General features: G+C 38.5%; 4 protein-coding genes and 1 non-coding gene across 7 annotated transcripts in view; 3 read left to right on the top strand and 2 right to left on the bottom strand.

Moving 5' to 3' along the window:
- LOC145770562 (uncharacterized) overlaps positions 1-7,937 on the top strand; it is an 11,299-nt gene extending 3,362 nt beyond the window's left edge. The window contains exons 6-11 of one of the 2 annotated variants that reach the window (XM_082582246.1): positions 154-266; positions 616-717; positions 1,220-1,408; positions 2,057-2,194; positions 3,039-3,217; positions 7,595-7,937. In XM_082582246.1, the coding sequence (XP_082438372.1) occupies positions 154-266; positions 616-717; positions 1,220-1,408; positions 2,057-2,194; positions 3,039-3,217; positions 7,595-7,637 (764 nt within the window). In that variant the 3' untranslated portion in view covers positions 7,638-7,937. The remainder of the gene's footprint in view (positions 1-153; positions 267-615; positions 718-1,219; positions 1,409-2,056; positions 2,195-3,038; positions 3,218-7,594) is intronic. The other variant, XM_082582247.1, reaches the window with a different exon arrangement.
- Positions 7,938-19,566: 11,629 nt separating this feature from the next.
- Positions 19,567-24,315, top strand: LOC145770021 (trimeric intracellular cation channel type B-like). Of its 2 annotated transcripts, none has more exons than XM_082581602.1 (6): positions 19,567-20,611; positions 21,301-21,428; positions 22,324-22,465; positions 22,577-22,733; positions 22,895-23,012; positions 23,333-24,315. In XM_082581602.1, the coding sequence occupies exons 2-6, from the start codon at positions 21,348-21,350 to the stop codon at positions 23,492-23,494; spliced, it is 660 nt and encodes a 219-aa protein (XP_082437728.1). In that variant the 5' UTR covers positions 19,567-20,611; positions 21,301-21,347; the 3' UTR covers positions 23,495-24,315. The 2 variants fall into 2 exon arrangements, with proteins under 2 accessions (XP_082437728.1, XP_082437727.1); XM_082581601.1 differs by lacking the exon at positions 19,567-20,611 and adding an exon at positions 20,735-21,089.
- A 125-nt stretch (positions 24,316-24,440) lies between these two features.
- Positions 24,441-39,963, bottom strand: LOC145770020 (uncharacterized). The gene is made up of 11 exons (XM_082581600.1): positions 39,859-39,963; positions 33,080-33,216; positions 28,805-28,920; positions 28,534-28,622; positions 28,327-28,460; positions 27,932-27,961; positions 27,503-27,677; positions 26,796-27,178; positions 26,225-26,358; positions 25,442-25,693; positions 24,441-24,758 (listed from the first exon to the last, which is right to left on the bottom strand). The coding sequence occupies exons 2-11, from the start codon at positions 33,135-33,137 to the stop codon at positions 24,579-24,581; spliced, it is 1,551 nt and encodes a 516-aa protein (XP_082437726.1). The 5' UTR covers positions 33,138-33,216; positions 39,859-39,963; the 3' UTR covers positions 24,441-24,578.
- Positions 39,964-42,964: 3,001 nt separating this feature from the next.
- On the bottom strand, positions 42,965-51,112 carry LOC145769878 (uncharacterized). Its single transcript, XM_082581419.1, has 4 exons — positions 50,688-51,112; positions 43,879-44,141; positions 43,517-43,699; positions 42,965-43,202 (listed from the first exon to the last, which is right to left on the bottom strand). Exons 1-4 carry the CDS (start codon positions 51,100-51,102, stop codon positions 43,143-43,145), a joined length of 921 nt encoding a protein of 306 aa, XP_082437545.1. The 5' UTR covers positions 51,103-51,112; the 3' UTR covers positions 42,965-43,142.
- On the top strand, positions 45,420-45,526 carry LOC145771433 (U6 spliceosomal RNA). The gene has a single exon (XR_014289223.1). It is a non-coding gene; the product is annotated as a U6 spliceosomal RNA (small nuclear RNA).
- Positions 51,113-71,668: the final 20,556 nt, after the last annotated feature.

Here is a 71,668-nt window from a genome sequence, read left to right as displayed (position 1 = left end):
CAGTGTAGCTTCTATATCAATAAAAGTAAATTGTTGCATTTTCTGCTGTTGCACTGTACATTGAAATAAACGTAAAGCTACGTCAAAATAAACTTGCTTGATTTGTCATAATCTAACCATTATTCATCATTTTTATTGTTCTTCATTTTGCAGTTATGACATCTCTGGAGTCTTTGAACTGCAACTCTTCCTACCTCAAGCTGAAGTGGAACGCAAGCTTTAATTTTCACGCAATCACGAGCAGCGTTCCTAAACTTTTTGTTACAGTTAGTTGGAAAACTTTTAACTTTACTCTCGCCACGAACGTGCCGCCATTTTCAATACTAAACTTACGACAAAAACTACATTTAAAAATGGTAATAGCAGACCATCAGCGCTTCCATATTAACAAGAAAGTAAATTTCAAACTCTAACAAAGTTATCATTGAAATCATCTCACTCTAAATAAATTCAGACAAACCCAAGAAAATTACCTGAAATATTTGATACAATAATATTATAATATATAAATAAATTTATTTATTGTTCAAGCGCGCGTTGTGTTGAATAGCTACTGCGTGCAGATTCTCATTTATTTCATAATCCTCTCAGTCGAAACAATTTTGTAAATTCAAGGTCAAAGTTGTGAACACAAATTTCCGTCTTGAAGATATTCCCTTCAACCAATCAGAAATATTGATACCTAACTTGCAGCAGAGGACCTGGTACACAGTGAAGGTAGGCCACGGCAGGCTACTTAGCCAAATCTTGATGTATTCCCAACCGCTGATCTGCAGTCACAATATTTAAAGAACAATTTTACTCAGTTTCTATGACATCGATTGATCAATATTAAAATTTGTAACTTGATTTCTGATAAAAATTGAAGATTTGCCAAAAGTGATGATGGTGAAATATATTTGTGTCCGATTCGATTTCCGCTTCTTGAAGTAACGATCAAAAACACATCTCTCAATGACGAGACAATAAATCATAATGCACGAGTCGAGGCACTGGCGCTGTGATTGTGATGACTGGCCGTCGCTATGACGTTCACCGCGACGAGGGTCTACGATGCAACTATCAATCGAGAAGTGATCATCTTGGGAATGATGCGGAAAATATCAATTTCTAAAATCGTGGGAGATGTTGTTTCTACGTTGTCCAACTAACTCAGCAACTGTTGTCGGTACTTGCATTCGCTCATGGCTCCTTTGTGATTTTATTTGTTCGCTCACAGATTCGAGTCAAGGAGAGCGATTGCATCGCTTCTAATAGGTTTGTGACTTCGAAAGCCTCCTTCACGACAAGCTATGGAATCCCTGACGTGATAGCTTCTGCGCAAGTCGGTAACTTGACGTCAGAGAGCGCTTATTGTGTCATAGTATGGAACCACAACACATCAGATGACGATCTACTCTCATACAAGGTAGAAGCATTGCGCGGTGATTTATTGTGACCTCATCAATCATGTCCCTACCACGCAACTCCCAAACACTATTATCGCAATCGGAAAGTTGCTTGATTATAAAAGACCCGCACAATTAAAACCACCCCAATAAACTTCCATGAATGCTTCTGATGAATGCGCGCCTCGCAGCCTCGTTACCGCTGGCGCTCGAGAAGCACGCACCAGCTAAGTGGCCGAGTGGTTTCGCCTTCGGCTCTGGCGCTGGTAGATCTGAGATCGATTCCAGGTCGGGTCAAACCGAAGACTTTAAAAACGGTACCGATTGTGTTCTATCCTGCAAATCGCAATGAGAATGAGTCAGGTAATAATGTGATAACATCGTAAACCTGATACAAATTAAAAATGAGCCCTGTCGCTAAAAGACCTTAGCTGTTGTAGAGCGACAATAAATAAACCATAACATTATTATTCGAGAAGCACGTTTGTTCACAGACAAGGGGTTGCATAAAATGTAGGTTAGAAATAACAATGAAGATTTGTTGTAAAATATGTGATATGGATCATAGGCAGACCAAATGTTGTTGCAGTTGCTTGGATTTGCAGGCTAGTCCTTCAAATAAATCGAGTTCAGGATAATTAATATTTACCAACTTCGCCTTCAATTAGATCACGGCAACCAGCAATCAGAACGTCACAATAACAAAAATCGATTGCCCAACCACCAACGACTCCAATCACGGAGAGCAACTCCGTCAAGTTCTTGACTTGTCCGGTCATGGGGAGCGCAACCTAGTCCGTTTCCAGGTGAGATTAAAGTCATCAACAGCCGCTTCCGCGCCTTGTTGAAAGAAAGACAGTAGGAAAGTTTGCATCAACATTTTCACTTTCCGAGCTACATTTTCTGATTGTTTGCTGCTTTACTCATATATTATGTCACGTGATCTGTTTCTTTAAGTTTATAGGACGTCATGTGACTTGTCAGTTGCCAAGTTTTGCTCATGTCTGTTGTCTGCTATGTCTAGAAAGCTGCAATGCCAAAATCTACAGACGTTTAATTGCAATGTGTGATTGCTGCAAATCCATCATTCCCCATCTGAGGATGTTACAGAAACCAAAACGCTCCATTTATTCTCCAATGTGGTTGACTGGTTGTGCTACAAGTTTCTTCACTTAAAGATTTAATTTTGCTTTTGATCATTTAAACAATATTGTTACGCATCAAATGACGTCATGCCTTTGCAATGTAAGAGAGCCATTAAAGCTACAATTTTGGAAATACATTTCCGTGAGAGCCATAGATTATACTGCAATGCCTTAACACTTAATACAATTAACACGTGGGGGCACTGATGAAATTTTGAAAGTGGGAACACGTCTTCACAAGAGGTGAAACACAGCGGGAGGGTTTTGGGGGTCTCCCCCACCAAAAAAAATGAAAAATTACAATTAATTTGGTGCATTCTGAGCGCATTTTCAGCTCTAAATTGTAATGAAAAGTTAGGATAAAACTTTCGCGCTTTGCAGTTTAGAAGATCGGATTTTTTGGCGAACCAGATTCCGTCTTCAAAAGAGCCATATATGGCTCGCGAGCCATAGGTTCCCGACCTCTGCGCTAGAGCGACGTAGGAATGAGATTTAAATATTTTAGATTCAAGTTCTATCCTGCGAAGGAGAGAGCGAGCCTAAGATAGTGACGGGACAATGCATGTCGTCCGGAAACCCGAACTACTTGATCCAAGAATCCGAACGGAATGCCTGGATTTGGATCGGGATTTCAAGCATTGGACTCTTGTTGGTTGTTATGGGATGGAATATTGTCAGCAAAAGGTAGTGACAGTCTTACAGGGGTGATTGTGGCCACCAGGCTCAACTTACCAGCTACAACGCGACTATGCTATTCTACAATGTAGCTACTAATATCGTCATCGGCTCCAGCTCGTGTCCGAGCACTGATTCTGTGTTCAAGTAGGATGTGGCTTTGGAGGCCCAGTCCAATATAGATCTTAAGCATTGTTATTTGCAGAGGTGGGCACCCGCTACTTTTAAAGTAGTGCGCTACCCACTACCGCTACTTGGACCATAATAGCGCGCGCTACCGCTACCAATTTACAAAAGTAGCGCGCGCTACCGCTACTTCTTCCGCTACTTTTGTCTAAAATGACACTAGGAAACACTCTTCAAGTCCCTAGTGACGCAAAAATGACCTTGAAAACGAATGTTATCATTTGTTTACGCTGTCATTTTAACGTCGTTATAGAAAACACATTCTAAGGGAAATTTATTGTTACGCATCTTTCAAAAACACGAGCAATTCAAAATGAGAGTCACTAAGTCCTACCCGAACTTTCGCTTAAGCACATCTTTTCCAACAGAGAAAAGTCTTTTCACCGCAGCACTGGAAGGAATGGAGGTGTTGCATTTAATGAACAGATGCTTTAACTCGGTATTCGAAAAGCTCAATGACTTGCTCCTGTCCGAAAAAAAGGCGTCCACAAGTGCTGTTTCCTTCTGCACCGACGTTTCACGGCATGGCGCCAACACACCAAAAAATTCATCCTCGGAGTTGTGACTGGTGTTGGACTGTTGGTGTCACTCTTCTCAGTATCAACCTGGCTTGATGTCTCCGCAACAGTACAATTACGTCTGTCTTGACTTTTTCTCGCAGTGCGTCAGCATCATCCGTGGAAACGTAGTGCAGAAATTGTAGCCACGACGTCTTGATGGAGGGATGAAGACATGATGCCATAACGCATTTCATGTCGTTGAAGCACTTGTTGAATCGTTTCTTCACCCCTTCAAGGGCTTTCACTCTCAACTCTTCACAGCTCTCAAGATCACTGATCTCGGTCAACTTCTTCGCCCAAATTGTAATGGTTGGAAGCAAGACTCCGTAATACGCCTTGGACTCGCCCTGGAGAATGTCTAAAGCCTGGCAGATAGGCTTCATCACACGGAGATATTCGCCGAAGAAGTTGACGTCAGCTAGAAATAAATGAGCTGTTTAGAAATAAGACAAACTATGTTGTAACTTCAAAGTTGTAAGCAAAACAAATCACACAAAATTGCCCTGTAATGATTTCTTTTTACAAAAACCATCGTGTAAGAAAATCTTATCAGCAACAAATATCTTAGCTAACCATTTGTCAACAGTTTTACTTTAACCTGTTAAGTGCGTATAACGACAATTGTCGTCCGAGACAGTCGCTCTTGCTGTGCGTAAGACGACAATTGTCGTTTTCGTGATCGCAGCTATTCATGGCACTTTTAATTTCGCTTTCCTCTATTCGCTTTGTCTGGAAGGCACAATCATGACGTGTGAAGAAACAAAGATGCATTGTTTACACTACAATAACGATTGCAGCCTGACGGAAATCATTAATCCCTAAATCACTCTATTACAATATTAGGTAGCTTACGCACTCACCTACAATGTAACCACAATTGCAAGAATAAAAAGATTTCATCCTAAATGTTTTTTCTTCTGAAATCGCTTCCTTCCGGTGTATAAAATTCGAACCACATCATGCGCGTTCAATCAGTGTGAAGTCATTTTGATGTAATGTTGCAAGCAGTTTCAGAAATATTTTGTTGTGTTCGAAAACATATTTTGTAACATATAGTCAACAAAACAATAGGGTTTTGTGTTGCTGCTAATGTTAAAACAAGCGTCAGAAAATGATACAGTTTGAATATTTCCAAACTAAACTGACGTGTACTTTGTTTAGTGTCCTATAAATGCTTAGAAATTATTCTGTTCTGTAAACTGATGTATTTTTTTTCTTCATAATGAACAACTAGTTGAATAATTTCACAATGTGAAAGGTATAATCACTTGAGAGTAATGCGATTACACCAGAAAACAATAGTCGAGCCAGAGACTTCTCCGCAATAGTCGATGAAAAGTTAAAGCAATAGACACAAAAGAAAATTGAACAAAAGCGTATTGTGCTGCGTCATGGGGGTTCCCCAATATCTTAGTAAGGAATAATGCGACGAAAAATACTGCGAGTGATCAAATTAAATACGCACAGTAAGGAGAGTTTCGAAAAATTAATTACGCACTTAACGGGTTAACCAATACGATCGTCGTCGTCGTCGTTCGTATGAAGCAGAAAGTTTGTGGTCAGCCGAATGGAAGGACTTGGAGCCAACTTTTCGTCAGATCGTCAAGTGTGCGGAGGCCTGTTATTCCATTGGGAGGGGAATAGACGGGACACCCAATGACCAATACAATAAAACCTTATTTTTGGACATCTTAACATAGGTGATGACTGATGAGGCAATGCCCACTGCATGTAGTCTATATTCTATAAACCACATACAACTTTACTTCGGCTATTATCAAAACTAAAATGAACATTATCGATTTCATACCTTGAGCGCAGCATCGCAGCTCCACACCAGAAAACGAGATTCCCAAAAGGCCGAAACTTTGCAACCAAACCGATCATATAGGATTATAGGCTATATAATATAACTGCTTGACCACGCCAGTGTTGCGAAAAAAACGAGTATTTTTTTTACTTTAAATTAAAAAGTAGCGGGTAGCGGGAGTGCGACTGAAAAAAAGTAGCGCCTCTCCCGCTACCGCTACTTTGGAAAAAAAATAGCGCCGCTAGTAGCGGCGCTACAAAAGTAGTGCGCTTCTGCCCACCTCTGGTTATTTGTTAGTTAACTTTTCTCCCACAAAGCTGCGGCGTCACGCAACAAGCAAACAAAGCCAAAACTATGTAGACTGCCCTTGTAGGCTAGGTGTAAGCTTCCCGAAACTAATTTGTCAGCAGAAGTGGATGTGAATGGAATCAGTTAGAAAACCACCGGGCCATGAGACCTATGTAATGTATTTGCTAAACTATGCAGTTTGTTGCAGAAGCCAACACTTTTATTAGCCTACTGGTTTCACAAATGCCGGTCGAATAGCTTACTCCAATTTCCAATTATTAAGCAAGTAAGAAGCAGATAAAAGATACATGATGATGATGTCACAATCAAGTTACTATGTTGACTGATTTGTAGGCCTAAACCAGGGATGTCCAACCTGCGGCCCGCGGGCCACAGTGCGGCCCGCCTAAGATTTCTGTGCGGCCCGCTAGTCATTTTTACTCCACGTAGTATTTTTAACTTTGAATCTTAGCCTAATTAAAATGTACCAGTCAGCTTTTAGGGGCGCAGTAATAGTATAGTATGGGAGCAACAGGATTATATATAACTATAAGACTCGAAGAATTAAAGCCCACGTTTAATCCTTGGGTAGCCTATAGTGTTATTTGCTCCTATTTTCAAAGATGAGCTTAATGGTTTTTAATTGTGTCTTTATGCACCCATTTTTCTTGAAATTTAATAGATTCTGCAATGCGGCCCACTATAATAAAAGGTTGAACATCCCTGGCCTAAACCTTTTATTGTATTTGTTGCACTCTGATCTTCTGCTCGCGTGTTGTCGCTATATATCAGGAAACCCATTGGTTAGCTACTACCTGACCATCGTCAATGGGACCTTCCATACCATGAGGTGCTCTGTACAGCGGGCAATCCTTTATTATGTGGCCTGCCGTCTGTATTTCACCACACTCTCATGTAGCACTCTCTGCCAAGCCCCAGCGCACCAGGTTTGTACCATAACGTCCAACACCAGTGAGCAGATAACGTCTTGATGAGGCAAGTCTAGAGAGACCATGACCCAACTGGTTTTCTGGCGGACATCGGAATAGTCTACTTGACGAAGTGGAGATGTGATGCTTGACTATTGTTCACACCACGCTTCATGCCCCATTGTTCACTAGGGTGACCACCAGAGACTGCAAGCAGGTTGTGTGCAGCGCGTACAAATGGCTTTCTTGATTTCAACCGCTCCTTTGGGGTTTTCCCCAGTGTGGTTGCATATGTAGCAGATGGCCGAGGTTTAGGGCTTTACGGCTTAGGGGAGATGCAGCAGTGTAGCTGGCTTAATTTCTGCAAAGACAAGCAAACAGTCAGTTGGAGTTGATAGTGACAGTTCGCAGGCACATAAGCACCTTCTGATGATCCCCCTTTTAAGGTGAAACAGGGTGTCAAGGGTTTATAGAGTCATCACTGTATTTGATTTAAATATGTTGAACATATTTTTATAGGCTAAGTCTTAACTCTGTTGTGTTGTTGTGCCAGGCCTGTCTGTGGTAGACTACAAAAAGGAAACTAAGTTCCGAAATTATATTTTATATTTAGGTATAATCTCAGCATTTCGAAATGTATGGGCCGCAGAAGATGAAACTCCAGAAATTTAAAGTGAGCAACTGGACAGAAATCCATTGAAATGGCGGATTGCAAGATGCCGTTTTGCCTTTATAAACTGATGTTGCTTTTAAAAGTTGCTCAACGCTCAATGCGGACTTTGAAGTTTAAGAAAGACAATTTTTTTTCAGTTTTTCTTGCAGACCTTGCAGTGTTAAAGTGCAACTGCACGGTGACTTTTACCGCACTTTATCTGAAAAAGCATGTTTCAATCTATAATGCCAACCTCGCCCTTACTTTTTAAGGTTATATTTATCTCAATAAAAATTATCAAAACAATGGTTTTCCTCGCGCTTGTATTTTTGGCCACGTTGCTGCAATGGCTGATTGTATTGCACAACACACCGGATTGTGAGGTCAGTTCGAGACAAACCTAGAAGCAACAATCGTTTTTACAAATTCTTTCGTTATTTTTTCGTTCATTGGTGCTGAGCCTATCTCGGCTAGTTTGGTCACTGCTCAGTTCGCCTTGAACTGACGTTATATCACTAGATGGCGTTGACGAGTTTACCACTTCCAGGTAGTGTGAGAAAAGCGCTAGAGAGCGAGGGAAAAGGTCGGTTTCTTGGCTGTGGGCCTCAATTGTAGGTAGCCACTTTAACAAGTCGAAATTCTGCCACTGAAAATGACTAGAATGAAACTGCCAACCAATCATAAGCTACGGTTTAAGTGGCGTAACAAATGGCGAAAAGAAAATGTTAGAAAGCAAATTAAGTGATGGATTTTTTGTCAGCTGGTTGGCTTAGGGCAGTGCTTCTCAACCCCTGGGTCGCGACCCAAAACTGGGTCGCCGTTTCATTTGGCTGGGTCGTTGTACAATGTGGTGATAAAAGATAATGTCCTTGAGCAAACTTAAAACTGCCTACCACTACTGTAGTTTTCGTAATTTCAACTACCGTATTCAAATTACGCCGCAGGTTTCACCCGACGATTTTGCCACACGCATTTTGCGGTGAAGTGTACTCAACAGTGCACACTAGACTAATTTGGAAGAAGAATTTTTAACTACAAAGCTTTGGAAACAATAACACGAGGCGAAGATATCTTTGCTTTGGTCGCCTCATTTATAAATGAAGAGGGATAAGAGTGGACAAAATGCTTCAGTATTTGCAGTGATAGAGCTCCAGCTATGCTTGGATCCTGCAAAGGTTTTACTTACTGCTCATGTGAAAGAAATGAATCATAATGTAGCCTACACGTCAGTCACTGTTTCGTCCATCGAGAAAATTTAGCATCTTGCTGGCTTTCCACCGAATTGGGAACTGCCATGCAAGATGTAGCCTAATTCACATCGTCAACTTCATAAAGGCCAAATCACTGAACTCACGACTGTTTGAAAAATTATGCGAAGATTTTAATGCAGAATACAGACATCTGTTGAACTTTTCTGATCTGAGATGATTATCTTGTGGCAAAGTACTGGAGAGATTTGTAACTCTGCGCAAGGAGGTGAAGGAATTTTTGATAAACAAAAAGAATAACATGGCAGAAAAATTTGCTGATCAAAAGTGGCTTTTGTTTGTGGCGTATCTTTCTGATATATTTTCGCAGCTGAAAATCTTGAATAAATCTTTGTAAGGACCAAACATAATGTTGGTCGATGTATCTGAAAAACTGATTGCTTTTACAGAAAAGCTGAAGTTGCGGAAGAGGAAGATCGCGTCCCAGAAAACAGCAACATTTACTGTTTTGCTACAGTTACTGGAAGTGGAAGGGTTAGGCTTTGACGATGTCCAGCTTGTCATAGAAAGGCATTTGGGTTTATTGATACGAGAATTTGATTTGATTATCCCTAAAATTGCAAAGGATTTGGAATGGGCGCGCAATCCATTGGCTATTGGTGTTGATACCCTGCCTGAAAACTACAAAAGCATTTTTGGGTTTCAAGAGGAGTTTATTGACATACAGTGCAACAGTGTATTGATGAACTGTTTTAAGAAAGAAACTCTTGTTTAATTTTGGACAAAAGTCATGAATGAAAAGACTGTTGTTGGCACGCACGCAGTAGAAGCTCTCCTGCCATATTTTACTACCTGCCTGTGTGAGAGCGGGTTTTCTGAGCTCACATCAAAACAAAGGAGAAAAATTATCTTCAACCTGAAGATGACATGAGATTGGCACTGAGCAAGATAGCTCCAAATTTTGACAAGGCTCACATTAATTAAATTCGACATTTTGTTGTTATGTTTAATCGTGTTATGTATGAGTGTGGTTCGTATTTTCATGCTTACAAACGTTGTGCGAAACGTAGTTTTGGAAATAGGGTCGCCAAATCTTCGTTATTAATTTAACCTTAATTTTGGGTCGCCACAAATAAAGGTTGAGAAGCACTGGCTTAGAGGTTAGGGCTAGAAAGTAGTCATTTCATTGACGCGGGTTCGATTCCCACCACTGCTATTGCTCTTTTTCTTCTGTAATTACCAAATAAAGTTCAAAACAAGCATTAACTCTCTGGCTGAGTGCTAGAAGGGTCACAATTGGACGGTAGCCTCTTATAACATGTTCTGATTGGTTGGCGGTTTCATTCTAATCATTTTCAGTGGCAGAATTTCGACTTGACCCTTCTAATGTTGAAGTAGGGACGGTACATTACGGGACGCGCAACTCCGTTGTTCCTTCAACATTAGAAGGGTCAATTGCCAATCTGACATTTTTTTGCGCTTTACTGCAGGCTTGTTTTCTACTAAAAACCTTAAATTACTTTAAAACCAACTTAACTCTTCTTATATAACCCATAAAAAGTAAAATATTTTGTAAATTAGAAAAAAACGTAACCCTTCTAGTGTTGCGGATAAGCCAAAAGCGGATAAAGTTTCGCATCCCTATGATCTACAATCCCTATGTTGAAGGAACAACGGAGTTGCGCGTCCCGTAATGTACCGTCCCTACCTTGTGCGCATTATTGCTTATTTTTATATTAAGTTTTCGCTTAGTGGTTGTTAAATGTTAAGATGTGCAACAAATACTCCTTGGTGGGAAACACAGGTTGTTCGCATCCGCTGCGGCTATTGGTCGGCTGTGTGCGCGTGTTCCGGACAATCTCTGTACAAATCAAACGTCACATAAAACCGTTCAGGTCTACTGAATCTTGGCGTCTGACGTAATGGACTATTGCTAGAAATAAGCAAAGATTGCATCACCTTTGTCACACTTGTTGAAACATTACATCATCGTTAAATTTTGAATTACGAGATATGGTGTAAGCCAAATCTAACATGTGCTTGAATAGTTTCATAATGCTTATCATTATTACGTCACAGAAGCTGCTTACGTGCGTTTGAAATATTGCAATCTATTCTCGTCATTTTAATATTGTTGCTTGAAAAGTTAGTCGTATATTTAACAGTTTTGCTTAGTGCTTGCCAGCTGGACGAAATTTCCGTCTTTATCTCAGTAATTTGTATTGTAGTGACAAGTTTTAGTGGGTACGGTGTTGCGTCCCATTCTTCGACAGCCTTCAGGCTAATTTTACAGAAATACAACTCTTGAATAGACGTTTTCAGAAGAGTGTTTCTTTCGGTCATTACATACAGACGAACGGATCCGGGGACTTTAGGCTATGTTACAATTTTCCCACGAAGAGATTATGGTTTACCGCTGTGACCAAGGCGAATGGTAAGAACGTATTCGCGACGTTCGGAAAGACGTGGGTTCGACACCGCTCCAGAGCACACAGCTGTGTTCCGGCAAAGCTTGCTGAAATAAGAAGAGCAGCTGACTCGAAAATTAATGTAACTTTGCTGCTTTCTGTTGCGTTGCATCTGTGATATCGCAGTGTAGTCTACTTCCGTACCTAGTACCTACATGTTGCCGCAATGGGCGCAAAATAAAACATGATTATATATTGCATGATAGAGCTAGAGCCTATTGTAGACGTTTCTCTTCAACAATGGCTGAACTTTCTGTGTATTAGTTAGGTTGGAAGCAAATTTAGTGTTTTATAAAATCCCAAACAATCTGTTTCACCCTTTCGTGAAAGGGTTAACATTAGAATGTATTGAATTAACAAAGAAGAAAAAGAAACATGCTGTAACCTATGCTGTTAGGAAAACAAGTGTGGTCTTATCCTTGCTGCTTCTTCTTCTCTTTCTAAAATGTTAGTCTCTCATTTGATTTTCTAAATTCTAAAACCAAATTCAAGAAAATATAACAGAAAAAGTACAATTTCGTCTTTAAAAATTTGTAAAAGAATCACTAATTGGAATTTCGGAAAAAATGTGGAAAAGACAAGAAGTAGGCTACCGTAGGCTTTCAGTTCAGTTCAGTTGTTTTTTATTTCTGACCATCATATCAAAAACAATAGGCTACACGTCAACATAGCAAAGGTAGAAGCGACAAAACGCGAACTTTAAAACGTGCTTGTGACCGAAGTAAGTTATTGAGTTGAGAAATTTGGCACGGTCGCAACACCTTCAGAAAAATTTAAGATATAAAGGGAAAATAAAAAAAAGAAACTGTTACAAAAAAATAAAAAAACAACATATATTTAGGCTATAGTTTTATTAGCCCACATAGCTTTAGCTGATATATTTAAAATTTGTATGGACAGTTGCTATGAAGATCGGCCATGGTGCGTTATCAAGAGTGCTGATGGTCGTGAGGGGAACACGTCTTGATGCGTTTAGCTCATAGTAAAGAAGAACAAGGCAGGCAAAGAAAACCCCACAAAGAAATCCTACCACGGGCAAAGCCATTTCAAGCGCAACGCACCAGGCCTTGCACGACTCACAAAATAGATACAACTTGGCGATACGAATCAATGACGAAAACAAATAAAACAAACTAGCAAAAACAACATCATCATCTTGCGGAAATTCAATTATACCCAGGGAAGTTATGTCTTGAAGATATCAAGCGTGCTTTGATATAAATTTGCGTTGATAAAGCGATAATTTTATACCCCACTCAGCTAAACTCGTCACCTCCACACCGATCCAACGTTGGCAAACGTTGAATTAATGCAAAAATGACAGGCATCGCTAGCTGGGATGTAGTAGTGGCATGTCACAGTAATATGAGAAATTTGGGTTACCATATGTTTTACACGTTAAACTATAATAGAAATGAAAAAAAAAAAATTCGACATATTACGTTAGAAAAAATAGATAAACAAACAGACAATAGCATGACGATCCAGTCCAAATAGATTTCAAATAGAAATTCTGTCATATAAAAAAGTTGTCTGCTCTGGACTGAAATGTAATTAATTATCATTAAAATACAGTGTTGTACGTTGACGCTGAGGCTAGCGCCGTCAGTTTATTTTTTAGTTGACGGAAGTGATAGCGCCGTCAACTATTTCGCCGATTTTAAGCGTCAAGCGCTATGCGTCATTTTTCGTTTTTATGGAAAATCTCGTTTCACAATGAGAGTTAAATTTTGTTTGACGTTTTGACTTTCAGACTTGTTTCAAGTTTGTTTATCGTATCCTGGGTTAATCGGAGTTAAGAAAAGACGAAATCGTCTTTCGCAGCTCGAAACAGTCTCAAAAACCAAACTCGTCAGAAGTCGAATACTTTCGTTTTGTGAGACCTTGGTTAAAATAGCGCTAGAAATTAGCGCTGACGCCGTCAATTTCTTTAAGTCTTAAGAGCTTACGCAGTTACTTTACGCCGTAAAGTTTTTAGGCAATTCGCGCTGACGCCGTCAATTTATTTCATTGACGCGTACAACACTGTTAAAATACAACTTTGAATTGTGCAAATTAGTTATTTTTGTCATCAAATTGTTCATAAAGTTATGTTTTCTGGTAGCCTAACTGTATTTTTAAAAGCAGTGCTGCCAGACCTTTTTTACATTACTTGTACTAAAATTAGTAGGTAGCTTTAATTTTTGGTACAAATTGTTGCAGTGATAATCTTTCTCCATAAATTTCTTTTACATACGAATGTTTTTTATTTTTCTCACTTTGGGAACCATTTTGGTGAAATAATAATTGCATTTAAATCGCCAAAGATTTATTTCAATTGCAACTTTTGTGAAACCTTTAGAAATTAAAACCGTTCAGTTGCTGTTTTATTTTTGACCATCACAACAAAAAATAAGCAACATATGCCAAACATAGCAGAGGTTTAGAAAAAGGTAGAAGTGACAAAACAAAACGTGAAAAAAATCTGAAATCCTATCACTTGTTGAATGTTTTTGCGTGTTTGTAATAATTTAAATCGTTCTTGTTGTACTTGCAGCTTGCAAGTGTTAATTGTAGGCCTATTTTTATAACCGACGAAATAAGAGTTTTCTTTTTTTTTTCTTGTACCGACTACAGCTTTGCATTTGTACACTTTCATGTTGTGGTGTAGCGCGTGTCGTCACGCACCACACCTCTCTTGCCGACAGCGCAGTGTGGGTTTGCCGATTGCCTGGCTTGGCTTCTCTTGGTTTCTTTCGTGTTGGTTCATTCTCTAGTTTTCAGTTAACAGTGTAGCAGTGCAATCAGCAGTTTAAGTAGAGTCTTGTTTTAGTTTGTCATTTAATACTTTCTGTTAACATTCCTTAAAGCTAGTTTTCAATTGCAGGATATTCACGTTTTAAGTTTATTAAAGCCTACTTTACTGAAATGAGTTTGTTGGTTTCAATGTAGGTCATGTCACATGTTATTATTCAATGCAATCCAGTATCCTCACATTCAACTTGTAACCTTCATTGTGTCTGGCAGCACTGACGCAATCATAGACCTTCTGACGTCACATTGCATATAAATTGATTCGCTTGTGCTGAATCGTTCTTTTTAGCAGCGCTTCCACTTTGGTGGTAATTACCATAATTGTGGAATTTTCATCATGCTTGTGGTAAAAATGTGTTAGGGAACGTTCAAATATTACGTAACGCCTTCGAGGGGGAGGGTGGGGTTTATGCAAAGCGTTACGTTAGCGTCACATCGGGGGGGAGGGGGTTCAAGCAAAACGTTACGTAACGCTTTCGAGTAGGCTACGGAATGGTAGTTTTTTGTGCTGAATTCGTAGTGAAAAAGCGTTACATGGGGGAGGGGGGGACTGAAAAAAGCGTTACGTTGGCGTTACATGGGGGAGGGGGGGGGGTCAAAAATTCGGAAAAAAAGCGTTACGTAATATTTGAACGTTCCCTTAATGAAAAATTTGTGGTAATTTAGTGGTAATATAGAAATTTTGTGTGGATAGGTTGCCAAAATGTGGAAATTATAAATTTTGAAAGTTTGACATAAAATACTATAAATAAATAAGAGCATTTAAACTGCTGTCTTCCGTATTCGAACAGATATGTAAAAAAAAAGTAGTTATAATACCATGCCACTAGCATGTTCCGCTGTTTTCGGTTTGATTGTGGAATGCATCCTGACTTTTGACTTTGAACGTAGGGCAGGCCCGTAGTTATACATTTTAGCTTGGTGGGGGCTCAAAAGCTGTTGCAAAGTAAAAGGCTATGCACCAGTGGCGGCTCGTGACTTTTGGCCATGGGGGTGCTGTAAATGGTGATGTTACATATGACGTCATAAAGTGACAGGAACGAACAAGCGCCGAATGCGTGAGCCTTCTAGGGTGGTCTGGGGGCATGCCCCCCCAGAACATTTTGCACTTTTATATGCTCTAAAATGCCATTCCTGGTGTTTTCAGGACAAAAAAATGAAAACTTTAAGCAGTTGAAAATGTGGATTTTTAGAACTTTGAAACAAAGAGCACGAGGGATCAGTATCGAGCACGAGGGATCAGAGAGAGAAAGCAAAAAATTAATGAATGTCATCACGGAGGTTGAAGATACTTTATTTCAAGAGCTCTGTGCCTCTGAAAAGAGCAATGTTGGTGCAGTGGACCTCACTAAAAGATTTAGGCTATATATGCTAAACCATCACAGCACGCTTAGAATAGTGATACCTTTCAGAGTAAACGTTTTCAAGGCATGTTTTTGAAATACAACACACCAATACCATCCAGCGCGGCTGTGGAACGCATGTTTTCGTTTGGAAAGGACATTATGCGTCCCAAACGCAGCAGATTGTCAGACAAACGTTTTAAAATGCTTATGTTTCTACAGAGAAATAACTAAAAGCTTTGAGCTTGGAGGGGGGCATTGCCCCCCAAGCCCCCCCCCCCCAGCAACTACGGGCCTGACGTAGGGTGAACATGTGATCATATTCATAGTCAAGATGTCTTTCAGATTCTAGCTGCGGTGTCAAGTACAGTACTTTGCTTACTTATTTCAGACGATTTAATAACTGTTAATGGTACAGTTAATAAACTGAGTAGTTGTTTTAGACCAGTGTTTCCCAAAAATTTTTTTAATAGCGCCCACCTAAGACAACAAACAGAGCATCAAACGCTCCCTTCGGCAAAAAAGTAAAACCAAAGTTTTTTTTCTATTCATCACAACTTAAAGTCCAATTCTAGTGAGACGGATGAGGTTGGTGCAATGTCTCCGTCCCCGTCTAACCATGTCAAGACGGTTTCTTTTGTTATCCAGAAGTATTGTCACGGCACTGAAAGCACGCTGCACCAAGTATGAGATGGGAAAGGCAATGATAAAAAACTTTGACCCGATTCCACACGTGAGGGTATTTCTCTTTGATTTGGTTCTGCAGCCAGCCATTGTCCGCCCCGATAGCTCAATTGGTTAGCGCGTCACTTCTGGAACGAAGAAGCTTCAAGATCAAGCGGCGCTGGTTCGACTCTCGGGGTGTGCGCTTGAGCAACGCACGTTAAGGACTGCTCTCCATTCAGCGGCATCTAATGAATGGAATAGTTCCCCGGCAACAAGACTTCAACAATCGGAAACTTCACTCTGTCAATCTCGGTGACCGGGCCTGCGTCAGTGATTCAAAGCCTCTACAAGTATGCGAAACTGCCAGGATTAAGCTCTGCAAGAAGCTTTCCCAGTCCGAGGATAAAGATTCAGTCAATCAATCAATCAATCAATACAAGATGTTGAACTTCGGTTTGTTTAAGTGCGAAATCGCTTTGCAATGTTATCAGTTTCTCCTCAAGAATTCCATGTTCGGAAATATCACAGAATGGGTCGATTATACACTATCCAGTCATGCATTTCTAACGGGAATACATCCTGAAATTGCACTCCCGTGTCTTTGTGTGCTGTACTTCTTCAAGATGATTGCTGTACGTCTCTACATCAACATCAGATATGCCTTTGTCACTGGTATCAAGTTGATGCAAGCTTGAAAATTGGAAAAATTCTCGTCTAGCTAAATTTTGCTGATACAACACGAGCTTACTTCGTACCCTGAAGGGATAATTTTAATTCATTAAATTTGGAAAATGTGTCTGACAAGTAGACGATATCATTTCTCACAACCAGGACGTCATTCGCAAGGCCAGGGTCACAACTATTCAGAAATTTTACGATAGTTTCAAACAGCGAATAAAATCGTGCAGGGCAATTTCTCTTGGAAAGCCATCGTATTTCGGTGTGGGGCATTAAACGCTCAAAAGTTTCATCATTCTCATTGCACAATCGTTTGAATAAGCGTGTATTCAGAGCGTGCGCTTTAATTTTATTCACTGCTTTTTTGACATTCTTCAAAAATAGATTAATACGAATGCTCGATCAAAATACTCTCGGATTGTAAAATCGGATTTGCGTAACCGCAGTGCTTCAAAGTAAGTCATGCGTTACGACCTCAACAAACTTGTAAGGCACTGCGAAGCGACGTTGCCAACATAATTGCCACAATATCTGCCACAGAGCTCTTATAGTCACTGTCTTTTGTATTTCTTTGAAGTGAAACATGACAAAAAAATGCTTTGCAGTCATCTTCTTGTAACTGCCCCGATTTAATCTCAGCGCCCCCCAATCGCCCACTTTGTAGCCAGCGCCCCCTTGATGGTCGTAAACGTCCCCAGGGGGGGGCGCTGGCGCCCACTTTGGGAACCACTGTTTTAGACCTTATTTTACACTACATAGTGTAAATATAGTCAAATAATAGCGTTGCCTGATAAAGAATTCTGTCTTAATTTGAGAAAAGTTTAAAGCTGTTGAAAACAAAAACTTAATTGCATTTTGGAAGCTTTTTTAGTTCTAGGTAAAGATCGAAACCCTAACCTTATTCCCAAGTCTAACCCTTACCTTAACCCTTTTTAACTTTAATCCTAACTCTGGCAACACCTGATTGTAACCACGGCAAAAAGTGGATAAAAATAGCCACTTTGTTTATGCAAAAGTAAGTCCAAATACGGTTAAAATTACGGTAAAAATGTGGTAATCGGAAGACAAATGTGGTGATACAAGTGTTACGGACAATATCTGTACAAATCAAACGTCACATAAAACCGTTGTCTACTGAACCTGACGTCTTCCGTCATATGGACTATTGCTAGAAATAAGCAAAGATTGCATCACCTTTGTCACACCTGTGAAGCATTACATCATCGTTAAATCTTGAGTTACGAGATATGGTGTAAGCCAAATCTAACATGTGCTTGAATAGTTTCATAATGCTTATCATTATTACGTCACAGAAGCTGCTTACGTGCGTTTGAAATATTGCAATCTATTCTCGTCATTCTTAAAATTGTTGCTTGAAAGGTTGGTCGCATATTTAACTGTTTTGCTTAGTGCTTGCCAGCTGGACGAAATTTCCGTCTTTATCTCAGTAATTTGTATTGTAGTGACAAGTTTTAGTGGGTACGGTGTTGCGTCCTATTCTTCGACAGCCTTGGGGCTATTTTTACAGAAATACAATTCTTGAATAGACGTTTTCAGAAGAGTGTTTCTTTCGGTCACTGCATACAGACGAACGGATCCGGGGACTTTAGGCTATGTTACAATTTTGCCACGAAGAGATTATGGCTTACCGTTGTGACCAACAAGTGGTAATCTAGCTTTGTAAAAGTGGAAGCACTGCTTTTTAGATCAACATACTTCTGGCGGACGGGCGTGACGTTTCTAGCTCTGCTCTGCTCGCTTCAACACGTGGGGCAATACAAAACTGTACTTACTGACATCAACGGCTGTTTAACCTCAGCTCCCAACCAGAAACGCAGCTATCATCAAATCAAGCCAGAACGTTACACTCTCTTTTCTAGGCTTGGTGGCTGTGCATTTTTAAGACAATATTTTGCAAACACTATTTTATCGCTCCAAAACAAAACTTCGTTATCGAACTTTTCATCAAATCTTCTTATGATTTAACTGATGATCCAATAGTAGGCTATGCGTAGTGTAATAAAACATTTAATTTATAATAAATTGATTTTTCTGATCTAGTAGTGTGATACTGTCTACTTTGTTTTAACTGTTCTATAGATTCATATTTTGAAGTTTAAACCATTTGGTTTCGTTATCTTTTCCTTTTATTCGTCCCAAATTCGTGTGTTTACTTTATCACTCTTTAGCCTACATGTTCGCGCCAGCAAATAAAAAAAGAAAATTGCGACACTTTTTAATCTTAAATGGGCGTAAAGGCCACAAGGTTCAAATTAACACGCACTTTAAACGTTTAAAGGGTAGACGTTAATATCTTAAAATTGATTCAAATATAGGAGCAAAATGGTTGGAACGCCTGGTTAATCTAATCAAAAAATAAAGAGCCCAAAATGTAGATACTAAACTCATGTTCAGCAAACAAACGTTTCGAAAACTATACTGTCTTCATCTTCAGTGTTATAAACGTTGTTTACAAAGCCACTGAAGATGAAGACAGTATAATTTTCGAAACGTTTGTTTGCTGAACATGAGTTTAGTATCTACATTTTGGGCTCTTTATTTTTTGATTGATTGAAATATTTTTTTCACTATTTTCACTTTGATTCTGTTTAATTTGTGATTATGATGAAACAATTCCTTACAAAATTTAATTATATTCTAACAAAACGAATTCTGTCGCCATGGAAATGCAATGAAGCGAAAAATAAAGATTTTTATTGAAGTCGTCTTCTCACTCAGATCTGCACGTGCTTGGTTGTTTGTGTGGATAACAATTTGAGATACATAGCGTATTTCAGGTTGTTCTGCAAATAATAAAAATTGCTGAGGAGAAGTAGAATTTATTTTTTTAGAAGCTGAAAATAAGTAGCCTACTGGTAGTTTTGGTTAATTATATTGGTCTGCATTGAGCTACAACTTGTGGGCAAGGCTTAATACTATTTCAGTAGGCTACGGTAATAGGCTGGGCGTCTTTAAATTGAGCATACCTCGCAAGGTTGGGCTTGTACATTTGGTAATTAAGCTATGATCCTGAGGAAAGTTTGTACATTGTCATTTGATACCATAGCAATGAGGTTTTCTTAGTCTGTATAGAATAGTTAGACTGGGCTGTATTAATTATGTGCAATGGTAACTAGGCTGTGGTCTTGAAGATTAATCAATGGCTTACGGTTTGTCAGAAACAGGAATTGTAGTCCTACTTGTTATCATAGTTAATTGCCACCCTTGTCATGGCAATAAAGTTTTTTCCTACTGTACCATCCTAATAAGTCTGTTTGTTTGTGGAGTGTGTGCAACTTAAAGACGCTCAGTAGGCCTATAAATTTAAGTCAAGCTGATAAATTTTTGACACATATTAGTTTGAAGACACTGTTATATTTGCAAATTTAACTAATTCTATAACACAATTACCGTACTTAAGCAGATGTTGCTTATGGCACTGCATATTGGTGGTACAGTAAATGCAACGTCAAGTATGTACCGTAACTTTTTGTAATATTAAAGTAACCTAACGGTATTTTAAATATCATATCTCAAAAATCTGATTTGGTTGAAATCCTAGCTCATACTCGGATTCAGCACCCTAAATCAGTTCTCAAAGTGTAAAAGACAAAAAAAGTTATGTATTATTATTTGATATAACACACATTAAGCTATGCACTACAAGGATAGGGCTCCTTCAAGTCCACTTATGGCAACATAGTAAATCACTGGCACAACATCAGCAACAAACAAAGCCTTTGAACCGTAAACCTAAATGGATAGGTTGATATCAGTAGTTCAAGCTTTTGCACACTTATAAAACTTACAGGACTCATCAAGGTAAGTATGATATTTTTTAGCAGAATGATATATCTCATCATCATCAACAACCAATTTTGATTATACAGGCCATGAATTAATCCTCATGTCGAAGGTGTGGCCTGTCTGTCTTGTCAAGAACGAAGTCTTCCCCTCCATACCTCGCGATTTATTGGGTTGGCAGAGTCCATGTTCAGGGCTACAAGGTCACGTTTTACAAGTTCATCCCAAGAATGTGATATCTGACATGTGATATTTTATTCAGATTCTCGCCTGCTTGCCTAAGGCTTAGCAGTAAAACACACATAGGGGAAAGTTGCACGTGTTCTGTCCTATGCCATTGATTTAGTCGTTTGATTAATAAACAACCTTACAGCCATGATCGAAGTAATTGAAAATCTCGCTGGTCAGATGGAGTTACTTCTGGCATCTCCGTTTCTTTTACCATGTGAAATTGCACATTACTGCATTGTTATTGGTGGAGTCAAACAACACTGGGGTCAGTGAGTTTTACAGAAAAAAAAACTTTTTGTGTGCAAAACCTGTTTCACTCAATTTCGAATTGCAGTAGTAGGTTTTAGACTGTATAATAGATTACTCAAGAACAATTTATGAAACAAATATGTAGTGCTGATGGAACAATTTCATTTGTTGTATATGCTAATGTAATTAACAGTGTTTCATGAAATGATTTGTTTGTATTCTCGAAGTGTCTTCGACGGCGCGGTCTCAACCACTGGCAACATGGCTCGCTTCGATGATTTGCTGCTTTGCTGGTGGAGTGTTGGTTCATGCCTGTTGTGGGAAATCTCCGTTGTCACCTTTCGCTAACTCTCAGGTTGGTGATGTCACTGGACATGGGTTTAACATCACAAAACAATGGTAGAGCTATATTCATGCAATGGGTGTGTTAAATCAAGGTGTTGCCAGATGTTTTTTAAAACTTTTCGGATATATATTTTTTTTTCCAGTAACAAGCTACCCGAAACTTGGTCATGCACAATTTCAAAATTAATTCAAAGCAATTTTGTCATCCACTCGTCAAACCATCTCAATACTTGCAAATTTAACTTATCTCAGACATACAACTTAATTTAACTTGTTCTACGCATGAAATTTCTTTTCTAAGCCTTTAAGTTTTTTTGTTTAGTTTAAGTTTTGAAAGTAAACTTACAATCTCATTACAAGGTGGCATAATTAAAAATCGTTTCACATCAATTTTGTGCAACTTCAAATTTCAGGTTAGTTTTCAACAGCAAGCTTTGATCAACGCTACTTTACCAATTTCATTAATCCTTTTTTCTAAACAGCATTTTTGTTATACCTACACTTCACTTGTCATTGTCAGGCAGTTGGTCATCTCGTAATTCTATGAATCATTGGTAGAAAGGCATTTTTTTCATGAATTTTCACGATTGGAATTTTCAAGATTACGTGTAACTTGCTCAAAGATTTGGGTAAGCAAGCCAATTGTTTGGCTTGGTTTTGAATCTTTATCCTCGGACTGACAAAGCCTTGATATGTTATTTCTAATAGTTTTGCATACTTGTAGAGGCTTTTGAGGCAGGGCCGGTCACCGAGATTGCCAAAGTTTTCCGATTGTTGGAATGTTGTTGCGGAGAAATTATTCCATCCATTCATTGAATCTTTTTTGGTTTCAATTGAAAATATTTCTTATGATTTCACTTTTGAGCTTGTCGTCATCAGCTACTTGCAACATTTCTTTGTTTCAGTCTGTGATATTTGCCACATTCATTTGGTGGCTCATTTTCTACTCCCCAAGATCCTTGTTCTCCACTTTGATGCAGTGGACTCCCCTATGGATTGCTCTTGTCATCCTCAAGGAGTTAATTCGGACACGAAAGATTATGAAAGGTAACATGCTGTAAGAGGCAAGATAAAGTATAGAATGCTAAACTTGTAAAACTTATGTAATGAACAGTTTCCTCCCTTCCACATGACCGCTAGCTACCTCTTTATTTCTAGGTGTCGCTATTGCGCGGTCTGTTTACCCATCTTCACTGCTCTTGTGCGCCGCCATGGGGATGGTGGCCGGATGCGGGGAAAGACTCATCAAACATTGCTTTCTGACGCTAAGGCATCAGTGGACAAAAGAATCCATAAGAAAATTCTCTTTGTCATTGTAAGTCTAATGACTTTGTGCAAATCTGTCTTTTTATGATTTGTGTAAACTTGTTCTATGAAACAAAACCTGTGAACTTGAGTAATTTCAAAGTTATCTGTGGAAGAATGACTTACATTGTTATGACGTTAAATCATTAAGAATCTGTATGTTATTTTCAGGGAGGCAAAGTCCTGCATCATATTTGCCCTCCTCTGCAATCTCCAGCTGATTGGAATTTTACCTGTAACCATGAGAATTGTCGCTCTGATCCAGGCCGTTGCCCTTTCCTTTGTCAACGTAAGTATCCCGTGCCACGTCATCATTAGCTTACCAGCCTCACGTCACCGTTAGCCTACCAGTCTCACGTCATTATCGGCATGCAAGACTGACGTCATCATTATCGGCATATAAGACTCACGTCATCATTTGCCTACCAGCCTCACGTCATCATTAGCATACCAGTCCCACGTAAGTATCATTATGTTGACGTCATACTTCTTTCATTATATGGGTTTCACTGCAACTTTAGAAACTTAAAAGGAAACTTATGCCAGTGGAAATTTTAGGCCAATGTAGCCTTCCGTTATGCTTCATTGATTCTCTTGTCACGTCACCAGGTTCTGGCGCGGTTCGATCGCGACTTAGATTTGTTTGTTCCCCTGGAGCGAGCGATCATCAGTCTCCTCATCGACTACTCTGCGTTCGACTCCCCACCTCCTCCCCAGCCACTTCGTGTCAAAACCTCCAAGTATTCCTCCAGACATTGGAAAGAGCAATGACGTCGCTTACGTTTGGAACGAAAAGTGACGCAACAGTGACGTCATTGTTTGAACTTAATCATTGCATGACGCGGTAGCAAAATTTCTATTTTGAACATTGAGAATCTTTTGAGCGACCAGTGTTGCCATTTTGACGTGGCCACCGATGCGTGAGTGGTATACTTCAAGTTGTTTTAACGATACACCGATCAACTATGATGTGAACCGTTTGGTGAGTTCTTGCTAGAAACTGAGTAACCAACATCGCTCACACTTTCGCCCATTGTGTTGCGTCATTATCGCCTACAGCTCTACAGATGCCGTTGCTGTCAGAGGTGGGCATCCGCTGCTTCTCGCTACCAGTCGATAAACAGTAACTCGCTCCTGCTACCCGGGTTAAAAGCAGTGCGCGCTCCCGCTATTCTGTTGTGCTGACACTCGAAAGCTCTATTCAAGTACCTTGTGAAGTCAGAATGGCTTTAGAAACAAATGACATTCACCTTCCGGCACCACATTCGTTTGTACTGCCTTTTCAACGTCGTTCTGTGGAAAACAAGTTCCAGGTGAAATTTTTATTCTTATGCTCCAGTGTTTCCTTCAAAAATATCTTAAAACTATTCATTTTTTGCACTATAACTTGGAAGTAGCGGGTAGCGAAAGCATGACTGGAGCAAATGTAGCGCTTCTACGCAACATTGGAAAAAAGTAGCGGCGCTATTGTTACTAACAAAGTAGCGCGCTACTGCCCACTTCTGGTCGCTACATGTAGCCCACCCTCATAACGCTGCAATGTCGTTGTATATTTCACGCCAACTTGTGCCAAATAAACAAACTGCACTGTGCTGCTCTATCGCTTTCATGATTTGTTGCACAATACCGATGGAAGCTTTCATAACATACTGACTGTTTCTATGCTAACTGGACTGTGTTGTTGGCGATCGAGAATGCGATAACCTGGTCACTTTCAGAGATAAGTTTACAGTTATATAATAATGTTTACTTTGTGACGTCAAACTCAATACGTGAGCGCTGGTTGCGCAATTCGCCAGTGACGTCATCGATTAAATATAAAAACGCTTGTAAAGCTTTATTAGCGACGAAAAGTTCACTGTTCAAGGCAGGCATCGGTTGCGATCTTCATGATCGTGGATTTAAGCGCTTCCGTTTCCTCTATGAAGTAAACGTTCTCATCACTGGGTGGCGACACAAGGGAATTGATCTTGCCAGTGTTGTAATTATTGACGGGGATAACGACAAGTCGGGCCCTCGCTGCTCTTCGAAACCGCTGAAAAATATTAAAATTTGTTAAAGGCTGCAACAAAAAACATTGAGCGAAACATTGGATTGAGCATTCCTTTTGGATCAGTGGACTTGACAGGCGTAATCCACTTTTAAATTTGGGTAGTGGTGTGACCAAGGGTTGCCCTTTCCGTATCCCCCTGTAGAATGGATCTACTGTAGTTACCCCACTGCAGGTTAGGGTTTTATGGACATCAAACCTTTTCAGGATGCTTGAAAAATTGTTTTGTCATAAAATGTCTACAATGTCTAAATGTTTTGTCATAACCTACAGCAATTCTCTTTGTAATAGAAAACTTTCGGTTTTATCGGAAAGTATTTTTGTATATGCGCCGAAGTGGTCAAAATAATCTTCACGACACTGATCAGCTTGTACTTCCACAAGACCTTGATTTATTGTTGAACAAGCTTGCTGGCGTCACATTTCATGTTACGTATAAGCTTCGTTGCATGTCAGTCCAGTATGAGACATAAAGTGATTTAAATTGCATTTCACAGTGGGTCATCGCAGTGCTCGATTTCCAAAACGTGAGCAACACAAATATATTCTCCGCCTCTTCAATCAAGCAACGTCGTAGTCTACTGTCAGAAAAAATGGTTTTAGTTTTCTCTCAAGCACTGCGTTTCCTGTAGACCTTTGTTTTGTGGCAGTTGTTTCAATTCACTCACCGGGGCTCTGTACACGAGGTCGTCGGAAGTTTGACCATCCGTCATCAGGATGACCATGTTGGGAGCGTTTCTTCTATCACCACCTGCCGGTACAAATGATTCTTTTCTTATCTTCCAGAGGGCCCTCATTATCCGAGTTCCGTAACCGTGATACATCAAGTCATTGATTTTTGGCATTAAAGCGTCACTGGTCGAAGAGTTGAAGAAATTCCAAATGTATTTCGGATTTCCATCAAACCGAACACCTGCCACCTAAAGTTGAAATGAAAGAAGTTCTAGTTTGCGATAAGAAGTTAGTTTAAGCTTTGTACCGGTTTTCAGTTGGCCGCTTCATCGGCTTTACTACAGTATATGGACTACAGTAGTAGTCTACAAAAAGGGTGCAATCCTAACATTGTCTGCATTGGGCCACTGATCTTTCAAATAGCCTAGTTTATATAAAACATCCACAAAAAATTACCGGAGTTTGCCAGTGATTGGGTTGCCCTTCATTGTTGTTTGCACTTGAATTATATAATTATACGGTGTTTGCCTTTGTGACGGTTTGGCGCAGAGAAGAAAAATCGTAGCCTAAGTGGAATTTTAAGTTATTACAAAGTAGATTTAGCACGCCACAATCGTGAACATTGGCTTCCTTGCCTACTCGTCTACTTAATCTAAATCTGAACCACCGGGTGTGAGCCTGGATACGACAACAAAATCCACAAGAAATTACCGGAGTTTGCCAGTGATTGAGGTCTGTGTTCTGCCACAAACAGATTCGCATTAAAAGTTTTTACTGACCTTGATTTGATTCAAACCAACAGGAATCCCGGATAGCAAATTCTTAACAAACATTTTCTCTCTTCTGAAATTCCTCACTCCAATGCTGCTGCTCGAATCGAAGACCACCACTAGATCCAACCTCGCGCACTCCTCTGTTACGCCATCAACAATGTTGCCATATAAAGAAATTATTATTGTAGAAGTTCAAGCCACTTGGTTATTCTCACAAGGAAACATTTTCAAGTTTTGTTATTTGGAAAGATTCTAGAGACTGTTGGACCATGAAGAGTTGAACAACTAATAAATATCGAACAGAACTGAAACGCAGCTGCTGATCAAAATTATTAAACAAGAATAATAAGATGTGGCGGTCATGATTACCGAAGCGAGGTGCAGTGGACTCAAAATCTCACTAAATTCCACGAAATGCCGTGAGGAAAAGTTGACACATTTAAATGTTTAACATTGGCGCGAACATACAAATCTTTATCCAAGTGCCAATTGCTTTGTGACGTCATTTTAACAAATAAGTGTAAGTTTGGTATTTGAGTAAATTGTTGACAAAAAATTGAGTTTTTAAGCTAATTACCTCCTGGACTTGGTGTTGATGGTGATGAAGCCAAAATCGGTGTAGTGGTCAGATTCGTTAGAGGAGTTGTCGTGGGAGCTAAAGTAGGTGCTGTCGTGGGAGCTGAAGTAGGTGCTGTCGTGGAGTTTGAAATGGGAGTTGTCGTGAAGTTTGATGTGGATGTTGAAAGAGGAGTTGTGATGGGATCCGCAGGAGAGTTTGTTGTTGATGGTTGATATGTGGAAGATGACAAGGGGAATACCCAATCGTTGCAGCGAGCGATGCCGGTGATTATAGGGGAGGTCTGTTTGATGAGGGCTTGGAATCTGTAGGGCCAACTGGGAACATCTGCACCAAGTGAAAGTATCTCTCTGCCATCATTTCCGCATCCAGACAACTCAGGACTGAAATGCAATTTCACGATTTGTTCTCTTTCTAGAATTAGACAAAGCTTTCGGCCTTAAGTGGAGATGGAAATATGTTTCTTTAAGTTTAATTAGATTATTATCAAAGAGTGATTGAGGTAGTATCAGAACACTTGGAACAATGACTATAACATTCCAGTCATGCTTGGAAGCTTTGTTCGAAGATTCCACTTCATGCGATGGCTGATGGATGGAATCTAAAGTCTTGGTGGAACTTCTTTGAATCAAGACTTTTTAACAGCAATTTTTATGTAAAACAAGTTTATACGAATCAATAAGAGCCGAAATTTGTTTTCCTCAAACCTGCATGTCGTGCTGCTCTGCACGAAATCAACCAGAGATGTAAAGTCCAAGCCTTCCCTGTTTGATGGAAGCTGGACCTGCTCCTCTACGCAAGCGATGTACTTCATCACGTTTGGGGATAAAAGCGAGAACTCCTCTGTTTCGCTAGTTTGTCTTTTTCTTCTTGTTTTAGGCTCTTCAAAACAAAAGAAAACATTTCTCTCACCACGCAAAATACGTCCGGAGATGTAGGGTCTCAAATGTTCTAGTTACCGATATCGCTCGAGAATTATTTATTCGTTACATTACATTGTTAGATGCTGTTTGCGGTTTCTCAAGAAGTTAACAGCGTTAATAATGTGCTGACAACACTGCTCATTGATGTAAATGACTTTATTGCATTCGATGGGAATTAAGAAATATGTTTGGGAATATAAACAGCGAACGTACCATCAATCAGACGAATGCCTTGAAATTCACCTGAAATAGAAAGATTAAAGTTGTTAATTCTTCTAAATGTCTATATGTTCACACAAGGCAAGTCATGTTCGGAAAAATTTATTTAAAAATACAAAATCCGATTTTTTAATAATACAATAAATACTGAACGTTTTTCACAGTTGAAGTTGGTTTTAGAAAATAAAATCAAGTTTTCATTTGTTCTCCGGGGATCTGCTCTCACAGATGCAGATGGTTGATTGACAAGTATGACTGCATAATCAGCATACTGTTTCTAGCACGACTGCGGTGCTAAGGGAAAACATAAATAAATCACCGCAGTTTGTGAGAAACGTTAAAGCAACGTTAATTATCGTTGAAGCAAGGTAGAAACGTGCTTGGCTTACTTCTTCCTTCGGACACATCGAAAGCGTATTGATTGATGCATCTGGAGGTATCCTCCACTAACTGGGAGTCTGACTGGAGGTAGGCGGGGAGTCGGGATATCCAACAGGGGGCGGTGTCGCGACCATTTTCGAAACTGAAACAAGCAATCAATTGTTTATGACGTCAGATTATGAAAAGCGAGCAATTTGTGGAGGCAGTTTTGTCACCTGCAAGCATTGACGTCATTTCCTTCGTACCAGAACGTGTCCAAGACGCTAGTGGCCACCACGCTCTTCCAGTCGTAGATGGCTCCGGCCTGAAACATTATTGATCAATTGTTTTATTGGAACGTCAACAATCTACCTTGAGTGACGTTGGTGAGAGGGTTGCCAAATGGTACCAATGTTTTTCTAAGTTTTCTACTCAACAATCAACACCGTGTCACGGCGACACAACATGACGTCAAACACGTCATGACGTCGACATGACGACACTCACTGTGTTTTGAAGGCAGTCTGAAAAATATTTCCTGAGAACTTTGGTTTGCGTTGCCTCTGTAGAAACCTGCCTCTTCCTTCTGATGTCATGGCCCTCGTTCTCGTAGATGTGGCAGCCTGTGGAGGGTGGTAGAGAGTGGTTGTTACTCATTACATCAAAGTAAGGTGGAGGTTCAATTGTTTTAGTAAAATTTACCAAAGCGTCATCATTGTTTAAAGAGTGCACACAGGTCGTTAACTTTAACTCAGCAGGATGAAGATTGAAGGATCCTCAGACAGATGTGCGGGTTCCTTCGGCCAATCAGGCGGAACGAAATAATAATAATAATCATTGTGCGGCAACAAACAACACGCTGCAATGACAGATGCGATGCAACAAACAACAAGAAGAAGCAAAATGTCACAGAGTCATCGAGTCAGCTGCACCTATTATTATTTGGCATGCCATTAAGTGTCTTTGCCGAGACACAGCCGAGTGCTCGAGGCGGTGTGGAACCCACGTCCTTTTGAACGTCGCGCAAACGTTCTCGCCACTCGGTTACGCATCCGAAGAAACATTTTTGAAATGGTTGTTATAAGTAACGCATTTCTTCCGCTGACTGGGCGGACAATGAAAATAGAAGTCGCTTCCTAATGTCAGCACTCGCAGCACTCGCATTCCACGACGTAGGTGGGAAAGTCTCAACCGTCTCCACATGGGCCTCTGTCATTCAAGCACTACACGGATTCTACGCTACTTCTGCGAGTGTAGCGCTAAATAGGAACAGACCAAAGATCACTTGGTGGAACGGAAGTTGAGTCTGGAACGATGACGCTGAAGAATAATTGCTCTTTTGTAGCTTCTGAGTTCATGCATCAAAAGCTTGCAGAGATGAGAGAGAGAGAAAACTTTTATTTTGTCTGTTGCAGCAATAGCACGGTACAATTATACACAACATGAATAGAATAGCACCATAGCCATCTAGGTACCACAACAGACAGGAAGCAGCGAAAGACTATATGAGTCATCGAGTCAGCTGCTTCCCTGTTCTTAATGTGACAAATGTCAAGCAGCGGTAAATTACGTTTTAGTTATTTTTCCAGTTTCCCTTTTGTTAGTTTGCCGTTCACTACGTGTTTGCGCCAACAATTAAAAATAAAATTGAAAAGAAATTAAAAAAAAAAAAATTACAAGTTTCTTGAACTTTTTACTTTGAGTCTTCATAGGCAAGTTAAAAAATGAATTGTGATGTCACAGAAGACCCCCCAAAAGATAAAAAATTAAGGAAACCGGTTCAGCGTGACCGCACGACTTGTGGAAAAAAACAAAGACACAATTGAGCGCAATAACGTATAAGGTGATTAGTGAATATTAGCCTATCTGTAATTGATGTAGGCCTACTACTTTTTATTCAGACAAACTTTAATCATTTAATTTCAGTTTAAAACGGTTGTATTAAAACAAATGCATTAGATTAAAATGCTACACAATTAAACATATGCAGCTTTGAAAACAAAATGTGGTCTGTTGCAGTTAATGGATCAAGTAGCCTAATTAAGACATCAATTATTACTGTAACATGGGGAAACAAAAATAGAAAAAACAAGAGAAGGAACAGCTTGAAAGGTCAAATTTTCAAAAATATTATTGTTGCGTCATAAAATATAAAAATTAGGCAAAAATTATAAAATCAGTCAGATCGAGCTGATTACATTCCTATAAATTCAAAATTGCGCAGATCTACAAACTATTGGCCAACAAAACAAAATTAAACAAAAACGGGGTTGTAACATACAGTACAATGAACAGTCCAGATTCAATTCTTTAAAAATTTGATTTGGTAACCATAAACAACATTCTTTTGAGTCGATGATTGCAGCATCAAGCCTGGGTAGGATTTGAACTTGGTTGAGTGAAAATGAAGGTTGACTACGGTTGGGTGGAATATAAAAACGACAAAAACATTTCTTGTGACTTCTCTTTACTTTGTCATCAAAGTCCATCAATCAAAGTACATCAAATTCAATAACAAAAGTGGCTATCTATGAGCGATCCAACTCAGAATATGCAAGTAACAAATAGGCTGCCGAATTCACTGGTAGGCCTATATACTGTAGCTACTAGCTAGGCTAAATCAAGGTTTCTTTGAATTGTCCCTTCTCCGGGAGTTCTTTATCGATTTTGACAATTTTTCCACTAAAATGACCACAATTAAATTCCTTTCTCAATATGTACAAATCTAGCTATTCTCCAGGCCTAAATTTTCCTTGATTCCAACTTATATATTTAGACCTGGAGAGCAAACACTTTGCTGATCACTTTGAAAAAGAGCGGGAAAATTATGAACCTATGAAAAATATGATGACCTCTCAACCTCATAGAGGTTCAAAAGATGACAAACAGAGATCATTGTAACGATCAGGAAACGACGATTTGAAAGCTAAAATTCTTGCGAAAAAAAATGCTAATTTTACAATTTCATTTATTTTACAATATATATCAATTTCAATTAAAAATTTATTCACAAATTAATTTGATTGGAAAAATAAGCAAATTACAAATTAACGACCAAAAGTGAGATTGATTGTGGATTGTTACGTCACAAGTTGCCTGGTGAGTTTCAATTGATTCGTTTGAAAATGTTTTTCTCCTTTCATCTTTTTCAACGTCAAAATTAAGTTGAAGTTTAATTGGATTAAAGTTTTAATTTCGCAGTTTTTATTTGCAGAATATTTGCAGAATTCAAGTTTTTATTTTCGACAAATACGATCGAGCTTCTAATTAATCGGCTTGCCCGACCCAGCGGTATGCGGATTATGTTTATAATTTTGTTAAGTTTGTAATCAAAACAGATGAACTGGAGGCAACTAAACCAGATTAACCTAATTTGGAATGACCTAGCGCGTCACTTCTTCATCAGTGTTCCAAATAACAGCATGAAAGCTTCCTCACTTCAGAAGCGACCCGCCTTGATAAACTACACTCCACTATTCACATTTAGATGATTTCACTGTTTTGAAATTATTATTTAAGGCAGCAATCTTTTCAAAGTAAAACGATTTCCTGCACTAGTTGTTGCTTTCAAGTTTTAGAGTTTTTACGATTATTTGCTTTCATGGCGCAGTCGGTTGGGCGCTCGGTTTTATATACGAAAAACAGATCAAGCGGCGCTGGTTCGATTCTCGAGATGTGCGTTTGAGCAACGCAGCTGCGTTACATGCAGCGACTAATAGTGAATGGAATAATTTACAGACAACGAACACAATTCACTCTGACATGCTCCACTGAACTTGCATCGGTGATAGCATTTAGAACAAACGAAAAGTTTTCAAACAATTATTGCCAAACAACGAAATATTAATTAGTCAGTTACATTTCAGTTGAAATAAGAACGAGCTATCAATGATATGTTAATATAACTTTGCAAAGTTTTTGTGAGTTGAAAATACGAACAATGAACTGCAGCATCACGCCACTATCTGGAATGTAGTTAGGTTGACGGTTTGTGACAAAAAACTTCTCGAAACTTCGGGTTTTGTTATTTCTTATGACGTGGTTTTCATTGAAGAACATCCAAAGCGATTCAAGAAGCTTTCCTGTTTGCTTTCAATAAATTTTTAAAACTAATTTGTATCAGCCAATCAGCTAGGCGAACGTAACCAGCCAATCCGGTTGCTACACGTCAAAAACAAAAATGAAAAGTAAAATTTGATCAAAAGTTTGCTCAAGTACGTACCACGCTTCATGCGAAGTTGCTTAAAAGAAGTTTTTTTGCGGCTTTCAGTGAATGGACGCAGATGCACAAAGAAATACGCAGATGCACAAAAACACCAAACAATACAGAAAAACATCAAAAAACACATGGAAGTACATAGAAACACACAGAAATATGCAGATACACAAAAAAAATACAGAGAAACGGAGAAGAACGCACAAAAACTTGATTAGCGTTAGTAACGTTGATTTCAGATGACGCAGTGCCGACGTAAACAATGCACCTTCTTTGATGTACCCGAGTGCATGCCCTTATCGAAGACAAATAATGTAAAGTGGTCTGAGTGTCAAAACAATATAAACATCAAGTAACATCAAGGTGTGGACCAGGTGTACAATCATTTTAGGTCATCAATGCTGAGGGAAACATAAAGATCATCTCAATAAGATAATAACTTGAAATAATGCTTGCCATTGGTGATGGTGAACGGTCATTTACTAAGTTTGTGCGAAACAAACTTGCTTAAATCAAATCAAAATCTACTTTAGTAAATCTCCAAACAAGATTAAAAAACAAATTACCTTTCACCGGTTGTTGCCACAGCACCAGTAACATGACGACACCAAATTGCTTCCACATGGTCTTTCCCGGAAAGTTGAAAATCAACAAATCAATGACGACCGAATCATGACATCACTACAAGATGATGACGTAAGATCTAAACAAAATGAAACAAAACTAAAGAAAGAATCGAAATGAAATTAGTTCGAAATGTCGAAACGTTTGTGCGTTGAACACTCGAAGGCTGAATGATGACGAATCATTGAGTTTTATTTTAAATTAACACATGACCAGGCAGGTTTTCGACCAGGGCGCTCTTGTTGTGGTCAAGTATTAAACCTAACTCAATATATAGAGGATGGATTCGAACAGAAACTCGCCACTGGAACGGTCTTCGTAGACCTATCTGCCGCTTATGATACCATCAACCATAGGGCCTTGCTTCTTAAACTGGATCAAGTCATCAAAAACCCCACAATCAACCAAGCTATTCAATCACTTCTAACAAATAGACGTTTTTTTGTTGAGATGAATGGTTGAAAAAGCCGATGGAGAACCCAACGTAATGGCCTGCCGCAAGGCTCTGTCCTTGCACCTATCTTATTTAACATATACACCAACGATCAACCAAAACCCCCCAACGTACGTCGTTTCATTTATGCTGACGACCTCTGCCTAGCTACCCGATCAAAAAACTTCTCGGTGATAGAAAAGACCTTAACAGGAGCACTCTCCGAGTATTCCACATATTACAAATACTGGAGCCTAAATGCAAACCCTTCCAAAACCCAAGTAACATGCTTTCACTTGAACAATCATAAGGTTAGCCAAAAACTTATCATCAATTGGGAAAACACTGCTTTACAATATACCCCCTTTCCTGTATACCTTGGCATAACACTGGACAGGACCCTATCCTATAAGACACACCTACTGAAGCTTAAGAAAAAATTATCTGCTCGCAATAACCTTTTGCAAAAGCTGGGAAACTCAAACTGGGGAGCAGATGAGCACACACTGAAGCAAACAGCACTGGCTCTCTGTTATTCGACCGCTGAATACTGCGCTCCAGTATGGGCTAGGTCAAGCCACACCAAAGTAATTGACTCCGAATTAAACCAAGCATGTAGAATCATAACTGGCACACTCCGTCCAACACCAATCGCTGACCTCTATAACTTAGCAACTATAGCTCCACCTCATATACGAAGAGGTCGCTACACAAAAGGAAAGAGTAAAACAAATATCCGACCAACGCCACCCTCTTCATGAACACCAACGTATTTTAACAAGACAGAGTCACGCAAGAGCTTCATCAAAGTCGGCCCATTGGAGCACACCAGCGCGACAGCTGCACGACTAGAAATGTGGACTTCTGAGCCCGATAAGACACAACATCCTGCCATCCCAAGTCCTTCCGAAAGTCTACAACAAACTCCCACCCTTGAGAGAAGAGAGTGGTGCTACCTAAACAGAGCCCGCTGCGGAGTCGGGAGAAATAAAAGCAATCTTTTCCGATGGAAGATGACTCCTGACCCAACGTGTGATTGCGGCCTAGACAATCAGACGATGAAGCACATCCTCACCAACTGCCCCCTTAGCCCTTCATGTGATGACAACGACCTCAAAAACATCACAAACAATGCTCTCACCTGGCTCCGACACTGGCGTGACAAGCTATGAATGAATGAATTTTAAATTAGAAAGAAACATAAAGATTTTTGTTGGCCTTGAAAGTTTCTCGTGGCCGGATCTAAAAGTAACTCCTGGACCCCCTAAACTTCCTGTCTACGCGAATGCATACACGTAACCCAACGATATTTGTTCGTGACCAGACTTGGACAACTAGATAATTCTAGTTGTCTAATTCGATAAATTAGAGCAAAATGTCGGTAATTCTAATTTAATTCGATAAAAACTTGATAGCTCTAATTGTAGTTTTTATTCAATCTCCAGTTTTGCTAAAAAGTTTAGTTTGTCCAGACAGTGTTTTTGGCAAATGGAAGGATACTGCGCTCTTATCAACGTTATACAAAGAAAATGCAATAAAACGATCAAGATCAAAGTGTCATTCCCAGGGCCTCCAAGAGCCCTGGCGAGCCCCGGTGCAGATGTTGCTGCTGGGCCCCCCAGCGCGACATGTCGCGTGATATCTCACCAATCACAAGCAAAATTTGCGGTGTGCGTTCTTACAAAGGATAAATTAGGTTAAAGTATTAACACTCCATTATTTCACAAACAATGCACTATTGTAAATATAACTTTAAATTCACAGATACACACTAGTTATACACAAAGATAAAATGCTGTAAAATACTAAAACACTACATAGTGTAAATATAGCCTCAATAGCGTTGTCAGATATGGAATTCTGCCCTAATTTGAGAAAAAGTTTATAGCTGTTGAAAACAAAAACTTGTATTTTGGATATTTTTTTTAGTCCTGGGCAAAGATCAAAACCCTAACCTTTCCTAACTCTAACCCTTCCTAACTCTGGCAACACCTGATTATAACTATGGCAACAAGTGGGTAAAATCAGCCATTTCGAAGAGAAAAATTGCAATACTATCCGACATGGCTGACATAGCATTGCATATGTGTGCTTACAGCTTTACATTAACATACAATACCATTTCTGACCTTGAAATCTGCAGAGACCAGGGCAGCAAACTTAGGATGAATGCATTGCTATTGTTCATGACATTAAGAAATACCAACTTCAAAATATTAAAAAAATTTTATGCAAAATTGACCTTAACACACAAATTAAAACATTTTATTGGCCCCCTGAACGCAAAAAAATGAAAATATTGTTGTTCTAAAAAAGGGCATAGGCCTACCCATGAGGGGGCCCATTCAAAATACAAAACTGATATTCATATAAAAAAAACAATATTTTATGCAAAATCGACCTGAGCACGCAAATTTAAACATTTTGTCGCCCCCCCCTAAACCAAAAAATTGAAAATTCTGTAATTTAAAAAAAGGGCATGGCCTAGGCTACCCATAAGGGGGCCCCATTCAACATACGGAACTAATATAAAAACAATATTTTATGCAAAATCGTTGAAATCAATCTTTTTATCGCGAGAATTTAGACATTTTGTCGGCCCCCCTTGAACTCACCGGGCCCCGGTGCAATGCACCGGTTGTCCCCCCTCTTGTGGGCCCTGGTCATTCCATCCCTTGAGCAGCAAAGTTATGAAAAGTTCGATTAACTCATCAATTCACTGACGTTACAATGTATATTATGACGTAAGTGGTTTTGGAGCTGTGATGGTGGAATGACACTTTGATCCCGAGTTGCTACATTGGCGTTTTTATCCAACTAAAACAAGATATGTGACAACTGCGTCCAACTAATTCTAATCTAGTTTAAATTCTACTCTAATTTGTGAAATCTTGGGTAGCTCTAATTCTGATCCTAGTTTAATTTTTAAAAGCTTAAATTATTCTAATTATAATTATAATCTAATTTCGAAAGACTTCAAAAATTCTAGTTGTCCAAGTCTGGTTGTGAGAGCTGCATAATTACGTCACTCCTGTAAATTAAATTTTCACGATTCATTTCGACAACCTGACGCCTCAAACCGCAAATGTTTAGATTCTGTATAAAATAAATACATTTCAAAAATAATTATATGGTTTGGCTTTAAACTTTTCCCGTCAAGCATAATAGTTGTACTTGTTTGCAATAAATTATAATCTGCTTAGAACTGCCTTGCTTTGGAATCGAACCATGATCTCTAATACCTCTCAACATTAGTTGGGATGACGACTAAGCCTCAATTTGATCGGTTTCTCTCAAACCATCCTCACTAGAAATAATCGCTGCAGTAGCTCAACAACAAATTCAACCAAAAACGGAGCGAGATGTTCTCTCCGAAGCTCATTGATTGTAAAAACGACTGAACATCCCATTGTTGCACAACAAAGCTTCAGGTTGTCGCCTGAGCAGACCCGCAGCCAACTCAGCCAGTGATCACGTTGCTGTTCACTTCTTAGCCGCTAATAGCCCCAAGGCTATCCTGTGCTGCGATGTATATCTTTAATTGTCTTTTGGATTGTGGCTGATTTCTTTTATTTTTTGCTCAAATTTTTATTTCTCTTAACATGGTTCATTCTTATCTTGATGGTAAAATGAGTTTTACATTATGTGGTGTTTTATTTTTGAAGTAATAATTTTTGACAATCAATTCCTAAAAAGTTCTGTAAAACTAGTCAAAGTAAACAGCTCTCTCTTTGTGTGCCATGCCTGTTCCAGGCTTAGGCGTTCATGCACAATTTGTTTCAGTTATCAAAGTAGCCTATTTAGCTGTATTAAAAATTGTTGCGTTTGGAACTTGTAGATGATCCTTGAGATTATTGAGAAAAGTGAGGCGCTGTTTTCCATGTGTTCGTTTTCTTTTGATTATGTAGAAAAAGTTATTCCGGGCTTGATACAATCAACTTCCACATTAAATTCAACGAAACGGTTAATGATAAATATATTTAAAGGCAATGTGTCAATTATTGAAAATGTGTAGTCAAACTGCATATGTGGCATAGCCTACTGTTGTTGGATGTGTTTATAGATTTGCCTTAGCTGTACAATATAGATTTAAGGTCTGTCAATCAACAATATTTGAACATGCAAGCATTACAGTAGTTATTCACAAGAAGTTCCGTCTGCGGGGTTTAGCAACTTTTTCATTTATTGCTGTGGAGCTTGTGTGCATCCGATTTAGCCACCGCAGCTTGGTTGCTTAACCAAATATCTCCTTGAGCAGCAACATTGCTTGTTGTTGCAGCAACTCCATGACAAATAATGTTTTGTCAGATGTTCCAAAAAGAGAAAACAATTGTGGTACAAAAACATTATGAAGTGTTTTTAATTAATTTGGCAAGCAGACACATTAGAACTAGAAACATTATTTTACAGTGTAGATTCAAACGATCTGTTATAGCCTGATGCTGCGGGTTCTTTTTGGCAATATCAAATTACACTAGATTTCGGAACACAGTTCCCTAGTCATGTGCTATGACGAATGGTGTTGGAGTCAGTGAGTGGTTCTTTAAAGTGGCTCCTAGGTTAGAAACATTATAATCTGAATGGTTTTCTTCCAAAGGCCACCTGGAAAATATGAACTATGCAAAGAAGTTATGACTCTAAAGAAGAACACTACTGCTCATTATTTACAAACATGGTTCGATGATCATGCAGGCGATGTCCATAAATCGATCTTCAAAATGTAGTTGCATAGGTAACTGTCTACATCATCATGTGCATTATTTGCTGTGTTGTCCATTGTGAACATAAAATAATTATCGGGTAATTTTAGTGCTGTTTTTTGTAACAACATCTGTGATGTTTACATTCAGTGCAGTGACTAAAATGTAAAAACAAAATACACTCAAGATTTTTGGGAGAAGCTTGTTCTTTCTCCAAGCAAAGACATGTAGAAGTTGATGTAGGTTTCCACAACGATGTTGTGGTATATAAACGTTCCTTTTTAACATGGACCTCTCCATTAAATTTATTTTTTGTGATAATTTTTTGTTTTAATCTAGTTTTGTAGCGCCGCTACTTGTGCGCTACTTTTCTTGGTAGCAGCAGCTGTGCTAAATTTTTGTTGGAGCAGCTGCTGCAGTAGCCTATAGCGACGCCACTTTTTTCCCAAGGTAGCGAAGAGGCGAGACATTTATTTCAGTCGACCTTCGGCTACTTTTCAATTTAAAATAGAAAAAAAAGAATCATTATTAGAGATTTTTAAAGTAGCGAATGTCCACCTCTGCCTATGAGCACATACAAGGTTCAACTGTTGGCTACTGACTCTTCCTTTCTCAAAAACCCTCTTTTTTGAAGATTAGTTTTGTTTAATTTGTGAGCAGGGTCGACCATGTATCACATAGATTGCGCATTTATAAAAGGGTGTTTACACACCGTGCTTCAATATGCAAATTAGTAAAATTATTTTAACTTTACTTCTTCAATTATTTTTTATATTAGCTTCACGAGGAGCAACAACCTACGATCAACATTGCACAATATGTATTCAAAACAATTGTTTTAGCCAGCAAATATCCATTGACATAAAAAAAAACTGGATCTGGTTACGCCACTGACTATGTGAGTACAGTCGTCCACGCTTAACAATTCGATCCGGAATCCTATTAATTTCTGAATTTAAAAAAAGTCAATTAGCCCAATTTTCAACACTTGCTTGAAGTTATGTAAAAAAGCGTCATAAAAACAGAGAGAGACCGTTCACTAGGCATTTGATAATTAAAGTAATTTGTGTTCTTCTGGAGACTATTTATTAGGTTACCTCCTGATGTTAAAGATGATAACTAGCTTTTTGTATTTTCGACGTTTCGTCAGTCAGCACGACTGACTTTATCAAGGTGGCTAAAACAGGTTAACACAACCTGTTCAGCAACGATGGCACAACACAAAAACATACTAATAAAATGAATAAAGTAAAGCAGCAAGAATTAGAATTAAAACACGCAACAAGATGACTGTGGTTAAATTTCAAATGACGATACAATTTAGTATCTTTCAAAAATTGTTCGATCCCGAGATGGGCTTAATATGTTGAGTTTAATTTGTGAGCAGGGTCGACCATATGAGCTATCATTATAAACCACGCATTCGCAAGCGGATATTTATCGACCGCACCTCAATATGAATATTGATAAAACAATTGTAAAGTTATTAGCTTCACGAGAAATAGAAATCTAAATGATAAAAACATCACAACAAATTATTCTAAACAAATGCTTCAACCAGCAATTACAACAATGGGAGCCCATATACCTTCCTGATGAAGCAAGATGGACCTTGGAGCTATCCTCCAAGGATGTATGCAAGATGGACCATCAATATCCTCCAGGAGACCCACCGCCATAGCGCAGACAGACTAGTGACTCCAAATCAGGGCCGGATTTAGACCATGAGAGGCCCTAGGCTACTCCATTTGTGAGGCCCCTCCATATTTTTTGAGCTCAGAATTTCTCTCTAAACAACATCACATGTCATTGCTTAATGTTAAAAATATGAGTGCATTAAACTCTTCGTTCTTTTCATTTTCCACATTCATGGGTGCAAATTTTGAATTAAAAGAATAAAAATTTAGTTAAGGCAGTTCTGCTTTTAATTTCTTTGATCAAACAACCGTTACAATAATTGTAAAGTTTATTTACGAGGACATAAGAAATAGTTACAGCCATCAAATAGAGTAGGACTAGGCTACCAATTTTTTTCTCGCTTTTGTCCTGTTTAAGTTTGTCACTCTCAATGCACAGAATGCTCTTTATTATGATGCAAACGACGTCATAAGGACTGTTTACAACGTGGTTGAAACCAGTTGTGTATAGAATTTTCTACTCTGAAAAGCTTGATATACATATACTTTAGGTAAGGTTTAAACTTATCAAGTTTGTAAAAAAATTACAAGCTTCAAAACTGAATTTCGAAGCCACTGGACGTTGAGGCCCTAGGCTTCAGCCTGCCTAGCCTATTGGTAAATCCGGCCCTGCTCAAAATTACTCACTAGCTGGATCAATCCAAAGGCAGGTGAACTTGAGTCTTGTCAAACAATTCCCTTCGGACTTAGAAATTGAATGAAGTGTGGACGTCAATAGCTACGAAATTGTCAAAAGCTACAAAATTCTACAAAAATTATGAACCAAGATTGCATAATTTTAGCATGTGGCAAACAAGCCATCCCTCGCGGTCGCAGAAACAACTACACTCCGTGTTGGGATACACAATGCGAGCGCCTCTACCAATCTTTTCTTAGATCTCCAGATATTCAAACAACATCTCCAGCGGCCAAGGCTCTTCTGGAAAGACTCGATGCAAAAAGAAAAGAACGCTGGACAGAGACCATTCAATCTATCGATCTCTCGCACTCAAGCCGTACAGCGTGGAGCACACTCAATAACCTTACGGGACGATCAAGACAATCACCCCGACAATGTCCCATTCTGCTAACACGATTGCATCGCAGATAATAAAGAATAAAACATATAGGCCAGGCATGGCCAAATGGCGGATCGCGATCCAGTTCCGGATCTTTTCAACTTTTTTTGTAGATCTTTCAAGTTGTCTCTGAAAAAAAATTCAAAGTTGGCCTAGCCTATTTAGTTTAAAATTTGCTTAAATTTTTTTTTTTTTAGTCTATAAGGCCTATTTTTAAGGCTTTTATCAGGGTAACCTGTAAGGATCGCTGTAAGTAGCAGGAAACCACGTTTCGATAGTATTGTGAAATCAAAGCCCACTTATCATTTTTCTCACTAATAAGTCACCAGGCCTGTTTATTACAGCACACGCCTTGTTTTAGATGTACAAAAATAATTAATTGCATGTTTTTTGTATGATACAAAAGGAAAAATGCACATCTTCAGCCCATTGTGGATCTCTAAGTTGTAAGATTTGGCGGCAGTGGATCATGGCCTAAATTATTTGGCCATCTCTGATATAGGCCGTGCGATCGTACCTCTGACCGTTTTGTGACAAAGAAAGCGTCAAAGCTCTGGAAAATCAACACACCCGACCAGGAGGGTAAGTTATTGTTCTTTCTTTCTGGTACCGGTAACAGCTATGTATTAACTGCTATACCCAACCTGTTTTCTTCCTAACTTTTGACTTAAGTTTCACATGCACGCACAACCGACGTAAAAACATCAAGCACGTAAAACATCAAGCACGTAAAAGCGAGGAAGGCTCCGGGTTCAGATAGGATAATTTTATGTTTAGAGCTTATCACGCACGTCGGTTATGCTTTAAAGTCTTGGTTATGCGATATCCTGTCGTCCTGCTTGCGCCGCCTCTAGATCCCAAAAGTAATAAAAAGATCCCTAGTCGTCGCGATCCTTAAGCCAAATAAATCATTAGACAATCCAAAGAACTATCGCTCCATCTCTTTGCTCTGCAATTCTTTCAAGGTCCTTGAGAGACTGATCTACTACGCCCGTATCGAATCCTTTGCTTCCCAAAGAACAAGCTGGATTCCGACACGGGTGGTCAACCGTAGATCAAGCCATTTTCCTAACTCAGGACATTGAGGAGAGTTTTTGGGCAAGAAAGAAAGTGGGACTGTATTTGTTCACCTAACAGCAGCCTGTGACACAGTTAGGCAGCGTGGCCTTGTCTACTAACTACTCCACCTACTACCAGACAGACACATGGTTAAAATGATTATGGAACTTATCTCCCAACAAGAACTTTACCCTTAGCACTGGAAGCGGAAAACATGGTAGACTACGGTGCATCAAAAATGGTGTCTTACAGGGATTAGTCTTGGCATCTCTCCTTTTCAACGTCTATATGTACGACCTATAGGCTATCATCTACATTTTAGATGCCGAGTTGCAGTGTGGGAGTAGTTCTACCAAAAGAGAGCAAAGACCAAACTACTCCCACACTTCAACTCGGCCCTACCCACGTAGCAAGAAGACCACACTCTTAAACGAAAAACAGAGAAAAAAGGATAAATGTTCCTCACCCAACAGAGCAACAACAAACCTGACGGAATTCGAGAAGACAATCGAGGACAACGGATGCCCCAAGGACTTTCTTAAGCAATCACCCAGACGATGATACCAGCAAAACAGACAAACCCCCCAGACACCGTATAACCCAGAACATTTTGAATTTCTAATCATGAGCGACGACGCGGACCGTAAAGCAAAAAAAGTCTTCAAAGACCTGGATTTACCAGTCCGCCTCTTTTGACGCTCACGAACCCTCCGAAACGCTCTTCAAAAACCACAAAAATCCGAACCTTGCCGGCTACAAGACTTCCCACTACGGAACGACGACATGTGTACCACCAAGAACTGTGTCTACAAGATCATATGCAAGAAATGCAGGGAAAGCTACACAAGCAGCACGATCTGCCCACTCCACTCCCGCATCAAAGAACAAACATCACTTCAACAAAATTCGTCATAGAACATGACTAGGGAACTGTGTTCCAAAAGATAGTGCAATCCGTTATTCTCACAGAGAACTCGCAGCATTAGGCTATAACAGGTTGTTAAGATTTACATTGTGAAATGTAAATTAAAATAATATCAAGTAAATAACAAAATCTTTCAATCATCTCGATCTTTGTGGGTAAGGTAACGTCCGAAGCCAACATCGATCTTCAACTTCTGTAAAAGACAAAGCGAGTAATTAAATTAAAGAAGTTCCAACACTTGGAATACTTTGCATTCTTTTAATTGTTTACCTTGTTCATTGATGAAAGTTGTTGAACTAATGTGATGTTGACGCAAATAATTGACGTTGATTTAATGTTGATTGACGTAGAATCGATAGAATAATAAACCTTGGTGATTGTAAGGGTACCATAGGCTGCTTTATTCTAACACTGGAATAAGCAAGATATTTTAAAAATTTTGATGAATGTATCGAGGTTAAAGTTCGATAGATGTCACGTTAGATTACGTAACAACGTAACTCTCACCTTATTGTCTAACCCATCCAGGGCTTCCTGTAACTTGCCCCGTTCATCCATGTTCACATCTCTCGACCTCCCATCATTATCATCGAAGCAAGTCCCCATCACAACTTCCTCCGCGACTTTGTTCAATAACTCGATGACGTCATCGACAGATAAGAAGTTGTCAAACAGACGGATTCGGACAATCTAAAAACAAATAATTATGATTCAATAATTAAATAATAATAAAAATAAAAATTGGAAACTCATTGGGACTCGGATGGTAAAACAATGTAATGTACCGTGGAATCAAGGTAAAAACTGATGATAATGTGACCATAGATCAAATTAATTAAACGTTGCTTTAAAAGTGAAACATGACTTACAGATCCAGGCATCGATTTGATCGCCTCGATCCATGGACGGAATTGGTTGGAAGTCATTTTGCATCCGTTCAGATCAAGGCGTCCAAGTCGCGTCGGCATCGACTTGATGAATGACGTCACCGCATGGATGTCATTCTGAGTGTCGGAGGGTTGCATGTTTATTTTCCCTCCAGCAAAATAACTTCCTGCGGCCACGATCACTTCCTCGTCGTTGCCTTCCCTCAGGATTTTGCTGATAGGGATGATGGAGCGATCTTTGTTACCTAATAATGCAGAAATAATATCAATCAATATTAGTAAGTGGGTGCTTAAACTTGTTTTTGTGTGAGTCCACGTAAAACATATGCTACAGGTCATTAAATAACACCTAAAAAGCTTTTATGTAAAAATACTAAAGTTTGACCCCCTAGGTAAATAGTGAAAATTTTGTGAGGTTTACCTAAAAAAAAAGATTTTCAACCAATTTCTTAAACTACTTATCACAAGCACTCCACGTTAATACCAAATGATGCCAAAAGTTTGATTGCTCGTGCACAATAAACTTTGGACATAACTAAACTCCTTCGAAACGTAGTTTTAACAAAAAAGGTTTCATTTTAGCTTCAAATTTGCACTTTTTTAATTTTCTCTGAATTAGCCTATGCTTGATATGCAGTCTAAAAACAAAATATAACTAGCTTTATCCAATTTGTGAAAATTTAAGACCTCAGCAGTAATTACAAATTCGAAAAGCAGTTTTTGAAAGGTCAAAATCTACAGTTACTGTGGTCAGTGGCGTAACTACCTATTGGATCTTGTGGATAAATCCAGGGGCGGCAGGTTGCTAGAGGGCGACAAAATGTGATAACGTTTTAAAGTTTAAAGCAGGGGTCACCAACCTTTTTTGCATGCGGGCCATTTTGGCACTAAGGAAAGCTGTGGCGGGCCGCACTAATAAAATTTTAGGTAGGTTGACTCTTATGCTAGAAAAGAACGCATTTCGTACCCAGTATCCAGCGTTACATGTTGTTCGTATTTATGTTAGAATACCGCAGCAACAAAATTAATCGAACAACGCTACTGCCAGGCCAAGCTCCTTTTACAACACTTTTGATTTTTTTAACAATACCTAATAAACGAGGCCACTTGTTTTGCGCACTTATAGCGAGGCGAGCGGTTTCATCAGAATATTCATCGCCAAGCAAGAGTGGTGTTGTCACTTCGCTTCACAAAAGATAAATAGCAATTAACAATTTCAGTAAACAAGGAAATGTTTGACACATCACAATACAGGCAACAATAGTGAACTGCAAACATATCAGCGAAAAATAGGCTCTAATAACAGGGAAAAAGAAACCATGAAACAAACGCTTGTGGAATACATCGAAAAATCGTAATTCTATTGTAATTCATGAACAGTCTTCTCTCTAAAACAGCAATGAGTTGGTTTTTCATCCTTTTTGTGAGAGTTTATAAAACCGCCTTTTTTTTATTATAGACAACTGTCTCTTGCGGTGCTTATCAGCGTGGCAAGAATTTGTTGATTTTAACAACATTTTGCAGTACTAGCTTCAGCAGTACATATGCTAAAATTGGAGCGATACAAAGAAGATTAGTACGGCTCCTGCGCAAGGATGACACGCAAAATCGTGAGGCGTTCCATATTTCTTTGAAAACAAAAAACATTTGCAGTACTAAGCTAAATATTTTCATTATACAATCAGAAAAAGTCTTTAAATTTATATATAATATTTTGCCAATTTATTATAAATTGAGTTGGCACACCGACCAATTTTGCCAACAAAAACTTGCATAAAGAGAACACTGCTCGAGAAACACAATAACGGTGAAACGCACACTGGTGTTTACATGACATTTACAAACTTAAAATAAGCAACCCTATGCTCACAGACAATTTCGAAAACAGACGTTTTAATCAACCACTGGGACGGTGTGGCTGGACATCGCATTGGAATACCTTTAAGCAACCCCCACCTAGAACTATAATCTGATTGGTCGGTCGGTGGAATCGCATGCAAAGCGAAAATATGCTTCCCGGAAAGTATTTTTTGTCTTCGTGCTCTTTAACTCCTCAAGAAAAGTATTTTTGGTTATACTTGTACGCTGATACCTTCCGCTGGCCGCAGCGTTACAGCGTGGCGGGCCGCATGCGGCCCGCGGGCCGCCAGTTGGTGACCCCTGGTTTAAAGGAACAAAGACAGTCACATTAATTTATTCTCGGAGAGACTCAAACTTAAACGACCTAAGTTAACACTGATCTAAGTGAAGCCAAAAAATTAAGCAATGTTATGCCCAAAAACTAATTTGCAACTTTTTAGATTGTGCCTCGCCATGTGGTATTTGTGTCGATTTAATGATGCTCATGCTATTGAAGTAATGATAGAATGTCGGTTGTAACTTGTAAGCTATATCATTGTTGAGGCAATTTAGCTTTGGTAGTTAAGTTCAGATAAGTTTTCAGTTTATTTCACTTTCGGGTGGAGACAGGAATGGACCGTGCATCATCGAGTCAACTGCCACCTTTACCATCTGTCTGTGGTAGATAGACGGGATTCCTCCATCTTCATGTGTGAAGATAAGTTAGGTTTATGAAAGGTTTAAAGTTTCAGGTCTGAAATACAGTAGAACTCGGTTAATCCGGATTCGATTTGACCGGCGATTCCATCCAGATTAGGCGAAGATCCGGATTAACCGATGACGGTTCTATCAAGACTTGTTCATTTGTACTTCCAGTTTTATCCGGATTAGGCAAAGATCCGGATTAACCGAGTTCTACTGTAGATTACTTTACAAGATTTAAGTTGCAATTTTTTTAAAGTTAATTTTTGCCTATTACGAGATTCGAGAGTAAAAGAAAGTGAAGATTTTTTTAGAAATAAAAAGAAAGCTAGAGAAGAGGAATTCAAAATGGCTCCTTCATTGTTTTTAATTCCTCTTTTCTGGTAATTTTTATGGTAATTTTTAAATGGTAATTTAAATGGTAATTTAAATGGTATTTTAAATGGTAATTTAAATGGTATTTTAAATGGTAATTTTTAAATGTAAAATGGTAATTTTTACAAACTTCAAAATGGCTCCTTCATTCTTTTTAAGTTTGTAAAAATAACCTCTGCTAAAAAAAACAGAAGAGATTAGCATAGTAAATCTCTACTTCAAGTTGAGACGGAAGAAGAAGTGTAGGCTACCTAGAGCAAAACAATAACAAAGTGATCATTGAAAGGCTGTGAATGAAACACTGTCAGATCAAGATAAAACAGATGATATATATTCTTCTCATAACGATGTGGCTACTTGGCCAGAAACATCAACTCATAACATGAAAGTTGAGATGATCAAACTAGGGCCCGAAAGGTTTCAGAATAAAGAAGGGCCATTCAATCCAGCGATTAGAGTAAATAAAGGAGACAAAGAATCATTCAACTGTCTGATGAAGAAGTGGTTTTATTTTGAACTTTCAATAAAATTAAACAAAACTGCTTTAATTCTTTTGTTGTGTGCAATTTTAATTAGCTTTTACGACGGTGTTAAGGGGGGGTAGGGGCGCGTTTCGTGTAAAAATCCAAGGGCGGCATATTGCGTTGCTACGCCACTGACTGTGGTTACTGTACGGTATAAGAAATAGTAAAAAATAGGCAATAATAACTCATATATGTCCAAACCGGAGCTGGAGCAGACTGTAGCAAATATTAGCGAAATTGAAGAGAGTGTTACAGCATAAAGAAATTGGGTCCATCTAATGAAGGGTTGGCAACGTTTTTCAACAAAAGAGTTATTTTTTTATATTTTTCAGCAGGTACGGCCAACAAAGAGCCACAAAACGTATGTAACTACACGAATTTCGAACAGTAGCTATACGAATTTCGTGGTATTGCTGTGACTATAGATCAGAACACAGTTTTTATGCTTGCTTAAGAAACGATTATTTTATATAGGCTACCTTAATCTCCATCAAAAACGGCTTTCCAGGCTGAACAATCTATTGAGCTACCACAAACTAGCAGTATTGGTGTGGTATGGGTCTTTTATCCATTTATTAAATACTTGCTTACTCTGCTACTCTTTTTGCAGTAGTTCTAATACTGCTTTCTCCGCTTATTTTCAATGGGGCACTTTGTAGGAAATGCTCTATGCCTGTTCTAAAAATGATTTTAGCTAAAATCTTTTACATTAAATGCAAAGTTTTCAAGTTATCTGTCCAAGCTGTTAAATCCTGTGTGTTAGCCCAAAATCTTTCTCTGTTATGATTTGTCTATGTCTTCTGACAGCAAAGCATGCTGTTAGCGTACAAAGCTCTAAAGTCTAAACTGACCTGAAAAAGTCAAAACTTAAATGGCAACAATCTAATGTCCTCTGGCAGTTATCACTCGGTGAAGGCTCATTGCTGCGTCATCTTGCACAGTTATAATAAACAATGCTTTAGTAAAGATGGTAAAAACTTTATCAAATTTAAAAGACTAAAACTTGTTAAAAATTTGGCCAATTTAAAAAAATATTAATGTGTTACAAGACCTTTCAGACAACATATACAGTTCGTTGTGGCTTGGATGACAGTTAGTAGTGTAGGCTTATGTATTTATTATAAACACTAAAAATCCGGTTTTAAGTAGTATAGTGCACCCTTAATCAAACGCAAATTTTGTCAAATCTAAGAGGGGGTCGCTTCAGAAAAGCTAAAGAATCGCTGGTTACCGATCTCTGATATAATCCAAATATGGCATTCATTGCAACGAGATGTCTCTACTTTTTAAGATAATAATCTTTCAATATTTTCATGATAAACGCATGCAGAGACGACTTAAAAAGCTTAGTAAATAATATTATGATAGAAATGTTATAAAACTTTTCCAGAACAATGCATCCCACCATTTTCTTATAAATTGAACCATGTAGTTCTGAGTCGCGTTCTACTATAAGTGACATGGTCGACAAAGAATTAATAACTTGTCATTGGTCAGGTTTATTTTGAACTCTTCTATTTCAGAGTAGCATCTTAACAGAGACGTAGACTTCTTCTTCCCTTGTTTGAGAAAAGATTGTTTGGATTTCTGGGCAGGTGACGGAAAGCCAGGTAAGTGTAGCTTCGTATAGTTCTGCTTTGCCATGCATTCCATTTGGTGCCTTGTAAATGGAACATTCAAGAACGACATAGTCAGCAGTTTGTTCCTCCACGCCGCATTCGCAGGGTGATGAAAAAGCCAGACCTCACTTGTACATATTGGAATGGAAGCGGCCGGGCTGTTCGAATTCTATTGAGCTTGACCCAAGTCGTCCGGAGCAGGTCCATACCAGGGAGACGCACCATCGGATGAATAGATGCAGACTAAAAGGTAGAAACATAGTCGGACTGTCGCGTAGAAAAATCTTTGCTACTGGACCACTTCAACTTGACAAGTTCTTACTCCCAAAATTATTCCCTAAAAGAAGTGGGTTTTGTTGCCTGAATGTAACCTAGAGACCATGTTTTTTTTCACTTTTGTTGTATAACTTACTTGTGCTTTTATGCTCACTGCGCTTACATCTGGTATTTGCTGCTTGAACCTTTGTTTTCGAACCTGGTTGATTTTATTCACTTGGTAATTTTTGATCGTTTTTACCTTGAAATTTGAAAACTTTTTAAAATAAAACTAGTTAATAAAAAACAAAACAATATTGAGTTTCTGTCCCGTAAATATAAGCTACTCCAAAATCGGTTAAACATTTTTAGCATAGCAATCTGTGTTGACCAAATCAAAACATTGACTTACTTGCAGCAACTGTTCGAATTTTCTTGTACAGCTCTGAAATAAAAACTTTCTGTTTTTGCAACTTTTCACCTGAAAAAAATCACATCTTTATTAAAATTACGTCTTGCCATCGTCACCTATGCAGATGTATACTGTACGTTGTACAGCTTAAGCATATGTTACTACTATCTTACTTGGTTCAGAATGAGAAAACGGTTGTACTTGTGCTGAAGGTTCAGCTGTTCTTTCAGATGATTCTGTAAAACCACAAATAGCGATAATTGTTAATCACAGTGGTAATTATAGTGACGTTTATTGTGATAAAACGAGGATTGACGTAAAAATATAAAAAATCAGTCAAGTTTGAATACTTGCATAATTTATAGATGAGCTTTCGCCGCACTAAAGGCGATTTTCTCAGTATCTGGAAAATTACAAGCAAATGAAAGCATAAAAATTAATTAACCGGCGAAACCAGCTGCTACTGTAAAAACCATCCCAAAGCAACAATTTCTTTAACGGTTGCAAATAAAGTAGTAGGTAAAAAGGTAAAGGTAAAAAAGGTAAAAAAGGTAAAAAAGGTAAAGGTGAGTCCCATACTCTTGATCCAAGCATCTGGGTATGAGAAGATAAGGTTCTCATTGTACTAAGCCTTCGGCACTAACGAGAGTAGGGTGGCCAGTTCCTTTCTCTCGGCCGCCTTTCTCTCAGCAACTACGCCCACCCAAGTTATTACACCCTGGGTATAGAGGTGAGCGGTGTTTGTCATCAACCAGGAATCGAACCAGGATTGCATGATTGGAAAGCGAACGTCTTATCCGCTGCACCATCCCACCCGCCTATAGGCTGCCTAATATAAAGGAACATGAAGTGCAATGGGATTCAAGGTTGAGAAACTACATTTGCTTGTCGAAAAGATAATTTTTGATTCAATAAACGTCTATTTGCTTAATTCGTAAATTATTTCAAGGATTTAATTGTCAATCAAAATTTGTTACAAGGATTATAGATTCTTCCATGAACTTTCAGGCAGAACAATAATGCCACTCCCATGATAAATAAAATGCTTATAAAACTTAAATTTACCTTTGTTCATGAACGAATCCAAAATGAGCCCAGACATGAATTGTACAATGACAGACCAGTGATCTTTCAATAAGTTATTTTGAACAAAATATGCAAAATCAGGTAATGACATTTTACGACAGATGTATAAAGCACTGAAGTATTCTTGGAAGGTTTGGTGGCTGAAATATAAGAGTTGCTGCCCTTCCAAGAGCGCACATTCTCTGTTTTCCCCCAATAGAGTGACAACAAGATCTTGAACTTCCTGACTAGAGAGATTTTCTGTTTTAAGATCGTCTGCTGTGATCAATACGGTTCCTTTTTTTGTTGCTTCATACGCGATTTTGGAAAGCTTGATGACGATAGCATCTGTTATAGAAACGGCGTGTTCGGAGTTTTTAAGATTTAACAATACAGTGTGGAATATTCGGGTCATCGTAGAAATATCAGCGATTTCTGACGAACCAAGAGATGCTCTTAAGTAAAGTTGCAGCATCAAAGGGTTGTGGCACATTGACGTCAAATGAGGAGTTTTTACTGTAAGTTCCTTCCAAATGACCTCGGATTGCTGTTGGTCATTGACTAAGGCGTCGAATAAAATTTTCATGTTGTCAGGAGTAAGATCACGAATGAAGTAAGTGCGTTTGGGTCGACATCTTTTGGTAATATTAAGCATGGCGTGTGGTCGAGAAGTGAATATCAAGTGACAATTTTCAAGAAATTTTTCCATGCATAGGTTGGACACCATTTTCCAATAGTGGAGCGGAGTATTGTAACTGGATACTTCCACATTTTCGTTCAAGTTCCAGCTCACCTGATCAAATCCATCTAGAATAATGAAGCAGTTTTCCGGATTGTCTGTGATCCATTCAAAAACAGAATTCTTTTCCTCGTTGCTTAAGTTGTAGTTGCAATCTCCCAACAGAAACTCTTTTAAGTCCAATTGTTGGTTGCAGTCGTTCATGTTCATAAAAAGCTTCCTTAAGACAAGATTGACTTCACTTTGAGAAAGTCGTCTTGCCAGGCGTTTTGATAAGGTTGTTTTTCCACACCCAGGATATCCGATAACTGATACAAACCTGTTCGTTTGAATATCAGAAACTAATTGATCGATTGTTACTGCTCGGTCCGATTTCCTTAATTTAATTCCTTGACTTTTGGGATTGTACTTGTCGTCGTTTGGAATGAACCTTCCTTGGTAAAAATCAACTCTGAGCATTTCAGGATAAATTTCTGGAAAACCTTCCGGAGAAACGTCAAAGTTGGAAAGATCTACGTCATGTTTGGATTGATAATGTTTGCGAGTTGTTTTTCGCAGTTTTTTTAATCCTTTGTTTGAATCTAAAAAGCAAAAGTAAAACATTAAACATGAATGTAGGCTACAAACATTATTTTTCAAGCCGGCCGTTGGTTTTGCTGACCTATTGCTTGATTGTACTTTGTATGATATTGTTTATTTAGAAATTCGGCAAAGAGTTTGTTTGTTTGTTTGTTTATCTTTATCCTGCATTGCGGGAAAGCGGACTTGAGCGCTATGCATCGGTGTACGCCTTCCGACATACACCTGACCCACGCTGCAGCCGACGGCAATGTCTGTTTCCGGTTGTCTACCCTACTTATGACTTAAATTTGGTACTACCCATTACTCGAAATCGATCACTGGGTAGAGGCAATTATCGTAAAGTTTCTTGCCCAGAGAAACAACAGCAAGTTGTTCAAGTTCAAGCTTAAACAGCACAACAAAGGGCAGTAACGGTTCAGGTTTTAAAACTTTTGTAAAAATGGCTTAAATAGCTTGAAGATAACAAATGTTTGCAATTCCACCAAACGAACTTTTTTGGAAACGCTTAAAAAGTTACCACAGATATAGAAACTTACAGCAGTAGGCTAACACCGAGGGTTTTAATTTTTATTTTGTTAAAAAATACATAAATAAAAAAATAGATAAAAATTTTACCACATCGTTGTGTATTCATAAGGAATATTAGAACAACCATACTTGCAATAAGAATGAAAGTGAAATTTAGAAATTCAATTTGACTATGCACTGACCAAAACGGTTGAATCGAGCAGCAGAAACTCAACAAGCGATAATAATGTTATGGTTTTATTTATTGTCGCTCTACAACAGCTAAGGTCTTTTAGCGACAGGGCTCATGTTTAATTTTATATCAGGTTCACGATGTCATCACATTATTAACCGACTATTCTCACTGCGTTACGCAAGAAAGAACACGATCGGTACCGTTTTTAAAATCTTTGGTTTGACCCGACCTGGAATCGATCCCAGATCTATCAGCACCAGAGCCTAAAGCGAAACCAGCCGGCCACTGAGCTGGTAACTTAACAAGTGGCACAAGAATGATAAGAAGCAAACAATTTTGTTAGAAATAGATCACAAAAGGTGCAAGCTACCAGCAAGTGACGCAAATTAGAAAGTGCAGAAAAAAAGCGACGACCACAATCGCATGTCAATGACGGGTAATTTCATATCGAATGAAAACTATGTTACGATTGGATCTGTTTGAATATGTTCTATTTGAATAAGAACCTTCTGATAATCCCATAAAGGTGGAACAGACTGTGAAGGTTTTAGACGAACAGCAACTATCGCATATTTGATTTAATGTTTAGTTACATACGGTATGATTTAATAACTGCTATCATTAAGCTACATGTAATTGTATCATACGGTACCTAATTCAATCTAATTCTGATTGCGATGATCATTTCTCAAATGATCGATATATTTCGTTTCGTTTTTGGTTGTTAGGTAGATTTATTAATTTTATAATATTTGTAATAATTTCGTAATTTTGTAATTATATATTAGTATTAGTAATTTTGTAATAATTTCGACGCGAAATGAGGAAATGGCCCAGAATTCAGAAAGCTGTTAAAATTCATGCTTTAAAGCTGCATCATGTTTACATGCACTGATGACTTAATAATCGTCGCAAACAAATAAGTTATGCAATGAGAAATGGTCTATTCCACCTTCAATAACTTTGTATGACGTTTCAGTTTCGTTTGTTTTCAAAATAAATGGTCCCGACCTGTTGGTTACATACAAATTTCATTCCATGTCGTCTCGCCTCAAATTTATGCTTTTAAATTTTTTTGTAAAGAATTTGTTTTGTTTCATGCAAAACTAGCTCGTACTGAACACCTGTTGCTTCATAGAAAAGATTTTTTTTAAGGTTTAAAATGTAGTTCGATGACTCCTAATCGCTTTGTCAAGAGATTGGCTTTTATACTTTTAATGAATTGAATAAATTTGATAAATTAATGAATAATTTACACATACTGCATGTCTGATACGTGTGACAATAACTATCAGAATTACTTTTTTTTTAAATCACATCTTAAAAATCTGCGAAAATCTGTACTATGATCCGAAAAAGTGTTCATGCTCATGGCATTGGCTGTCATGCCACATCATGGAACTAAAGATTGGGAACTGCAATTAATTTGGGACTAATGTATTTAATTAGAATAAGTTCTTTCATTCAATTACATACATAGCCTACTTTGTCATCTTAACAATTCTTGAGACGTTTTCATTACAAAAGCCTGATAAAACATAAACAATCCATGACATTCTAGTCTCCTCATAACTTGTATGTTTCCGGGTTATTTTAATGATTTAAATTAAAAACCTTCTTGATCTCCAGATCGAACATTAATTTGTTTGGGCTCATGTTTCGGGATATTGAATAAAAGTGAATTAAAACTAAATATTATGTTTAATGTGAACATTTCACAAACCTTTTTCATGTCCAGATCGAACATCGGTTTGTTCGGGTTGAAGAACAATCTTGGTTATGGTTTGCCGCTGGTCAACCTGGACCACTTGCTGATCAATACGTTGATGCTGATGTTGATGGACATGATACTGCCGCTGGTCAACATTTATCACTTGCTGATCAACATGTTGATGGGTATGGTACTGCCGGTTGTCCTGCTGAATTACTTGCTGTTGAAAGACAGTTGTGTTGCTTGGAGCTTCTGTAAGAAACAAAACAGTTTATTTGTTATTATGTTGTTTATTGTTATGATGTCACATTTCAATGTTCATTTTAAGGGGTGTGTAATTCTAACGATATTTGTTTAGTAACAAAACCACTAAAACAACGATACGAAGATGTCAGAATACTTTAGCACTTGTTTATTAGGTTGGTTTATTTTGGTTGCATTCCTTTGATAAAAAAGTCAGTTTCAATGTCCACCTTTACATACGTCATTAAATATCTTGAATGAAACAGCAGCGTGTTTATCAGTGGTGCTGAACCGGCGTCCTTTCGACCGTCTAATGCAGGCCTCTCACCAGGGCCCACAAGAGGGGGGGACAACCGGTGCATTGCACCGGGGCCCGGTGAGTTGAAAGGGGGCTCGACAAAATGTCTAAATTCACGCGTTAAAGTTGATTTCAACGAATTTGTATAAAATGTTGTTTTTTATATTAGTTCCGTATGTCGATTGGACCCCCTCATGGGTATGCCCTTTTTTAAAACTATAATACAGAATTTTCAATTTTTTGAGTTCAAGGGGTCCGACAAAATGTTTAAATTTACGTGCTCAGGTCGATTTTGCATAAAATATTGTTTTTTATATTAGTTTTGTATTTCGATTGGGCCCCCTCATGGGTAGCCAAGATGCCTTTTTTCAAAACTACAGAATTTTCAATTTTTTGAGTTCATGGGGCCCGACAAAATGTTTAAATTTGCGTGCTCAATCGATTTTGCATAAAATATTGTTTTTTATATTAGTTTTGTGTTTCGATTGCGCCCCCTCATGGGTATGCTCTTTTTCAAAATTACAGAGTTTTCAATTTTTTAAATTCAAAGGGCCCGACAAAATGTTTAAATTTGCGTGCTCAGGTCGATTTTGCATAAAATATTTTTTTTTTATATTAATTAACGGTAGTTTCATATTTCAATTGGGCCCCCCTCATGGGTATGCCCTTTTTCAAGACTACAGAATTTTCAAATTTTTTAGTTGAAAAGGCCCGACAAAAGGTTTAAATTTGCGTGCTCAGGTCGATTTTCCATAAAATATTGTTTTTTATATTAACGGTAGTTTCATATTTCAATTGGGCCCCCCTCATGGGTATGCCCTTTTACAAAACTACAGAATTTTCAATTTTTTTAGTTCAAAGGGCCCGATAAAATGTTTAAATTTGCATGCTCAGGTCGATTCTGCATAAAATATTGTTTTTTATATTAACGGTAGTTTCATATTTCGATTGGGCCCCCTCATGGGTATGCCCTTTTTCAAAACTACAGAATTTTCAATTTGTTGAGTTCAAGGGGCCCGAGAAAATGTTTAAATTTGCATGCTCAGGTCGATTTTGCATAAAATGTTGTTTTTTACTTCGTATTATATTAGTTTCGTATTTTGATTGGGCCCCCTCATGGGTATGCTCTTTTTATGACTACAGAATTTTCAATTTTTTACTTTCAGGGGGGCCTGAAAAAATGTTTAAATTTGCGTGCCAAGGTCGATTTTGCATGAAATATTATTTTTTATGTTAGTTTCGTATTTCGATTGGGCCCATCATGGGCATTCTTTTTTAAAAAACTCCAGAAAACACATATTGCAGTGTGAGTGAATATTTCAGTTTATTTCAATGTTTTAATTTCAGTGTTAGTGTTTTAAGTTCAGTGCTGTTTTAATGTGAATATTTGGGTGTGTATGGTATGTTTTAATAAGCAATTGATTGATCAGGTTAGGTTACAGTCATTACACATTTACACAGAAAGTATTCCATGCATTTTTCCAACATCTTGTCAATTTATGACACAAGCAAGCAGTGACAGTTATGTGTAATCATGTTGAACTGGTACAATTTTAGTTGTAGATAATCTTGTTTAGTGTGATATTTTAAGAGTTCAGAAAATAGCAAAAAATATCGGTATTGAAATATTGTTAGAATTGCTTAGCAAGAAGTCTTTAACTGTCACTTTTTCAGTACAAAAATGCTCAAGTGTTTTTTTTGGATACTAATTATATATACTGAAATCATGGAACTTCTCTAATATAGCCTGAGACAGTACAGTATTTTTGAGTTTTTAGGACTTGAATGATTTTGCTATATTGGAATGCAAGCAAGTTTCGCGGAGGCAGTGCTGGAAAATAATTTTGTCCTTGTAGCAGGGCCAAATGTTATAGCAGTCTAACAAAAATCGAAAAAAAGTTAAAAGATTAGTGAAAGTGTAATTTTTTGAGTAAAAAATCATAGATCTTTACTTCTGTTGAAGTACAGTTTTTTTAACTCTAGACAGAATCAGAAGTGTCCTAATAATTGCAATGCAGCTTACTTTTTCCAGCGCTGCAGAAAGGTGTTGATTTTCAAAAATATGCTTAGTATAATATATAAACAAATATTTTTTTATATATCTTAAGTTTTCCTTTTTATTTGTTTTCACTAAGTATTTCTTAGCAGTCTTCTCCAGCCAGGCCAATCCAATCATACTCTTGAATTTCATGAACAGTGTCAATATTGACTCAACCTAGGCATTCTGTAGTTATGCAGGGTATTTGTAAAGGTATCGATACATAGTATAGCGATAGATGTAGGTACATTTATATTGATAGGACTTGAAAATAGAAATATATTCAACTTTGTTTTCTACTGACCGCTTGCTGTAGAAATGAAGAGAAAGTGACCCTCAATCCTGCTTGAATGCAGTTTCACTCAAACAAGCAAAGAAAACTAAAGGAGTAAAAATAAGAAGCATCCTATTGATCCTGAAATGAAGTTGGTATATATCATATATATATTTCTTAATGTCATGAACAATAGCAATGCATTCATCCAAGTTTGGTCTCCTAGTCTCTGCTGATTTTAAGGTCAGAAATGATATTGTACGGTATGTTAATGTAAAGCTGTATGCACACATATGCAATGCTACATATGTATGTCACCTATGCCGGACAGTGTTGCCATTTTTATCTTCAAAGTGGATATTTTTACCCACTTTTTGCCATGGTTACAATCAGGTGTTGCCAGAGTTAGGATTAAAGTTAGGAAGGGTTAAGGTAAGGGCTAGAGTTAGGAATAAGGTTAGGGTTTTGATCTTTGCCAGGGACAAAAAAAATTTCCAAAATATGATACTGTACAAGTTTTTGTTTTCAACAGCTATAAACTTTTTCTCAAATTTGGGCAGAATTCCTTATCTTGCAACACTATTGAGGCTATATTTACACTACATAGTGTAACTATAGCCACAGCCTTTTATCTTTGTGTATAACTAGTGTGTATCTCTGAATTTAAAGTCATAAACACCAGTACAATATATAATTATATATATACTGCATTCTTTGTGAAATGGTGGAGTGTTTATACTTTAACCTAATGTATTCTTTGTATTATTTTTTAAACAGGTCTGGTTTTAAAATAAAAACACTGTGCGAAACACCATGTAGGCCTATGCATTGGCCTTGTGGATTAACGCGCACCGCAAATTTTGCTTGTGATTTGTGAGATATCATGCGACATGTCGCGCTGGGGGGCCCGGCAGCAACATCTGCACCGGGGCCCGGCAGGGCTCTTGGAGGCCCTGCCTCTCACCACCCGACTATATGTAGCCAACCATACAATGATAATATAAAAGTTTTAACAAGCGCTAGAGGTCATATTATAATTGAGCAGCCCGTTAAACAAATTGTTCAAAATGAACTTACCAGGATTTCCCGGCAATTGTAGTTCAGTTTCTTCAGTTAAAGTTATTCTGTTTTCTTCTTGATTTTGTGGGAAGTACATTTTTATGCTTTTGTTAACTGTTAGTCAGTAAATCAAAATGATAGTTAGTGCGTAGCTGATGCTAAAAATACAATTGTGAGTCATAAAATCTCACTTTTTTTATCAAAGTAAACATGGCAAATGAAGCAATATGAAGTTATTTTAAACAAACCAACATAAACACGTGATTCCAAAAATAGTTTCGACTGCGTCTTATTAATCCTCATGTTTTATGGCGACAAACCACTTTGTTTAACATCAAATGGTACAAACGCATCTACTCGGGATTCATACATTGTTGTTCTAACTCTAACTCATCCTCATCACCGTAACTACACAGCAAATTATACTTTGATGTTTCCAGTTTGACCAACACTAACAACTATAACTTTTATAAAATGAAGTAAAAGATAACTAATAAGTTTCTACACTGTGGATTTCTTGAATGTCGAATCCACAGTGTAGAAACTTATTAGTTATCTTTTACTTCATTTGATAAAAGTTATAAACTCTTTTGTTTTTCATGTTATTTAATTTTACACGTTGCGTTTCTTCATTAGTAACGACGTAGTTGATTATATAAATTTTTTCATTGTGTCCATGGTGGCGCAACATGCAATTGTTACGTCATAATATCTAAACTTTAAACCTTTGAAGAATTTTTTATTATTATTTTGCTCCTGACAATATCAAACTGAAGATGCTTTAAAAGCGAAATCGATATTTGATTACAAAAATGAGGCTGGTACACTGTTTGTTGTGTTGAGCAACAGGACGAGAAATGTGCATTTAAACTCATTATTGCGAAACTGTAGCAATCGATTGTTATCTAACAATCGCATATAGCACATTTTTAATTCACTTAGCAAAGGAAAGATGGAGACATAAGCAAATGAATCACAATGACTAAAATTCCTATCGCTCGGTACGTCCAAGTCCAACAAACTTTTCCAAAAGAGTCGTAGCAAAAGAAGATTGAGAACCGCCGACCTTGAGTGTTGCGTCATAGCCTGAACTCCCTCTGAATAAAATTAATTATGACACAATAATGTACATTGTGTAATCTGAAAGTTCGTTCGCGTACCACCTGGAAGACTTCTGCGTACCTACCACAGTTTGGGAACTACTCGTTTAAACAACTACCCACGATTTGTTTTGAGTTAGCTTCAAGCAATGGTGAAAATCAAGCTGCTTCAAGCACTGTTCAAAGCAAGAAGCTGCTTGAGCAACTTCCTAATCCGGTGATAGAAATCCCTCACTGTGCTCTACCCTACTGTATATCATCCAACTGGAGTCATATCTTGCACCATTATTTATCTTTGCAAGGCTGGTTTAATAACAGGCCATCACTTCATTAGACGTTGGGAAACTGCTGCAATAGATTGTTGATTTGCAAGCTTAGCATTCGATTCATTGAAAACAACATCGATTATGACGTCGACTTGAATGCCTTCATTGTCATTTTGCAGATTTCCAATTTATCTCAAAACTTAATAAACGCTGTCACTGAAAATTTCCAGTTTACACATAATTTGTGGAAGCAACTTTTCAATAAACCAACAACCAACTGAATGCAGCTTTGTGTGTTTCTGCTTGATTTGTTTTGCTTGGTTTCTTTTCAATGTCTTGGTAATTTTCGAGAAGCAATTTTTGCTGAACTGACCGCAGTCCATTGTATTTTCTAGTGTTTGTGCTGAATTCAATTAATCAATCAAGTTTATTTCGGCATAGCTCCACATTCATTTTCAATGTCCACATCAGGAGATATAACAAATCGCTTTTTATATGGAAACTACACCATGGAGGCACCGAAAAAACCACGCGGTTATCTAAGTCAAGGTGCCCCCACATGGGATGTTTTACTAATAAAACATCCCATGTGGGGGCACCTTTAAAAACCGTTTAAAAACATTTTTTCTAGGCTCCTTTAAATTTACTAACAGTAAAACAAACCGAACAAAGATTAATAAAAATTGCACAGACAAACCCTAGTCCTCCATACTAAGCGAGACAGAAAAATAAAACAAGCGCTTAGCAGCACATATTGTTGAAAACCAACCAAACGTGAAGTACTCTAGGGGCGATGACTTGCCATAGCCTACATGACTTGCCGCACTGTTTATAAATGTGTGTGATGTGAAAAAATATTTATTAATTCCTATATATCTGTTGTTAATTATTATATTCACGTACAGTATTATCATTTATCAATGTAATATATTCGTATATTTTGCCGCCCCCAATAATTTGCCGCCCTAGGCAACTGCCTATTCTGCCTACTGCTAAATCTGGCCCTGACAAAACCTCTTAAATATCTAAAAACGTTTCAAATTTTCATGAATTTTTTTGCCGTTATGTTTTTAATACGTTACAAAATTCCTACTAGCCTTTATTAAGCAGAGGCGGAAACATGCTCTTCAAATTTGGGTAGCCTTGTAAAAGGTTACAAATTGATTATTTTAATTCTGCAGCAGTTTTTGTGCTTTTGCATTCAGTATATTACTAAATTATAGTGGTCAGTGGCGTAGCCAAAGGGAGGGGAGGGTTGGGGGTTTCAACCCCTCCTTTTGAGAAAAACTAAATGGAGAAAACTGAATCACTTTTTGAATTGTACGAAGCAGATCTGCCGTGTATAAACGCCCTTGCCATTATATCTGAACTGCGTATATGTGGTATCGATGTCTTTTCAATTCTTCCCAAACCAGCTTGCCAAAAAGTGCTGTAAGTGCATTGCCATTTTGCCCGCAGTCAACGTTTCCAAACATTAATATTTTACTCCGCATTCTGGTTACTCTTCCAGTTAGCCTACCACTTGCACCAATGAAAGATCTTTTTCTGCTCTTCAAAGACTTAAACTTATTTAAGAAATTCAACCTTTGAAACCCGATTAAATGGTTTGGCTTTGGTTAATCTGTAGAGAAAATTGTTCCCAACTGTTGAGGATGTCAACAAGATGTGTGAAAAGGTTCGTCGACTTCCTTTTTCCCTTTAGTTTCATCAGTATCAATGATTTTTTGCATTCTTATTGCTTGTGTTGATGAATTTTTCATAGCTGTAAGCATGATTCTACTAATTCGACATGTTAAAGCAATTCTGGTGCTTTATCCCAGACAGCAAGGGTTCGTAGGGCCCACGTGGGATTTCCATGGGCATTCGTGGGCTTGTGGGCTTAAGGTGAGTTTATCTGATGTTTCCGATTAGGCCCCAAGTGCGCGGCCTACTTCATATTTTTTTCTTTACAACCGATTCCCGACATCTTTTATTGAATTTATCTTAATAATGTTATCATATCATGAAAATGTATCTGGGAAGTTATTTTCATTTCTTGATATAAACTGTCTGGACTTTCTGTGGGCATGAAGTGGGCTACCCACCATGATGAAAAATTATAAAATATACGTTTGCATCGGTCCATTATGCTATATTAAAGTGCAATAATCATAAAAATTGAATATATACAACGATACAATGCGACGGCGGTTTACATTTTAATAATGGTTTCATGGTAGGCTGCCCACTCATTAGACGTAGGTGGGCTGCCCACTTGGGACATTTCTGCAAACCGTGGACACATAGGTACTGGGGCCCACGCAGCACAATGTGGGTAACCCATATGCAGCCCAAGTGGGCCCCACGAACCTTTGCTGACTGGGATCTTTTAAAATGAGTATGAACTTGTGTGTCATATTATGCTTTATAATTCGAATGACCTTTCATAATTCATATAGCAGGGTGTGACCGCTCTACAACTGTTCAGTATCCATGGTATCCAGCTAACTCGTGCAGTCGATGGAAACACCGCAATATCTACAGTTGTGAAAAATTGCACTAACCTTTTATAGCCTATACCCGATTCCAGTGATTCGTTATACAAAACTTGAATATATCAGAAATAAAGTAACTTCTTTGTCTCAAAGCTTTTTGTCTGACACTCATTAAGCTCATTAAGATGTATGACGTCTATGACGTTACATTTTTTAAACTTAGGGTTAACTTTAAAACATAAAAGTTAGTGACTTACCGGAATAAGATCGTTTTTTGGATCAACTAAGGAGAAAATTGATAAATAATAAAACTGTAATAATCTCGCAAAAAAAGCAATCAACCTATGTTTCTAAAAAAAAGTTTGCCTAATTTTAAACGAAACTGCATTATTAAAAGAGCTAGTTTTGCCAATACCAAACATTCAAATATCTCAGTCAGGAATTAGCAACAAGAAAACATAAAGACTTCAGCTTTATTTTCGAAAAATGCCGAAGAAAACATGATCTTATTCTTTTGCTATGCCACCGGACAGCACCATTTTACAGGAATATTCATACCCACATTTTTGTTGAAAATGCTCTCAGAATGCACCAAAGTCAAAGTAGTTTTTCAAAAATTTCTGGGGGAGGCCCCCTAGACCCCCCCGCCGATAAGTGTCGTCTTCGGCGTCAAAACCTCTCCCTTTCACAATTTCTGGCTACGCTACTGATAATGGTACGCTCGTCTGACTTTACACCGCAAATTTAAAATAGCACGTTGCGTATTGCAGTGCTGATAAAAAAAAACGCATTTCATTTTCACATGCTTTTTCTTGAAGGGGCGGCAAAATCTGAATCCGCCCCGGGCGGCACATTCCCTAGCTACGCCACTGGGTAGAGGCCAGACAAAACGTAATCACCCCGCGAATAGGACAGCAGAGCCTTCTAGCACCTTGAAGACAATTTTCTAATGCCAGTGACATAAATCAATCACTCTCTTCCAACTTGCCTTGAGCCAGCATGGAAGCAGTACAGTTTGTAAATTCACATGGTATCAATATGTCAATGGCTCATGGATACAGATAACCCATGTTGATGAGCAATCTGCTTTAAACGGAGATGACGATTGAATACCGTATATTGATTGAATACGTTTAGTTTATTCAATGGACCAAGCAAGCAAGGAATCTAATCCATCTGTTATCATTCAGCAATGAAATAAATTCCAATTTTATTTAAAGGTCAAAAAATAATTTAAGCTCGTCTCTGAGCTCAAACACTCGCTTGGTTATGTTTCCTCTTGAAAGCCATCAAGTATCTACATGAAACAGATGTAGGCCTACGTGATGGATTGCATACATGTCAGTACACAATTTCTTAAATAATCGGGAGTTAATCTAAATAATAGTTTCCTCTTCAACGCTCTAGTGTAGGCCAACTTACTAGGCTTAAAAAGGTTTACAACCCTAAAACCCAATTCCCTCCCTGAAAATTGCAAAATTCCCCTCCTAGTGGGGAATTCCCCCCCGGTTGGGAACCACTAATTTAAGAGAAGTTCTGTGCTCCAAGTAATGCGGCAGATGCACAACGCTACAACTACGTAAAAAACACGCATATGTAGGCCTATATCAAACCTTAATAAGTGGTACAAATTCTTAAGGAAACGCCCAAATTCTAGCCAGCGTTTCAAATTCCTATCAAACACAGGTTTCACAACGGCAATAAGATGCAAGGAAACATAAGAAATGCCGCAAGCGCTACAATGATATGAATAAAACTTGTTTGTGCTGACGTATAAAAAAAACTTCCACATTCAAAGACAAAGCACATAGTTTCATAATTTAAAATTTCTAAGATTTTAGAACAACAACTTTGTGAACTCATTCTAACATTTAGTCATGGGGTGAATTGAGGAGATGTCGGATAATGGTTACATTACAATAACTTAAAAGTGACGCAATTTTAGAAGTTGTGGTTAGTAGTCTAAATCCACGATATGACGTAATGCTGAGTTGTTTCTATCGATCACTATTAACGAAACCACTGGGTGAAAACTACTGCTGGCTACTAATAGTCCGGCAGCCCGTGACGTTTTTGTAACATCATAAGGTACAAAAGGTTTGAGTGTTTTATCAACCTTGCCCCACTGTGGGATGTTCAGAAACCCACATCCGAGGTTTCACTGCTGGGGCGTTTGGGGGCTACGGCCCGGTGAAAAACCCATTTTGGGGGTCAAAAAAACATCATAAGGTACAAGAACAAAACCTACGCCAGAGTTTATGCCTTCACTTGTAGACTTTGGAACAAGTCGATCTGGGTGCCCCAGGTGGGGCATTCCCGAATAAGGGGCCCCCAAAGTTGGGGCAGAATACGTAAAAATAACATCATAAGGTACAAAGATGGAACTTCTTTCATCAGTTGGGGCATGTTCCACTGAGTTCGAAACAACTTTTCTTATGGCCCCAAGGTGGGGCTTAACTTCATTTTGGGGGTATAACCCCTAAAATTCACAAAATTAACATCATAAGGTACATGGATGAAACCAAGTGTAGGTCATAGTACCTCACTTACGGACTTCAGAACATTAAAATTTGTTCGCCCCAGGTGGGGCATTCCCGAATAAGGGGTCCCCAAAGTTGGGGCAAAATACGTAAAAATAACATCATAAGGTACAAAGATGGAACTTGTATCATCAGTTAGGGCATGTTCCGCTGAGTTCAAAACAACTTTTCTTGTGGCCCCAAGGTGGGGCTTAACCTCATTTTGGGGGTATAACCCCTAAAATTCAAAAAATTAACATCATAAGGTACATGGATGAAACCAAGTGTAGGTGATAGAACCTCACTTACGGATTTCAGAACATTCAAATTTGGTCGCCCCAGGTGGAGCATTCCCGAACAAGGGGCTCCCAAAGTTGGATCAAAATACGTAGCCTACCGGTAAAAATAACATGATAAGGTGCAAAGATGAAACTTCTTTCATCAGTTAGGGCATGTTCCACGTCTGAGTTCGAAACAACTTTTCTTATGGCTCCAAGGTGGGGCTTAACCTCATTTTGGGGTATAACCCCTAAAATTCACAAAATTAACATCATATATAAGGTATAAAACCAAGTGTCTCTCGTGTATATTTCAAAACGTCTGCAAATATTTTGGAAAATCAATGAAGCATGTAAGATATAATATCTACACAGCATAACATTTGCTTATTAGGTTAAAATTTATCACTATGAAAATAGATATTCTACGCAAGGGTGGATTGGCGGCTAATCATTAGCCTACTCGGAATTCTAGAACGTTCCCGGTTGGCCGGTCAGAGGGTCACTGTCCTGTTTTATGTACAAAAGAAAATTTTATTTGAAATATAATAGTCGTAGCGCTATATCCTAATTCTTTGTTTGAATAACACTGACAATGATTCAAGTTACAAATCGAAGCTTGCTATACAAATACGTGCAATGTCTAACTTTATAGCCTACATCATATTACCGGTGAAAGACTTTTTCTGAAATGAAATAAATTGTTTGTGAAACGAGCATTTTTATGCTAAATCTATTTTGATAGAAGTGGACCGTTATTATTTTTAAATTCCCCGGCTAATTCAATTTGCTAATCCGCCCCTGATTGTACGTAGGCCTACCTACATTTAAGTTTCTCTCAGACTAAACACTGAACAGAAACAAATCACACTATGTGGTCTTATTTAAACAACTGAGAGGACTTCTCGAATAACATGTGACTTCTGCTTAAAGGAATGGAAAAATTACTCGCTACAAAATAACGAAACCTGGAACGGCGTGTGAAAGAAACGTTAAATTATACGCTAGTAGAACGAAAAGATGCACATTGAACTATTTAAAAACGTATGGCCTGTTCATCAAGTCAAAGGGCTTCTTGAAAAAGCATGCCTCCTGCATAATCTCTCTCGGGTAGGCTATGCACCATTGGCCCCGGTTTGCAGCCATGTGAAAAGATCAATCTTAACACTTTGTTCTATGTGGTTTCGTAAGTTCTGGTGGAAACCGTAAAATTAATACAAGTTCAAATCATACTCTATCCCCATGTTTACAAGAATAAAGGTAAAAAGTTGCTTATGTAGGCTATAGCCTACAGTTTATTTATGCTTGAGGTGGAGAAAGGCAAAAACATCTATTCATTAAAGGTTTGCAGGTTCGTCGTCAGAAAAGTCATATTCATCCGTTTCTGTTGTTTCATGATCTGATTCTGTTCCGTGTTGGTCCAAACCCTTCTCACTTTGCAGAACGTTGTCCAGCGTGGACGGAACTGGATCTCCATGAAACCAAACCAGTGAATTTACCATCTTCCAAACGCCAGCCGCTTTCAACTGGTGTCTGGAAAAAGCTTCCTTTTTCAGCAGCATGATTCCAAATGCCACAAATGTAATTCGCTCTGAGTATTTTCTGATGGAGCACAGTTTTGCTCAGGGGAAAGTTGCTTCCATCTGAACCTTTCCGTCGTCGCAATGGATTGGAACCTTTCGGTTTGTATGTCTCAATGAATTTTTTAAATCGTAATTCATTAACGCAATGACCACTTTTACATCCACACATCTGGCACACAAATTTTGCAATGCCTTTTTCAATGTTTTCATCAAGATTTTTCGAATACCCCAAAGAAGCAAAGGCATGTTGAGCATGCACATTTTTCTCCAATATATTAAGGGGTCGAGCCTTCCCTTTACCCGAAAAAGCAGCTGTATGATCACAGCCTGTAAAGCAATGAAAACCGGGAAGCGACCGAAGCATGTCTGAAGATAAAGTACTGCCAAGCTTTGATACATCAATATATCTCAGAGTGGTGTTTGCCTTTACACCACCTTCCATCCATATGTTACGTCTTTTTGTACAAACGACAAATTTCCCAACAATATAATCAGAACATTCGTGTCATTAGAGCGGACTACCACATTTTTCACATCTTGGCATGCGGTGACAATGTGGTATACATTAGGCGCGTATCTGCTTCTTCGTGGTAGAATAAAAAGGACTCCTCTTCACCACACAACATTTTTTCGCCATCTTTTCGATAAACATAACATTTTTCATCAAGTGTAGCATAAAAGAACCTTAAGTCGAGAAAGCTGGAATACTCATCTGATTTTCAAGAATTAACAAGAAAATGCACCAATGCTTGCCTGAAGTTGTCATTCCTCATGCGGCTGCAAAATTAACAGGTTGTTTTATGGCCTCTCCTTCGATGACGTATTGCTGATCGCGGAAGCCATGAATTGCTCGGCGATCTCGCTCGGCATCTTTCATGGACAGTTCGATACAGTTCTATCGAAAACAACGGCGATAGAGTTCTATCGATACAGTTTCATGGACAGGCGATACAGTTCTATCGAAAACAACGTGTATTGTTTTCCCACTGTGTCTGCACAATTTCTTCAAAGTCGTCTTTGCAACACCTCCGAACGTCATCGGCAAATCTCCAAGAGTGTGAAGAAGAAACATACTATCGATTTCAAGAGCCTTCAAAAGCATTAACTTTTGGGTTAATTTCATCGTTGCATCCATATGGCACAAATACAGTGGTACTGGTGTGAGGGGGTAAGACAGCATCAATTCCACGTCTACCTTGTGATCTACTGCTGAACATAGAAGCCTTTCCATCAAATTGCGTTCCATTCTCAACTTAGAAAAATTGCCTTCGCGGGTTATGCTTTTCACAACGGCAGTTTTAGAAGCAAAGTTGCAGATTTTGTTTCTACGTGTTGGCTTGTTGAAGGTGCTAGTGTCCTGGTGACATTGACTTATAAATTTGTTTCTATCCTCAGTTCCTTTTTGAAAAACATTCAAAAGAAAATTTGAAGTGGCAGAAGCGACTGCTTTTCCTGTGCTAAAATTGAATAGAAATGATACATCGAAGCTTGCATTAAATGGATTAACTGTACTGCTTATTTTTTTGCATTAGTTTATCCAAATGTTTGCGGTCTCTATCGGTGCTTGAAGGACGAAGGTCAAATGATGCTTCCTCTGCTGATGTCATCCCCAGATCTTCATAGAAGTTGTAAAGGATCGATCGGCACATAAAGTGGGTAAGTGCCCATCTCTGTCTGGCACCAATTGAATTGGTGAAAGACGAAATCCCAGTGAGTCGATTGGCAGATTCTGCATTGATTGTTTGCTCCAAAGTTTGATCAAGAGCACATCCGCAGAAGTTTATTTGAGTTCTTTTTACGGACAAGATGCCTTGTTCAAACAGATCACTTATTTCAGGGTGAGTTTCTTTCATTTTTAGCATGTTATCCTGCAGTCGCAAAATCCATCTTGCATAATTTGGTTGGTTGAAAATGAAGAACACGCTTGACATCTCTCCTATGCAGTACACAAACAACTGATGATTTGCAGAATGAATACTCCGAGCAAAGAGTAGGTACGTCTTGACAAGTTTTAAGTATCCATACCAGTACTGGGCAGTCTTGCCATTTTCTCCTGTTTCGGTTTTTTATGAAAATTCTTGGTAGGAACTCAAAAAGTCTTTAAGATCGTCAACCAAAAAGCCAATCGTTGACTGGGATGGACGAATACATAAACGACGTAGTTCTTCGTCCAGATTTTCAGGAGCAGGCCATTGTAACAAGAATTGATTAAAATGCAAGATTTCGAATGCTGTTCCGAAAAGAACGTGTATTCGTTTGCACCTATTGTAATGAGTACCAAGCAGAAATCCGTTAAGGGATTCTTCGGCAAGAATACCAGCTTCTGTTAGGATGTATGGACCACCTGAACCATCCAAGTACCCATAGCTTTAAAGAACGCCATGGAAATGTGGAAACCACCCAGTAATATGAACAAGCGGTCACATTTTAGACTTTCTTGCTCTTGAATGATGAGGGAATGTTTTGCAATAGCCAGATCGTATGTAACACACAGGTACTCTTGCTACCACATGTACGTATGCTACTGTACACTACAGTCTTCAACCGGTGAAATATTGAATTATAGTTGCTTAAGGAATTATGACTTTCGCACCCGGTATCAGTCTTTGTGCTAGGAAAAATCCTCAGGTGAAGCAAAAAAACTTTTGACGTTTTGCAAACACTTGGTTCCATCCAAATAGGCTACAACCTTGAATTTGGGGTTGTATATCCTAAAATGAGGTTAAGCCCCACCTTGGAGCCACAAGAAAAGTTTTTTCGAACTCGGTGGAACGCGTCCCAACTGATGATAAAAGTTCCATTTTTGTAGCCTACCTTATGATGTTATTTTTACGTATTTTGTCCCAGCGTTGGGGCTCCTTATTCGGGAATGCCTCACCTGGGGCGAACAAATTTTAATGTTCTGAAATCCGTAAGTGAGGTAATATCACCTGTCCTACACTTGGTTTCATCCATGTACCTTATGATGTTAATTTTGTGAATTTTAGGGGTTATACCCCAAAATGAGGTTAAGCCCCACCTTGGGGCCATAAGAAAAGTTGTTTCGTACTCAGTGGAACATGCCCCAACTGATGAAAGAAGTTCCATCTTTGTACCTTATGATGTTATTTTTACGTATTTTGTCCCAGCGTTGGGGCTCCTTATTCGGGAATGCCCCACCTGGGGCGACCAAATTTTAATGTTCTGAAGTCCTTAAGTGAGGTACTATCACCTACACTTGGTTTTATCCATGTACCTTATGATGTTAATTTTGTGAATTTTAGGGGTTATACCCCCAAAATGAAGTTAAGCCCCACCTTGGGGCCATAAGAAAAGTTGTTTCGAACTCAGTGGAACATGCCCCAACTGATGAAAGAAGTTCCATCTTTGTACCTTATGATGTTATTTTTACATATTTTGCCCCAACTTTGGGGGCCCCTAATTCGGGAATGCCCCACCTGGGGCACCCAGATCGACTTGTTCCAAAGTCTACAAGTGAAGGCATAAACTCTGGCGTAGGTTTTGTTCTTGTACCTTATGATGTTTTTTTGACCCCCAAAATGAGTTTTTCACCGGGCCGTAGCCCCCAAACGCCCCAGCAGTGAAACCTCGGATGTGGGTTTCTGAACATCCCACAGTGGGGCATGGTTGATAAAACACTCAAACCTTTTGTACCTTATGATGTTACAAATACGTCACGGGCTGCCGGACTATAAGTGAAAAGCGATAGCTCAGTTGGTTAGCGCGTGACTTCTGGAACGAAAAAGCTTCAAGACCAAGCGGAGCTGGTTCGACTCTCGGGGTGTGCGCTTGAGCAACGCACGTTAAGGACTGCTCTCCATTCAGCGGTATGCAGTGATGTACGCGCATACAAAAAGTATTGACGCCGTAAGCGTAAACGCAAACGTTCGAAAAACCATACGCCGTATGCGTCAACGTAACGTGTAATAAAAGTTGGCGGTGTCAGCGCATAGGCTACACTAGCGTAAACTCATTTTGTTTGCTAGGTGCCAAACATTCACACGGTATAAACCACTCGAAACAAACAAGTTTTATTTTGAACTTCCACGAAGAAGCACAAGCATCTGAAAGTGTTCATCTGACATTTTGCTGCGTTTTGGTTTCAATATGTCTTTGCCCATTGAAAACATTCTTTCAACTCCAGCGCTGGAAGGTATTGGCGTGTTGTAGCGAAAAAAAGTATTTTGGAAAGCTTTTGTTGGAAAAGCGCCAACGATTAGGCTGATGGTTAAAAAAAATGCAAACAACAGCTAAGACATTAAAAAGTATACGTTGGTGCTATAGGCTACGCTAAAAAAACCGCGAAAACTTTACGGCGTAGCCTCAAGCGACAACTATCCAAAAAAATGTGGCCTTTAGCGCGTTATAGCACAAAACAACAAATCTACGCCTCAAGTCTACTGCGTAGAATTTGCGGCGTATACGTAGCCTACATCTCTGGCGGTAGCCTATGTAACAGATAGAATAATTCCCCAGCAACAAGACTTCAGCACTCGGAAACTTCACTCTGCCAATCCCTGTGACAGGGCCCGTGTCAGTGATTCAAGCCTCTACAAGTATGTGAAACTGTCAGGATTAAGCTCTCAAAGATAGCTCCGAATGACTATAGTGACTAACACTGCCGAAAATGTGGCGATGTTACAAGAAGTAGGCTAGCCTATCCCGTGTTTTCAAAGAAAAGCTAGCTTCGAATATGCAGTCAGACGAATTACACACAGGCACAGCGTTGCATAAATTTATTAACACACTCTCTGCATCTTGCACCGACGCCTAAATCATAGAGGAAAATATTGGTCCTTGGTGTAGCTTACCCAGACTTGCATAAAACGGTTATACCGTACCATGTAGGCTACGTAAGGGTCTGTCGCGGTACTCCCCTCCATGGAACCCAAATAATAATGTGTTTTGTGCATCACTGGAGAGACAAGCTCGTAGTAGCACGTGATTGGTCCTCTATTCCACAGTTCTGGAATGGTAGCCACTTTAACAAGTCGAAATTCTGCCACTGAAATTGATTAGAATGAAACCGCCAACCAATCACAAGCTACGGTTTAAGTGACGTAAAAAATGGCGAAAAGAAGATAATAGAAAGCAAATTAAGTGATGGATTTTTT

The sequence above is a fragment of the Aplidium turbinatum genome, chromosome 5, assembly GCF_918807975.1.
Source record: "Aplidium turbinatum chromosome 5, kaAplTurb1.1, whole genome shotgun sequence".
Classification (NCBI taxonomy): Eukaryota; Metazoa; Chordata; class Ascidiacea; order Aplousobranchia; family Polyclinidae; genus Aplidium; species Aplidium turbinatum.
This window is presented reverse-complemented; position numbering and strand designations above follow the sequence as displayed.

What these genes read in the sequence shown, in the direction of transcription:
- LOC145770021 (XM_082581601.1), top strand. Translation starts at nt 20,969, where the DNA reads ATGATCGAAGTAATTGAAAATCTCGCTGGTCAGATGGAGTTACTTCTG. An exon ending in GACACGAAAGATTATGAAAG is followed by an intron (nt 22,466 to 22,576) that starts GTAACATGCTGT and finishes CTTTATTTCTAG; the next exon opens with GTGTCGCTATTGCGCGGTCT. An exon ending in TTGCCCTTTCCTTTGTCAAC is followed by an intron (nt 23,013 to 23,332) that starts GTAAGTATCCCG and finishes TCACGTCACCAG; the next exon opens with GTTCTGGCGCGGTTCGATCG.
- LOC145770020 (XM_082581600.1), bottom strand. Translation starts at nt 33,137, where the DNA reads ATGTGGAAGCAATTTGGTGTCGTCATGTTACTGGTGCTGTGGCAACAA. An exon ending in GTGGCAACAACCGGTGAAAG is followed by an intron (nt 28,921 to 33,079) that starts GTAATTTGTTTT and finishes CACCCTCCACAG; the next exon opens with GCTGCCACATCTACGAGAAC. An exon ending in ACCTCGTGTACAGAGCCCCG is followed by an intron (nt 24,759 to 25,441) that starts GTGAGTGAATTG and finishes AATATTTTTCAG; the next exon opens with CGGTTTCGAAGAGCAGCGAG.
- LOC145769878 (XM_082581419.1), bottom strand. Translation starts at nt 51,102, where the DNA reads ATGACCCGAATATTCCACACTGTATTGTTAAATCTTAAAAACTCCGAA. An exon ending in TCAAATCGATGCCTGGATCT is followed by an intron (nt 43,700 to 43,878) that starts GTAAGTCATGTT and finishes ATTTGTTTTTAG; the next exon opens with ATTGTCCGAATCCGTCTGTT. An exon ending in TGGATGGGTTAGACAATAAG is followed by an intron (nt 43,203 to 43,516) that starts GTGAGAGTTACG and finishes TGTCTTTTACAG; the next exon opens with AAGTTGAAGATCGATGTTGG.